Here is a 72,089-nt window from a genome sequence, read left to right as displayed (position 1 = left end):
GTAACGCGTAAAGTCCGCGAACCGGAGCGCTGCCTGGTCCGCTGTTACAGATATATATCTTTTTTTGAACGTTAATTTCTCAAAATCCACTGGAGCACATATATTGAGACCTAGCAAAGGCACATCGGGCTACCAGTCCCTACAATTTTGCCAAGTTTCGTGAAAATCCATTGAGCCGTTCGGGCTAAAAGTGAGGCCAACCGCCCTATGGAAAACTCAATGTTAAAAACACGTTTTGGGACCCCCCTTTTTTCTCGGCCCCCCCTTGACAAACCCCCCCAAATTTTCAGGGGCTTCTCAGAAACAAAATGTTCCATTTTCCTGAAAATTTCAGCCAATTCCGTCCACAAACGCCAAAGTTATTAGACATAGAATTTTCAAAAATCCCATAGAGAAAAAATCCTAACTATATATACCTACTGGCGACCGCCAGTAGGTAATATATATATATATATATATATATATATATATATATATATATATATATATATATATATATATATATATATATATATATATTCACTGAAAAAACCATAGGTTAGAGACCATATATAGTTAGCTGGACATTTTATTGACATAAAACCAATGAAATTCCATATATAGTTAGTTGCACTAACTATATATCGCGCACCCGCAATCCACTGCTGATGATGTCACATATTACATCATTCATGACATGGTCAGTGACATCACTGATGACATCTCAAATGACATCACTGATGACATCACTGATGACATCTCAAATGACATCACTGATGACATCATCTAGTGTCTGTGTGTTTTTGTAAAGTTTAAATATGTTTTACATATTGAAGAATGAGTGGATGTATGGAAGACTGAGTGTGTGTGTGGCTGGCTGGGAGGTGTGTGACTCTGTGCATATCAATGTGTACTTGTATCAGTGATTGTATAAGAGAGTAAGTATGTGTTAGTATATGTGTGAAAAGTATGGTGTTCTGTGTTTAACTGTATAGATGAGGAAATCGAAGTGTGATTGATTCTTCACAGGACTGACTAGGTGTATGAGTGCATATGATAGTGTTGTAATAATGAGTGACTGTATGTATGAGTGATTGTATGGGTGAATGAGTGAATGTGTGTGTAGACGTAGGAATCAGTGAGTGCATATGTAGTAACTGGTATTGGTGTGTCATGATGTCATCAGTGATGTCATTTGAGATGTCATCAGTGATGTCATTTGAGATGTCATCAGTGATGTCATCAGTGATGTCACTGAAGTATGGTGTTCTGTGTTTAACTGTATAGATGAGGAAATGGAAGTGTGATTGATTCTTTACAGGACTGACTAGGTGTGTGAGTAACTCCATGGATGAGTGGCAGAGTGTGAGTGTCTGCATAGGTGTATGAGTGCATATGATAGTGTTGTAATAATGAGTGACTGTATGTATGAGTGATTGTATGGGTGAATGAGTGAATGTGTGTGTAGACGTAGGAATCAGTGAGTGCGTATGTAGTAACTGGTATTGGTGTGTCATGATGTCATCAGTGATGTCATTTGAGATGTCATCAGTGATGTCATCAGTGATGTCATTTGAGATGTCATCAGTGATGTCATCAGTGATGTCACTGACCATGTCATGAATGATGTAATATGTGACATCATCAGCAGTGGATTGCGGGTGCGCGATATATAGTTAGTGCAACTAACTATATATGGAATTTCATTGGTTTTATGTCAATAAAATGTCCAGCTAACTATATATGGTCTCTAACCTATGGTTTTTTCAGTGAATTTTCAAGGTTTTGTAAATGCAAATTCCTAACTATATATGGTCTATAACCTATGGGTTTTTCAGTGAATTTCATTGGTTTTTTAAAAGCTAATATCTATAGCTGTAAAATATATTCTTTATTACGTGACGTGTCACGTAGCCACGTGAGACGCCTCATGACTCATCGCATAACCGTGACGTATCGGCTCTGCAGCGCAAACAAAACCCGTAACGTAAGCGTGCCGGAGCACGCTTACAGATATATATATTTTTTTTAACCTTAATTAGACAAAATCCACACGTGCACATACCTTGAGGCCTTGCAAAGGCACATCAAACAAACAGTCCCTACAATTTTGCCAAGTTTGCTGGAAATCTATTCCCTTAATTTTTTTTTACTGTTTCTCTTGGTTTTCCCCTTGTTACGCTTACCGGGACGCTACCCGGTACGCGAACTGGACGCTCCAAAAACACAAGGTGGCGGACTCCCGTTACGCTGCCGGTTAGCTGCCCGGTTCGCGTACCGGGAAGCGCCTCTACCGCGAAAAATCGCAGGGGACTTTAATATCCCCCTCATCAATCCTAGGGGGTCAGGAGGGGTTTACCTTGCCCCCTTTCCTTCATTTCCCCCTTCTTTTTTCACCACATCTTGTCTCTCGAACCTACCGAGAGACAAGATGGCGGCCGCTCCGGACTGTTTAGAATGTTGACAGACACCGGAGAGCCAATCAGCTTCGCTTCGCGAAGTTCCGTTACGCGTCAGGTACGCGAACCGGGGCGCTAACCGGAGCGCTGTCACAGATATATATATTTTTTTAAACGTTAATTTCTCAAAATCCACTGGAGCACATATATTGAGACATAGCAAAGGCACATCGGGCAAACCATATCTACAATTTTGCCAAGTTTCATGTAAATCTATTCAGCCGTTCGAGCTAAAAGTGAGTCCAACCGCCCTATGGAAAAATGAATGGGAAAAATGTGTTTTGGGACCCCCCTTTTTTCTCGGCCCCCCCTTGACGAAACCCCCCCAAATTTTCAGGGGCTGCTCAGAAACAAAATGTGCCATTTTCCTGAAGATTTCAGCCAATTCCGTCCACAAACGCCAAAGTTATTAGACATAGAATTTTCAGAAATCCCATAGAGAAAAAATCCTAACTATATATACCCACTGGCTATCGCCAGTAGGTAATATACATATATAAACATATATAATCTGCATATCTATATAAATATAAATGCATGCATACATATACATATATGCATACATATGCATGTTATTTACATGAAAGTTTTAAAAACACTAATAAAAGCAAAGCTAAAAAGCCACCTCATTACAAACAGAATGGCTTTAACTTAAACGAGGGCGAGATCTATTGCATTTTTAATGCTTGTTTACTTTGGTTCTATCAAGAAGGCATTCAGATGTGTCACACATTTGCCATAAATTCGGAATGTTAGCACTCTAGTTGCTCATTAGATCACTGTAGTAAAGCTAGTGCTCACCAGGGAAGTCTGCTGCTAATCATGGTTTGCAGCCATTTTCCCGCATTTTTTATCCCGCAGACTTTCAGTCCGCATACCATTATCCCGCAAGGTCATTGACCTCGCATACCATTATCCCGCATTTTTTCAAAACGCATGTGCATTTATCGCGCATGCCTTTACAAAGAATTACGTTTTAAAGCCATGTATGGTAAATGCATTTGTGTTGTGAAAACCACGATGACGACAGAGGTAAGTGGGTTTGTGTTAATTTTTTCGTGGGTTAGTGATTGTGTAGTGTAGTGTAGTGTTGTGTAGTGTAGTGTTGTGTTAGTGTAGTGTAGAGTTGTGGTGGTTGTTTAGTGTAGGGTCATGCTGGGGGTAGTGTTTTAGGGTTTAGGGTTGTGTTGTAGTGTTTGCGTAGTGTATGGTCATGCTGGGGGTAGTGTTTTAGGGTTTAGGGTAGTGTTGTAGTGTTTGCGTAGTGTAGGGTCATGCTGGGGGTAGTGTTTTAGGGTTTAGGGTTGTGTTGTAGTGTTTGCGTAGTGTAGGGTCATGCTGGGGCTAGTATTTTAGGGTTTAGGGTAGTGTTGTAGTGTTTGCGTAGTGTAGGGTCATGCTGGGCGTAGTGTTTTAGGGTTTAGGATAGTGTTGTAGTGTTTGCGTAGTGTAGGGTCATGCTGGGGGTAGTGTTTTAGGGTTTTGGGTAGTGTTGTAGTGTTTGCGTAGTGTAGGGTCATGCTGGGGTGTAGTATTTTAGGGTTTAGGGTAGTGTTGTAGTGTTTGCGTAGTGTAGGGTCATGCTGGGGGTAGTGTTTTAGGGTTTTGGGTAGTGTTGTAGTGTTTGCGTAGTGTAGGGTCATGCTGGGGGTAGTGTTTTAGGGTTTTGGGTAGTGTTGTAGTGTTTGCGTAGTGTAGGGTCATGCTGGGGGTAGTGTTTTAGGGTTTAGGGTAGTGTTGTAGTGTTTGCGTAGTGTAGGGTCATGCTGGGGGTAGTGTTTTAGGGTTTCGGGTAGTGTTGTAGTGTTTGTGTAGTGTAGGGTCATGCTGGGGGTAGTGTTTTAGGGTTTAGGGTAGTGTTGTACTGTTTGTGTAGTGTAGGGTCATGCTGGGGGTAGTGTTTTAGGGTTTAGGGTAGTTTAGTTGTTTAGTGTATGCTAAAGGCATATTCGTTCTAAAAGTTTTCGTTATTTTAATTTGCGGCCTAATAGTACATGCGGGATCTTTTTTGCGGACTGATGGTATGCGGGATTTCGTCATATATTCGCTAATCATACTTTCTATGGCAAAATGAACCCCCTCATTTTGTTACTTTTTAAATTAAATGTTTTAAGAGTTACCACTTTATTCCAATCAAGATGGCTTCAGGTGTGCCATACCTTTGTAATAAGTAGGACTGTTAGCACTCTAGTTGTTCTTTAGAACACTCTGGGACATTCTGTCATTGGGCTATAGTTGGGCTACATCTGGCTGATATTTGGGCTACATTTGTTTTTTTTTGTCTCTGGTGGCCATCTTTGGGCTACATTGGGCTACATTGGGCTACATTGGGCTACATTGGGCTACATTTGGGCTCCAACATATATATAGCCCAATGTAGCCCAATATATATTTTTCAAAGTTAATTTTCGTAAAAACCACTGGAGCCTATATCTTGAGACATAGCAAAGGCACATCGGGCTACCAGTCCCTACAATTTTGCCAAGTTTGGTATAAATCCATTCAGCCGTTCAGGCTAAAAGTGAGGCCAACCGCCCTATGGAAAATTGCATGGGAAAAACACGTTTTGGGACCCCCCTTTTTTCTCAGCCCCCCCTTGACGAAACCCCCCCAAATTTTCAGGGGCTGCTCAGAAACAAAATGTTCCATTTTCCTGAACATTTCAGCCAATTCTGTCCTCAAACGCCAAAGTTATTCGACATAGAATTTTCAAAAATCCCATAGGAAAAAAATCCTAACTATATATACCTACTGGCTATTGCCAGTAGGTAATATATATGTACATATATATATTACCTACTGGCGGTCACCAGTAGGTAGTTATAGTTAGGACCTAGCTTCCATAGGAAATCCGCAACATTCTATTGGGAATAACTTTGGCGCCGGTGGACGAATTTTCGCCAATTTCTCAAATTAGGTGGCCGGCTCCGCTCCGCTCCTTCCCTGAAAATTTGGGGGGATTCGTGAAGCGGGGGTCGAGATAAAAGGGGGGTCCCAAAACGTGTTTTCCCCGTGTTAATTTCCATAGGGCGGTTGGACTCACTTTTAGCCTGAACGGCTGAATGGATTCCCACCAATCTTGGCCAAATTGTAGGGACTGGTAGCCCGATGTGCCTTTGCTATGTCTCAAGATATGTGCTCCAGAGGATTTTGAGTAATTTAGGTTAAAAAAAATATATATATCTATAAGCGGGCCCCGGTACGCGCACCAGGGAGCGCACCCGGCGCGCAACGCGAGTACCCAAGCGTAAAGCTGATTGGCTCTCGGGTGTCTGTCAACATTCCAAACAGTCCGGAGCGGCCGCCATCTTGTGTCTCGGTAGGATCGAGACACAAGAGGTGGCAAAAACAAAGGGGGAAATGACCATAAGGGGGCAGGGTAGACCCCCCTGACCCCCTAGGTTTGATGTGGGGGCTATAAAAGTGCCCCGCGGGAAAAAAAATAAAATTCGATTTTCGCGGGGGGGAGCGCCCGGTACGCGCACCGGGTAGCGTACCGGGGAGCGTACCATGGGTCTGCATGATTAAATAAATATATTTGAACCTTTTACAATCATGTCACCTGTGTTTCCTCAGATTAGGAAGTAGATTGTGCAGATGAGGTGAGGTATGTCCAGGGGTGCAAAGGAGATGAGGCCTGTGTCCATGAGTGCAGTGGAGAGGACTCACCTCATCTGACACTTGGACAAGACCCACCTCCTCTGTGCCCCTGGACAGGCCTCAATGTATTGGGTATAATTGATGGTAACAGGGTGCAGATGAGGTGAGGTCAGACACTCACCTTCTTTCAGTCCCCCTACTTCACTTCCCTTCTCCTCTCGTCCCTTTCTGTGCTTTCTCATTCATTTTCCTCTCGTTTATCAATGCACTCCACTTCATTTACTCTTTTTCATTTTTTTAAGAACACAGCTCTTTGATGAGAATTGGAGGTAGTTCTGAAAATAACTTTTTTTTTCTTCTTTTTTTCTTTTTTTAGAACAAAAACAAAAACAGGGAATGGGAAACTGCTCAACAGGAGCAAAAAAACAAAACAAAATTAGGGCTGGAAACGGCAGCGATGGTTATCCAATGCTCGAACCATGAGCAGAACACTTTGTTCCCCATAGCAAAGTAACTTATTGCAATATCTGCATTTAATAACGCCTTTATTAAAAGCAGGCTGGATGTTGGGAATCTGCTCTTGTGATTGCTCCCTCCTTGATGCAGTTTGTCCTCCGGTTGAAGTAGAGGCCCCATCACTGGGAGCCTCTCATGCCAGAGCCCTGACACTTCCCGGGCAAAATTCTGGGGGTGCCTCCTCTCCACATGGCGAATCATTGTGGATTTTCCAAATGAATATTTCTTTGTGGGGTCACCCCGTGACAGGACAGTGTGACAAATCCTGCACTCCACCTTTGGAGCATTTACTTTTTTCTGATCAGTTGGAACGGAAAAAAACTTCCATTTAAAGTGTTCTTTTATCTTCGGCTGAGGAACTTCTTCATCAAGAAATCCCTCTGTCTCTTCTTCACTGCTGGATGCTCTGGCAGCCATGGTAATCCAAGATAGAAATCCAACAAAGATTCGACAGCAAAAAGGCAGGTCTTGCAGTCACAAAAGTGAAAGAAGAAGTGAAGGAAATGGGTGGGGATTTCATTCTTTGTTAAAAAAACTGTTAGGAACCAATGAAAAGTGTTATTTTCAGGTCACATGACCCGATGAGCTTACGCTACGCGCCCGGGGGCGCGCCCCGGGGCGCATAGCGTTAGCGCGTCGGGGCGCTTATGTTGCGCGATCGTATGCGCTCGCGTGCTTCCGGGTGCGCTTACGCCGTGCGTCATAAGACGCATCTCGCGGCTACGCGATACGTGTCTTATGACGCATGGCGTCGCGGCTACGCGATATGTCACAATGTTGTTTTCATTCGCGGCAATAGCGCTAATGGGACGCTCACTGGTACGTGCACCTGGGCGCGCCGCAAGACTGCGCTCACTGGTACGCGCACCGGGAGTGCTTCAGGGCAAAAAAAAAACAAAAAATAAAAAAAAATAGTATTACATAAATATACAATATAGGATTTATTATAAAATATAAATTAGCTATTAAAAAACCTATGAAATTCACTGACAAAACCATTGGTTTCACACTAGTTATAGTTAGGAATTAGCATTTAAAAAACCTATGAAATTCACTGACAAAACCATAGGTTTCACACCAGTTATAGTTAGCTGGAAATTTTTCTCGCATAAAACCATTGAAATTCCCACGTTATAGTTAGTTGGACTCACTATAACTTGCGCGCCTGCAATGCACTGCTGATGACGTCACATATTACATCACTCATGACATGGTCAGTGACATCACTCATGACATCACTGATGACCCCATCCTTGTGACAGAGTTACAGACCTCCGTTCACTATAATGTAACCCTTGAAACACATATTCAAAAATAAAAAATAAAATTTACAAAAAAATGGAGATACCCATACCAGTTACAACAACCAATTCAGTACTTCTACCATCTATATACACATCCACTCATTCACCAACAGTTCTACATACTCACTCATACATATACTCACTCATCATATGTAGTGATACACCTATACATCCTCTTACACACCGACAGTCATCCAAAAGATACTCTCACACATACTCACACATGTAAATAAACTATTGAACATCCATTTATTTGCATATACAGCTATACACACACTACCACTTTACTTCTAAGGAAACTTACACATACTTACTCTCTTAAACAATCATACTGATACTAAGAAAAACATCCAATAACCCATATACATACACATGTAGCTACTCACCAACCCATGCAGCCACTTATACACAAAGTGAAACACTAATACATATATTTAAATATTTAAACATTACTCTCTAATATATGTATTCACTAAGATACACTTAATAAACCAGTTAATCAATTATTTATTTTTTTAAATCCATGTAAACACTTATTTAAACATTTATTCTTCCATCAACTTTTACATATACATATATAACACATATTTATTTTTCAAAAGACACACATTCACTGGATGGTGTCATCGGAACGCCCACCCTGCATACATTATACCTGACGCAGGTATACTGTGATGCAGGACTTTACAACGTGAAGCATCTCCATAGATGCATTACATTATAAATGTGTCACAACGTAGCACATTGTTTACAACGCTGTTGCTTCACAAAAGTGATGCAACGGTGGCATAAAGGTGTCGAAAGGGGCTTGTAAATCTGCCCCTCAGCTTCTCTGGCTTCTTCTTTTAAAAACGGCTTTAATGGGAAAGTAGTGATGTGACTGCATGACAAAGTGGATGCTGAGAAGTGTCATTATTTCACCAACTCTGGAGATTGATTTATACAAATCAATTCTGCATCTGTGACGTTTTCTTTAAGTAATCATTTCCTCATGAACCCAGTCGTATCTCTTTCTATAGAGGTTGAGTCTGGAAAATTTTGTGAGTGTACCTCCTATATAGATGGGTGATGGGAAATACAGCAATGTCACTTTGTGTGTAGAGGTAGCATGAAAATGAAGTCCACTTATCTGGTTTCATTTTTTAAGGGTAATTTCGTTGGCAAACTGTGATGTCACTTCCTGAACATGTGAATGCTATCACTTTGTGTGAGGTTGGATGCTAATGAATGAAGACTGCTTTCTGTTTTTTGTTAAAGATGGTTTTGATGGAAAAGCAGTGAATTTACTTCCTGAAAAATTGGGTGCTGGGAAATGCAGTTATGGGTGATGTCACTTGATGTGAGAATGAACGCTGGAGAATGAAAAACATTTTTCTCGCTTTTACTTTTAAAGTTGGGCTTGTCTGAAAACCAGTAATTACACTTCCTGGAGAGGTGGTTGCTGGGACATTCAGTGATGTCACTTCGAGTGAGGGTAGATGCTGAAGAAGGAAAACTCTTTTCTTACTTTTAATTTTAAAGATGATTTTGGAAGGAAACCAGGGATGTCACTTTCTGAGGAGGTGAATTCTTGGACATACGGTGTTGTCACTGCTATTTATGTCAGTTTGGCAAGCTGGTTATGTTCAATGTTCCGCTTTCTAATTTGTGTTAATGTTGAAACGCTCAGTTGGACTCTTCAGAAAGAAGCATTTGGCTAATTAATAAGCCAATTAATCCCTGTTTCTGCTATGCTAATATCGTAATTCACGCCTTAGTATAAATATCAAAGAATGGTATATTTTTTTGTACTCTGAAGCCTGAGCATGAATGCCATTTTTTACTAAGAAAATTACTTGAGTTCAAGAAACGATCATCCTTAAAGCAAGGTTTGGATGGCAGAAGCTCTTATGAACTCAAACAAATTTGTATTTGTGTGTCTAATATAAAAACTATGCAGCATAGCAACATTTCTCGCTTTTCAGCAAAACATGTTTTAAGAATATAAAATAAATCTCCTGTGACAGGTAATACTGTTTCTTTTAGTTTGTAAGGAATGTGAGAATATGACGATAACAGGAAGAAATGTCAAATGTAGTTGAATTATTCATACTTGATAGATTCGCTGTTGTGCTTTTCTCATTTTTCAATTTATTTTAAAGAAATGACACCCTATATCATGTGGCAAGTAAATAATTGATGTTCATTCAGTCAATATTTTTAAAAGAACTAAAGTTCACAAAATTGTCAACGTACCAAAATAATGGCATGAACTTTTTAAAGCAATATGCTGCAAGTAGTACCATGTTTTGACTATAAGTTGTTAAGTACAAGACATACAGACTACAGTAAAAAGCAGTGACAGCTATTTTTGAGATAACGCTATCTTCTTAACTAAGAAACTATCACACAGGTCAGTACCACAACAACAGTGTGGAAAGTGAAACAAAACTAATTAAAGTACAGTTATGGGAGTCCTATGAGGGGGCCATACTGATGAGGGAAAGTATTTATTAAAACTACCTATTCGTGCTAAGTAGAAACTTTATTGTATCCCCAAAGGTATATTAAAAAGGAGAGTGATTCACTCAGCCTGTACAGAGAGGTCGACATGTTTCTGTCCAGCCGGCACCCTCAAATGAAGTGTAGGGCATTCATCAGGGCTATGTAGGCCTCTCTGATGTCTATCATAATATATTGTGAGGAAAATAGATTACATATAGAAATAATAGATTTGAAACCAGTAATCAGATTTAAAATTTGCAGATCCTCCTGGTTGGAGACTTGTAGTGAGAGACAGAAATAAGCAAGTTATAGTAGGTGACTACATAAGTGTCAGAATTACATCAGCACAACCGAAGTGGAAGTAAACTGGTGATAGTGACAATGCACAGTAACAGTGAAGACGTGCACACAGCACGCATACATCTTTGATGGCTAAACAAATCTTCTTTCCCTAGTATTACTGAGTCTAACATCCCATCTCCAGACAAGGTCAAGTGTCCCAATATACAAGGATCAACAGTATAATCATTAAAAGTAGCATTATATACAGACTGCCATGATGTGTAAAGATGGAAACATCAATACAGAGCCACTTCAATAGAAAGTTTATTGGAGACTGTGGGCTTTTTTGTGCCTGTGTTCATTAAAAAGAGGACTGACCCCAATCTTCAAAACACTATTTTTACTCCTGCAGTGGACAGTGTGAGTCATTTGAATGCGAAACATAGACAAACAGTCAAAAACTGTTAGAACAATGCGGTATTAAGGTGCATGGATTTGGAATACCTTTTTTAGTGGAGCGGTGCTTTGCACCTTTAGACTTTGTTACTGCTTACCTTATATCCAAATATCTGCGACATGCTTGCTGCCTGGACAATAGAGGAATCACCAGCTGGGATTATAGCAGATAGCAATTCACGTATGGACGGATGGACGTTGTTACAACGCATGCTTTTACCACGCATGCTGTAACAACGCAAGTTTTAAAACGCATTCCATTACAATGCTTTACACTGGGGGTTCTGGATAGTGAATAGTTTAATTTACTATTCCAACACCAGTCCCCGTGGACACTAGGGAAGGTGTTGGATAGTAAATTAAAACTATTCCCTATCCTAGAGCACCCCCCAGTGTAATGCGTTGTAAAGGTTTTCGTTTTAAAGTCTGCGTTGTAATAGCACTGCGTGCTAAAAGTTCCGTTATAAAGGTTGTTCACCCGTATGGACTGAATATCTCTGGAAATACACATATGGGGCCTCATTTATGAGAAGTCACGCATTGTTGCATGAATGCAGCGATGCGTCACTTCTCAGTGTGCCCTCCTTGAGACAAGATTGATGCGTCATATTTACTGTATGACTAATCATGTCGAAAGGAGTTACAGATATGTCAGTATTTCTGATGTATCTGTATGGCGCAAAAGTGACGCATTGCTGGAGTCTGTCACAAAAGTGACGCAACTCCAGCAATGTGTCCTTTCACATGGGGCAAGCCCCATGTGAAAGGGCCTGCATCAGTCTTACGCCTGCTGTGAGGCAGGCGTAAGATATTGACGCATTTGCGTCCTAGAAGTGGCGCAGTGAAATCATTTAGATTTCAGTGCATCACTTCTATGACCCTTTCTTGCATCAGAATGCCCCCTGCATACATTATACCTGGCGCAGGTATAATGTGGCGCAGGGGGTTACAAAGTGACGCATCTACCTATATATGTCACTTTGTAAATCTGGTGCAAAAAGGTACATTTTTTACTCTGCTGGTGGGTCACAAAAAGTGACCCACCGGCAGCGTAAAAGTGACGAACTGCCTTATAAATAAGGCCCACGGTATCTAGTAACACTGGCCAACAGAACTACCTGCTGAAAAACTCATACGTTCTGACTTCCAATATGAGAATAAGAGGTGTCAAAGAAGATGCAAGCTCACCTGTTTGTCCTCTCAGCCATAGTTCTTCCTTTCTGGCTAAACTTCCAGCTGTGATCTACCGGTAATATATGTCGATGTATTAGTTGTGCTTGTCTTCAACTTACCGTCTCTGTCTCCAAAAGACAGTGGTTCTCTGTAAAAAATATAAAATTATCTTCTCTACAGAAAGCATCAATTATATAATTCGAGCTCACATGGAGTACAAGTTATTTTCAATATGGAGGCTTTTTTTAAATTAAGTGTTCTTAACCAGAATGATTCAACCGACGGAAGACAGAGAAACTGTCATGATGCTCTGATCCACAATGGGCTATGTGCAATTCCACACTTCTCCAAATTTACTGGTAAGTATATACTAATAATGTGTAAGTTAAAAGTAGATGCATAGAAGGTGAACTAGGAAAAGGGACTGAAACCAAGATCCTGGATATCGTCCCTCTGCTTGGTTGTAGAGCTGGACTTGCTCTACATTAAAGGAGGTTAAATATCTGAACATAACAGGAAGCTTTTAGTATTGTTATTATACTGATTCCTGCATCTGACTTGCAATATTGTATGCTGTATACCTTTTGACAATATGTGTTTTTATCACTATCTATTGTTGAATGAAACTCAATGTATTCTTAGAAATGAATCACAACCAGAATTCACAATAAACGTAAATAATACACTAACCTATAATGTATACTTTGCTAAAGAGAACTTCCTTCGAAGCTATGCAATTATGTGACATGATTCTGGTTGCATGCAGCGTAATTTGTTCGTACACTTTAAAATGAAAAGTGTTCATTAATATCATATAGTTAACTTAAACAACCACCAATTGTCTGCTCACTTAAAGCAATACCTCAATGCCAAGTCTTCTATGTAGGTTATAATAAATAGTGAAAGATGAGATTCATCCTCACTTCTCTTGTAGAAATAGGGTACATTTAGTATAGAGTTCACGATCCTAATGATTGACTCCTTGTTAAAACAAACAGGTGCAAAGGGAGTTCACTAACTGACCCATGTCACCCCCCACTTCAAGAAGTTCCACTGGACGCCATTAATAAAGGGTAGAAGTTCAAGATGTTGATCCACCCCTTCAAAGCCCTCTACTACCAGGGACCTGCCTACACCAACCACCAGCTAAACTTCCACCTTCCCTCCAGAAACCTCTTCTCCACTTCCCCCTGCCTCATCCATATCCTCTGCATCCGCCATAGCAACTCTGAAGGGCCCTCATTTTCCCACCTCACTGCGAAGGCCTGGAACGACCTCCCACATCACCTACGGACCGCATTCGCTCTGCTGGAATTCAGGAAAGGACTCAAGACCTGGTATTAGACTTGGCTTTTTTAGTAGGGTTTCCCCCCCCAGACTTTTTTCATTTTGGTCTCCTGATTTTGACCCTATTTTTGTTGGTTTTCGGGCCTTTTACCACTATTATTCAGTGCTAAGGTGCATATGCTGTCTATGTAAATAGTTATTATGGATAGTTGTTTATATAATTGGCTTATTTGAGTTACTACTAAGTCCCTAGTACAGTGCACCATGTGTGCCAGGGCCAGTAAGTTAAATGCTGCTAGTGATTATGCCACCCTCATGAGCAGCCTTTCAAAGGATTATCCGACCTGCCACTGCAGTGTCTTTGCACGGTTTTTACTGCTTTGTCAACCTGGCAAGTGCACCCAAGGCCTTAAACAAGGCCTTAACCTTCCCTTTTATTACATGTGAGTCACCCCGAAGGTAGGCCCAAAGTACCACCGTGGGCAGGTTGCAGTGTATGTGAAAGGTAGGATATGTACTGGTGTTTGTGACATGTCCTGATAGAAAAATACAGTATTTTTCGTTTTTCACTTTCCAAAGGCTATCTTTCCCATAGGATGGAAGAGGAAACACTTTGTAACAAACCCCCAAGTATAACTTCCAATTGGGATTTTAAAAAAAATGGAGTTTAGTATGCCTGAACTCAGAAGGTGAAAATGCATCTTTTAGTAAAGATGCTTTTTTATTTAAAATTACCACTTTTAGAAAGTGGGTATTTTCTTGCTTAGCCATTTTGTGTGCCTCTGCTGGGTTGTGGATAGCCTGTCTGGCTTTAGAGTGACAGGAGCTGGGGATGTGTATTCTCTGTAGACCACCAAAGGGGGTTTGAGGTGTGTCCTGCCTTTTCTGGATGAGTTAGGGCTGGGCTGAATCGAAATCAGCTGCACTCAAAGTAGTGGGCGGAGTTTCACTAGCACCTGAATAGGCCTGGTCTGCATTTAGTGTGGTAGGAGGAGATTTCCCTAGCACCTGAATAGGCCTGATCTGCATTTGGAATGGTGGGATGAGATTTCCCTTGCACATGAATGGGCCGGGTCTGCCTTGGACAATGCTGTCTCCTCCTCCTGCTGGGAAGCTGGACCAAAGAGGACAGAACTGGTTTGGGCTGAGCACAGATACTCTCTGCCCAAAAGAACAAATATAAACTATTATATGGCCATTAGTGTCATTATCAACATTGCTAAGTTAGCATGAGCTCTGCTGCCATGATGCTGCTTTTGCGCACGTTACTACGTAACTTTATTTTGCAAGACTTTCTTTGTGCCTTTCACATGATAACTGTCTGATTTCTGCGTTCTCTGCTAGTTCCTGGAGTTTTGTCTGAACACAATGTGCAAGTTCGATAAACATGCCCCTTGTTATTCTGTTCTGGTCAGTCCCCAGCACCTAGACAAAACATGCTAAACACAGCTGCACTGCTGAAGACTTGTGCTTTGACATTACGGGGATGCATGTTGTTCAGACACACTTGGAGAGAGACTTTTCCTTTGAGAAGACCTATGCTGTTCCTATGATGTAAACCTTCCATCAAGGCTCTAAGGTATGGGGTCTGCTGACAAGCCTAGAGATCTTCCTTTATATAATAAACCCCAACCTACTAACGAGAGGGTGGTTAGGCCTTATAGTCCTTTTTCACTGTCTGTATATCCTTATAGTGGACAAGTAAGTGTGAGTGAGCTAAAGGGTATGTCTTGCTACCTCGATTCCTGAGAGAGTCGGGAGTGTTGTGTTCTGGGTTGTCTTATCATTTGTAGCTTCGTGACTATGTAGGAGAATGAATGAGACACTATAGCTAGTCGATTTGGGGATTTTGGGCGCTAAGGTGGTAGGAAGGTACAGCCCCAATACACAGAGGCCCTGTTTTCCTGCGCATAGTTCTGTGTATGTGCAGAATCCCCGCAACAAAACCGAGTATAAATATTGGGGCACAGACCCAGGACTTGAGATGACTGTTGAACTAAGGAACATGCCAGGAGGAAGAGCTGGAAAAGCTGTCAGGAGGAACTGCCACTTTTCTGAGTGCTCTGCTGTGTTAGCCTGCTGCTTGCTGCTTCTGTCTTGGGCAGGGAAAGGATTGGATTGTATGTTCATCATCCTGCTGTTTGGGTTTCTCCAGGGGCTTGAAGTAGAACGTGTGTCCTGTTGGAAGTCTTGCGGCGGTAAAAGACTTCAGAGAACTCCCTTGGATCAAGGAACCTGCCAAGAAGAAGAGCTGGAAGAACTGCCCCTTTTCCGTGTTGTTACTTTGCTGGGTTAGCTTGCAGTTGCTGCTTTTGCCTTGGGTAGTGAATTAGCTATACAGAACTTTATTCACTTGTCACTGAGTATCTCCAAGGGCTTGAAATAGAGCTTTCCTCTGGGTACCACCTCTGGAATTTCAGTTGCCACCGAGGGGGAAAGCAGCCAATGCATTGCTGGCTCCGTGTCCTGAAGGCACTGCAGAAGGCACTGCCACACTTCCCACCACATCCCTGGTCTCACCCATGACAATGACCGCCGCTGCTGCCACCGAGCTGCTGCTTGCACCTCAACCTGTGGGTATGGCACTCCGCACTGCCTCACTTCACTCCGCCTCCCTGGTGCCACCGACGATGTTTATGCATGCTGACCTCGGCACCCATGACGGCACCGTGGTTTGATAACCCTGCTTGTGAGTTACACGATGCACAGCCCCATCCCACGCCACAGTCTGGGTTGACTGATGCCAGCTCCGATCAACTGGTTCAGCCGCTTGCTCCATGACCTGTCAGCACTGCAAAGCGAACTGCCACGCTTCGCTCCGTGGTCCTAGTCCCACCAATGTGGCTGGATGACCATGACTGAGCCACTGCCGGCACTGTGACCTGATGGTCCCACACGCTGTATCGCTATGCTTCACGTCGCAACCGCAATGGTTGCTGTGACCGGCCCACACCAACGCGATCGACCGCAACCTACGCTACTGTTTACAAGTCTGCTGACACCAATCACGGTCCGCACCGACACAGTCAGCCGAATTGTGCAATTCTGGTGTTTTCAGCACTGCGGAGCTCCGGACATAGCTACCAACTTCCAGGCACTGCATTTTAAAGCCATTCTCGCAAAGTGCATATTTTATATTACTGTGTGGTGGATTTTTTTTTAATCATTTTGGTCTTGTTTGTGCAGATAAATATTTGTTATTTTTTTCTAAAAGTTGTGTGGTCTCCTGATGTAGTATTTTCATGTATTACTGTTGGTTTTGTGCAAATGCTTTTCACACAGCCTGACTGCTCGTGCCAAGCTACCGAATGGGTGAACGGGGGTTATTTCAGTAGTGTATGCCCCTTATCCTGACTAGGAAGAAGGGTCCCTACTTGGACAGGGTAACAGCCGGCCAACTAGAGGCCCCCATTTCTAACACCTGGATGTTAAAGTGCCCCCACCGCCGCAACAGTACGCTGGGTGCCTGGACACTCTCTCAGGTTATTAGCCTCACTGTACAAGTCCAGACTGAATGATTGATTGACAATCCATAGTGAATGACATTTAAAATTCTTTTCAAGTGCTAAGTATTTCTTCTTTTCCACAAGTGCAGTGCGAGAATCTTTCTCTGCTTGAAGTTATGTCTTTCATTGATATCAAAGAACTATACAATTACAAGCTTTCTAAATCTCTCAGCTGCAACAACTATATATCACAATTGCTTAATAAGGACACTATGGACCACAAGCAAAAAATACTCTAAACATTGAAAAATCTGCACCATTTGCAAGTCTTGTGAGAGTCTTGTAGCACAGTGGAGTATGAAGTCCTTCTTGTCTTCTTTCGTGTTTAGTGTAATGCTTCCTCCGTGTACATTGCAGGGGGGGCCCTTAAACCTTTGTTACACTACGGTATCGCACTCAACCTAGGAACTTACCCTGACCTGGCATATGGTCATTGGACTAAAATGAAGAATTATTGAGACCTTAGATGGCAGGAGTGGATGAGGATAGCTGCACGGGGGTACCGATACACCTGATCCTTGAATGCCACATTGTTTGCTGAGATTTTCCAATCATTGTTTGATAGGTAGCACATTTAATCACAGTCAGTGCTCTTTTGGCTGTATTTGTTGTGTGTCTGTTTGTTGGTATGAAATATGTCATGTTTCACATATTAATCTATCCATCAAAGTGAGTAGAAGGCAATTACAATTCACTCTTCTAGCATATATTTCCGTACAGCAATACTTTAGTTTTGATCTTAATCTGATCTCTGCAATGCAAACACAAAATAGGTCAAAGTAGGAATGTTTACAATATCCAACCAACTGCTGCATGAAATGTTCCCTTCTGATGTTCTAACTTTCAAAGCTATAAAGTTGAATAATGGAAAACAAAACAAAAGACAGACTATAATATGGGTTGATGTAGTCCTATATTATCCACATTCTTTCTCATGTGGGAACATCTTACACCTTGCAGCTCTAAGTCTTATTTAATTGGGTTTACAACATGTTATTTATTGAAATGCAATTGGTAAAATACATCATTTGGTGCATCGTTGTGCTTCTGCTAGCAATATGCACTGCACATGTTTTTACTAGTAAAGTAAAATACTGCTGTCCTTTCTCACACAAATTAACAAAATACTGTTTTCATGTTATGGCCAATAGTTTCTGAAAATATTACATTAATATGTTATCCAACATCCTTTGAGACCAGGTGTTATTAATCACTGCAAGAAGAAAAAAAGGAATAAAGAAAAAAAGGCACTGCAAGAAATTGGGCTATTCGTTGAGAGGGGTGGCAACCCCACTCACGAAACAACCACAATCCTTGTCAGGGTAAACCACCAAAGTCCCTAAGCGAACCTGTGCTAAACCTTTTGGTAACTCCGCTCAACATCAGTAAGGCTGAAATTGTATAAAGTATTCATACAACATACAAACAGTTAGAAGGTAAAAACACAACAGAAATTGTAAAGTGATTGAAAAACATGATAAATAAAATGATACTGCAATGACAAAAGTCCAAAGTAAAACGAGATATTGATTCAAGTTTTTAAGTGAGAATAGAGACATGAAGCAGAAAGCATCACTCGCATTTAATTTGTTAGGGGATCTTAGCCGCTCCAATTTTTCCATGTTAGATTTTTAAAGAATAGTGCTTTGACTGGGACAAGAATATGCCACACTTTGGAGGTAGTTGCCATATGTCTAGGTGTCACCTTGCATCTCATTGGTCAGGGGTGCCCTCCTGATTGAAGCCCATTAAAACAGCATAAGAGTTGCCAAGCATCTCACATCTGCTGCCTGAAACTACAAGAAGAAGGACTGCCCCCCAAAGGTCTACACTCTGACGGACTGCACCAGCTGCACATTCTGGGACTACATCCCTAAGGACTTTGCCTTGCTTTAAAAAGTATTACAAATTGGACTCCCTGTAAGTTATGGGTCAACTGAGCATACCTGCATCATGTCCACCAAAATTTCCCGTTCCTGGAGTGTGTTCAGTGGACATTTAAGTATTTGGCCAGGTACATTTTGGAAAATGTAGTCACAACATCCCAAGGACCATCTCAGAGGTTCTGGACCCTTGTATTGGGGTTTTGGACACTTTGACCCACACGAGGAACTTTAGAAAGAAGTTTCAGATTTTTGAAGGTGTTTGGAGCAACTTTGTAATAAGTGGAAGACAGCGGCGTAGGGAGAAGTTACTTATTTATTCAGTACAACCGTAACCCCGACCGCTGCAGGCTGTTGAAACCCCCGCAACTGCAGCTCCCTGGAACTCACAGTCTCCTGAGTTCTAGAGCACTGCACGGCAATGACACAGTTGGGCGAACAGAGAATTACTATAAACGTTTGTAAAATGGTCTCTACATTGACTAGGCACATTGTTGGAGTTGTGGTCCCAGACCCCAAGAGGCAAACCAGAGTTTCTGAAACCTTGGCTGGTGCGGTTGACAACTTTCCTGCATGAAGAAACACTTCTGGAAGTAAGTGTAAAGAACTCTTGATTTTGTCCTAGTCCAGCACAAAGCTATTTGCTTCTAAGGGCTAGTTTTACTTTTAATCTTTAGAAAATCATATCTCTATTTCCTACATTGGGTTTCTGTTGTGTTGGTGTCTATTTGTTCATAAAAATATTATCTATTTTCATACTTTAGAGTAGAATTTCTATTGTGTTTTGTGTCTTACTGATTTATTGTATTGGTGTTTTTAAATGCCTTACACACCTGTCCCCTAAGTTAAGCCTGTCTGCTTGTTGCCAACTACCAAGGGTTGAGCAAGGAAATAATTTATTGAACCCTTGACTGACACTGTTGTTGTGTTTGTGGCCACTATTCATCACTACTAATACGCCAATTTCCAACAGTGCTTCATCACTATGTGCTGCAATTGCTTGAACAAGCTGTTTAGCATAGTGCTGTCCACCCTGTCCACCTGACAGCAGACATATGGACTAGTTAACAAACCATTGACTACATGTGTATCATGAAACAAAACATTATGGGAGGTCTCATGGAATTATTTAAAGACCTGCAAGGTGTGTATCCCCTATCAGACATACGAATAACACAAGACACCTTCACCTGTTGACATATTTTCATTCTTTTCACCTCTCACGTTCCACCTAGTTGTTCAGACCCAAGGTGTCTTGTGTTATTCATTATTTACATGTGTATCATTGCACACTGGATCTCTTTTGTGGGGGTTAGGCACAGCTATATACAAGCCTCGGCACTGAAGAAACATTTAAGGGCATTTGACAGCATGCAACTGTAGTCATGTTCTCCATGTAGAAGTCCCATACAGCTGCAAACATCTCAGAAGACTTTAACAGCAAGGTATTTGATTGACTGTGACCCAGAGGTCTTCTAATTGAATTGGTTGCCACGAACATTGTCAGTAATCTAATTAAGGTCATGGCAGATTGTGCATGTGTAATGGTCCTGTGTTTGGCACATTGCATCAGAAGTCCTATTCAGCAACTTACTGACCACTGGCAAGATACATTTGCCCTAATTTCAGCCATTCTCTTAAAGCACTAAATCAGTTGAAGATCATTAAGCATGCTAATATAGTACCAATTAAAGCCCTCGTACAGGAGGTGCTGGCACCTTGGAACATGTTGCAATGTCTATTTGAGCAGTACAACCAGATCAATGAGTAGTCATGCAAAGAGGGGATGCATCTGGGAAAAGCATGATCATTGAGATGACAAATAGGACTTAGTCCAAAGCCTGACAGATATGCTACTTCACCTTGAGGTTTTTTACACAGAAAGTCAGCAAGAGGACAGTACGACGGGCCAATCTAACATGTTATTGTATCCGCTACAGGACCCATTAAAAAAGGTGTCTGGTGAAGACATTCTCATGTATAATTAAGTATTGTCGGCGTACATGTGATAGTGTATATTCAAGCAGTTTTTGGTGAGAAGTTCAATGAACAAGTTGAAGAGCTTGGGTGATAGTGCAGATCCTTGAGGCACTTCTATTGAGACAGACTGGTGTATGGTTGACCTTGATTCTATGTGTTCTCTTATGTAGGAACGAGACAAACCAATTTAAAACTGGGCCCTATCACCCCATCCTTTTTTTCAAGAAGATCATTCACGTTGTCATGTTTGACCTAGTCAAACGCAGAGGAAAGATCAAGAAGTATAATTAGGCCAGGTTCATTCTGGTCAAGTAGTCTCAGGGCATCATCAACAATGTTTGTCAGAGCAGTTTTAGTTCTGTGTCCCGAGCTCAAGCCTGATTGGTATTGGTCAAGGAGTTGAAACTGTTTGATGTGATTACGGAGTTATGTGTCGTACACATTTCTCAAGTAGTTTGGCCACAGTCATAATATTAGAGATTGGTCGGAAGTTGTTAGGATCAGTTAGATCTGCATTTGGCTTCTTTTGGATGGAGTAACTTGACCTATCTTGAGGCAATCTGGAATCAAGCACTGCCAGAGAGATTGATGGAGAATCTTAGATCAGAGTAGGAGAAAGGAAGATTTAAGTTCTTTGAGGAGCTTGGCAGCCAGTGGATCATTGAAATGATTTGAAGTTTTTAATAAAATAATAGTTTTGAGTAGCCTGACATCATATGGTAATATAAAGTTATTCCACAATGCCTTTTTCTTTTTTGAATAATCCATAGATCCAGAAAGAGGGGAACTCGCCAAGGGTAGCCATGGAGAGGGAGTGGACTGGGTCAGGCAATGTGGGTTTGGTGAGGTGTGTTGCAGTTCTAGTTCAATCTTTCTTGTCTTTTTAATTAAGTCTGCAGAAAACTCCTCACTACTAGTGTTAGTTACTTAAGCGGTTAGCTTGTTGTTTGATTATTTGACCTAAAGTGAGCGGTTTTGGCACTACGGATATGTTTGTTATGCGCACTTCTTGTCATACTCAACTGCTTGAGGTATGCTATGGAAGGAGAGTTGCTCCATGACTACTCCGCCAACCTTAGTTTGGATTTTGTCTTGTTAAGGGAGCAATTGAGCCAGGGTTTGCAGGGTTTGATGGGTATCCTTTTGAGTTGCTTTGGAGTAATTGAGTTGACTATATCTGCCATGGAGCGCATGTGATGTTCTGTAAGGTCACCCAGATTTGTCAAGTTAGGGGCAGCGGAAGTAGGTTATTACTATGTTGGTTAAATCATTTCAATTGATGTTCCACAGATCTTGAGACCATTGTTTGTTTTTGAAAGAGGTTGTCCTTGTCTAATCAGCACCCTTTCTAAGATGATAAGTGAGATTAGGTTGTGATCCAACTATTCACAGGCTGATATGGCATCCAGTTGTATAACGTTGTCTTTAGCTATGATTAAGTTAAGTCTGGAGCCCTTGTTGTGGGTAGGTTTGTTGCAGGACTGGGTGAGGATTAGGTTGGAGAGGAAAGCCTTGCAGGTGCAGAATAAGGAATCATTTGTGTTTTTTCAGTGTAAGTTGAACCCCCCAAGGGAGATATGGTTAGGGTGGTGGTCAGAGTTAGAGAATACGGTCTCTATTATTTATTCTGTGAAGAGAATATTATCACCTGGGGGTTGATACATCATATGGAGTATACAAACTAACTTGTCATTGTTCCAGATTTCCAGTCCAGGTGTTCACAGGCGAACAAAACCTTGCAAGTGATTGTTCTGTCTTAGGCTAGAGGTTTATGAACAGTATACAGAGTGATAGTGAAAGTGAACATCCCAGACAAACAACTCTATTTAATTTGAAAGGTGCTGAAATATGATGGTTGGCAAAAAAGAAGCCTTATGTAATAGTTATAATTAGACTTCCAGGTTGTATGTTATTTATTTTATCAGTATTTATTCATGTTTATTTTGCACTTAGTGTAAACAATGATGCTGCTATGTGTATATTTTCATGTTTTTTAACCAACAAATGTGAATTCATATTTGAGTGTCCGAAACATTTTAGCCAATTACAGTACAATAAAGTCATCTGAAATCATTTACATTGTAAAACAGCTAAAGCAGCTATATGGCTGCAGTTATTTAAGCTTCCAGAGGAAATCGTTTCTCTTTTTTAACTCCCCTACCTTTTAGTCCACACAGCTGTTGACTTGCATGTGTAATTAACAATAGCGAGCATCGTCCAGAACACATATCGTATTTTTCAATATTTGAAAATAAATATGGACCTGAAAATAGACTCTTTTATGTCTATATTTCTATATAAATCAATAAAATATAACACTGGGAGCCTTGATTATACTAAAGCTATAGTGTAAATGATCCTGGGGCCAAAAAAAATCATTTTAAGACCAGAAATACAGGCAGACAAATGCTTTCTCTGCATCCAGGGCAATTGCTGCCAAAAGTGGTTTAAAACTGCTGGCTTTAATTTAAATGTTGAAATATCATCTTATATTTTCTGAAATAAATCTCCCTTTGATAAAACTGTATTTCTCTTATTTGATTATATCTAGTACATCTAGTATAAGGGCATCTAAACAAAGTGTAAACCTTCAACTGATTCTGTAGCTAAGAAAGAATTATATGATACAAATTAGGAGTTAAAATATTGGAAAGTTTTGAGTAACATTAAATAGAAAACATGTCTGTTTCTGGCATCTTACCTTGTTTTAAAAGATTTGATTTCATTGGTAAGTTCTTTAAGGGAAACATTAAGATCTAAATGGGAGAAGTCAATATCTCTCCCTGGGCTTACTCCAAATATCGAATACTCTAAGTTTTGTTCAGAGCTAGGTGATGATTCAGGAGTAGATAGACTTTTATAGTATTGAGCAAATGCATTTAAGGTATCTTCATTTTTTTAAATATGTTTTTGCTTATTTTAAAATAGATTACATTTTAGTTTGTTTTAGTTATTATATAATTTGCTAATAGCCTACCGGCTATTTTCTGCCACCACAATATCTTGCTCTAGATTTGAAAATATATGTTTAAACAAGTCTCCATTGATAGCTTATTAAATTGGAATTTGCCTTAAAGATTTTGTCTGACGAGGTATTAATGTAGATGAATATCATTCATATCCAACCCTAAAACACATATTTCTATATACCTTCATCTTCCTATTCTTCGGCACATAGGAGATAATGAAATATCTTGCTTTTGTATTGAAAGAATCCCAAACAATTTGCATAGAAATGCCATTAGTACAATTGAGCTTAAAACATTCAGTTGCAAATTCATGAAAGGCTTAAGTAAGTGAACTGTCCAAAAAGAGCATTGTTAACTCTCTAATTTTAGTTTCTGCTAGGTGCTTCTAAAAAATAAAGAATCATAGTAGCAGAGTACATGATTAGTATGTTACCAATTTCCACATCAACCAAACCTTGAGCTATATTTTAGTAAAAGAAACTATGACTAATTCTAGATTGGGAATCATGAACAGGAGAATAAAGATGTATTCTCTTGAAGTAGGTTTACATAATCACCAAGCATCAATGAGGTACCTCTGGCAGATAGCCATAACAAATAGTTTTCGAATTTTGTTTGGCACTTAAGTAAGTTTGTGGTTCCTATCTAGAAAACAATCTGATATTTGGTTTTAAATGCCTCCAAAGATCATGCCAACATCTGAATATGCTACTCATATATTACACATGTTATCCTAAAAGTTATATCAACTTGCGTTGGACCATATATATCTAAAAAGAACAGGGCAGCTGTTTTTTTCAACTGCTACCCATCTTCCATCATTAAACTTTTCTTGGAAAACAAGTTTCATCTAATGAGATTTATCATGAAGGAATATAACACCATTCTTTTTGCCTGATCCAGGTTAGACAATGGCATTTCAATTTCAATATTTTCAACTCTGCTAAACCTGTCTCCTGCAGAAATAAAACATTTGTCTTAAGATTCAGAAAGACAAACTTTTTTACTTTTAATAAAGGAGACTAGTCCAAAGATGTTCTAATAACTAAGTCTAAGATCCATTTGGAAGAACCATCAGCAATAAACATCAAGTTTAACTCTAAGAATGTACAATCAAAAGGTAAACATAAAGTAAATGATGACACATGAGAATGTATGAGCTGCAATAGCAGGACATGCATGAAAACAAAAACATTATTTGAAAAGTAAGAAAGGATAAGTATAATTGCACCAAACAAATGGCAAATAAAAAGAAAATATGTTGGTGGTGGATCCCCGTGGTGAAGATGACACATATGCACTACAAGATATATTATGGAGGGGATTCATAAGTATGCAAATGATATTGCCAGCGTGACAACGTTTTGTAATACAAAGGCTGCAAGAAAAAGAAAAGTCATGTGAGTCTTCAAAAGTTCATAAATTGTACTATAAGAAGTCCAATGAAATAAAAAAAATAGGTAAACATCCTTTACAACGCAACTTTTACCACGCCGTGCCTTTACGACGCAACTTTTACAACGCAAACCATTACAACGCATTGCGCTGGGGGGCGCTCTAAGATAGGGAATAGGTTTAATGTACTATCCAACACCTTCCCCACTATCCACGGGGACTGGAGTTGGAATAGTAAATTAAACTATTCACTATCCAGCGCCCAAAAGCACTATGCGTTGTAATGGTATTCGTTGTAAATACCGTGCTGTAAAGGCATGCGATGTAAAAGCATGCGTTGTAATGTCATATATCCAAAGAAATATTATCATAAAGAAATACCTGGCATTTCTAATGCTTCTTCTCTTCAATCACCTTGAAGCATCTGAGGCGTAGCCAGCTCTTCAAACACATTTTGTCTTATATTTAACTTTGACCAGAGAACTGTAAATAAATTATTAAAGCTAGCATTCAATGTCATCTGTTTGGGACAAATATACAAAAATATCTTCCTTCTGTCAGCAATAGATTTAGCAATGTGTTCAGAGAAGAACAAACTGTGGCCATACCAGGAAATTCTCTTTTTTCTTTGGTAAAATAAAGAAATTTGAGAAATGTCCACATTTAAGTCATAGAATACTAACACTGTTGGACTTACTGGATGCATTATAGATGTTTGCTTTATGGCCTTTCCAAACACAGAAACCCCGGAAACTGTCCCTGATAGGGAACTAGAAGCTATGGGGCCTCAAGGGTGAGCCGGCCTCCAGTCACAAGATTTTAACACAACCCAAAGTTCAATGTTTTCCGCATATCAACCAAAGCTCTACCTCATAACAAACCCGTGAAATATAATTAATAAAAACCAATGTGATATGTCAAACTGACGTTTATATTTACAGAGAATGCAACTTGGTATTAAAACCTATTGTGGGGATAAGGGGAATTAGTACCCCATCATCACACACACCGTCAAAATGTTTCTACCTGAAGGATCATGTGACTCTGTGGCGTTCTTAAGGATGGAAATATGGGATCCAGCATGGCAACAGCAGATGGGCTTGCCATAAATCAAGGTAGGGCTGGCCTTTGTCAACCCTTAAGGATATTAGGCACCTAGGTACCTGTAATACAATATTAAGTTGAGATCTCAGAATTCGTCAACGACTGACCCATCAGGGAAGGTGGGCCAGGGATATGTAATAACCATCAGCATGCAACATTTCCATGCCAAGTGAAAAGTGAGACTGCACACATGAAAAATATTGTTTTTTAAAACTATGTACATCATATTTTGAGGCCAGCTCACAATCTTACCCCTCTACCAGGTCATCTAGACACCATGGAGGAAGGGCACACTCTAAATAGATATCGGAGGATGCCCATCCCCAATGGCAGGTACTGGTAATGATGAGTAGGAATCAATAACCCTCCACACATCCACCCTCTTACTTCATCAAGGTATGTTCCTTTCTGTGAACCTGCTGGCATCTGCTCCTTCATACTGATGAACAATTGCGTGAGGGTGTTGTTGGGTTTTTGAGACTCAAGCCCATAATCCTTAATTCTATTGGTCTAAACATTTCCAATAGTATGCAGCTGTCAACGGTTTTGCTGAAAGCCGCTGCTCCCTTTGGATTTCCTCTTAAAGAAATATTTTTATTACGTATTTTAAAATAAATATACAACAACCGATCTTCCGACCCACCCCCACTACACATTACATGGCCTGATTCAGATACCTAATTAATAAAATACATTTCAACCAGGTCATACATTTTCGATCTACAAGTCATGCCTACCATGTAGCTTATACATACCTAGCTAACTTAAAACTAACCCATCCCAAGCCAATCTTTCAGGGGGGCCCATTTCCTTAGCCCCTTCTCTCCTGCCCATCCCCCTCTTCTTGTGTGTATGGCTTTTTCAAGATTATAAATCGCTAGCACCGGGGCTAACCTTTGTTGAAAAGTTGGGGGATTCGGATACAGCCAAGCAGAGGTGATACATAATCTCTCGATAGTCATACCTATGAAAAGAAATGAGCTTCCCCTTTTTTCTCTTTCTCCTTCCTGAATACCGAGCAGCATTCATGTTGGGGTTAGTTGGATCTTGAATCACAGTTGATTTTGACAGAATCTCACAATCTCTTTTTTCACATCCTCCAATGCGCTACAGGTTGCAAAATTGGGGGATTCGGATACAGCCAAGCAGAGGTGATACATAATCTCTCGATAGTCATACCTATGAAAAGAAATGAGCTTCCCCTTTTTTCTCTTTCTCCTTCCTGAATACCGAGCAGCATTCATGTTGGGGTTAGTTGGATCTTGAATCACAGTTGATTTTGACAGAATCTCACAATCTCTTTTTTCACATCCTCCAATGCGCTACAGGTTGCAAATATGTGCACACAATCTGCACAATCCAACTGACATCTAGGGCATTGAGTCCCTTTACCCACCCCCCATTTGATGATCTTACTGGGTGAATAATACAGGTTAAAACATGTTTTGAAATATTGCACCTGCAGTTTTGATGACAACAAACTAGTTCTAGCTGTCAATAGGGATTTCTGGAAAAATGACACCGGAACATCCAATATATCCTGCCACCTCTGTGATTGTTTATGCAAGTCATTGCTTGATTCTTTTATCAAAAAACAATACACCAGCCCATTAGGGCAGTTTTGGTTACTCATAAGAATGTCAATTAGCTTAATTTTATGGAAACCAACAGTGCCTCCTCCATTTCAGTTAGGGAAATAGTGCACCTGGAGATATTTAAAAAAATCTCTATGTTCTAAAAGATAAGCATTTCTGAGTTCTGCAAATGGGACCTCACTGTTGACGGAAACAAATCCCTAACCTTTTCAACCCCATAGCACTCCATTGTGACATGCAAAAGTCATTAAAAATATCCAGTAGGCCATATTCTTCCGAGTAGGTATCTTATAACTAAATCTGCTAGTCCCCATCAGTTATGTACATTAGATCAAACCTTGAAAACATTCTCAAGAGTCTTAAAATGGGCTTTTTTGTAATAGCTACATTCAGGTTGTCGCCAGAGGCATCCCGACACATCTTCACCAATTAACAAGTCTGCTGTGGTAGGAAAAGGCTCTGAGGTGTCCACCCCTGCCCTGTCTTGTAACAAAACAAAATTGTTCAGCAGCATGGTCACGCTATCTCTGGGCAGAGTTAGAAACTTGAGGGCGTATCTTGGTTCAGTAAAAGACCAGATAAATCAAGAGATTAACTACTAGTTTTTTAAACCAACAACCATCGAATTCCAGAGGTATTGCCTGAAAAAAATAAAGAATCTTACAAAAAAGGACCGTTTTTATAAACTTACACCTAGAGATTAAGGAAAGGTGTAGTTTGTTCAGTCAACTCAGATCTTCTTCTGATTTACTTATCAGCGGGTCAAGATTATCCTGTACTATCTCCTCTAGTTCAGATAATATACTGATGCTGAGATTTATTGCACCTTTTACTACATGGTTATCCTTGAGGATAATCTTATTGTTAATTACAACTTGCGTCTTATTATTGTTTAATAGATATGCTGAGATACTCCCAAAACGTAGGGCCTCCTGTTCCACAGCGACCAAAGCCCTAGCTGGATCTAGTGTTACCAGGGTGATGTCATCGGTATGCCAGGGTCTTAGTGTCTTGAATTTGAAACTGCATAGGAAGTGAATGATGTTATTCTTCAGCCTTCAAATTAAGGGGTTAATATAAACTGCAAAAAGACATGGTGAGCAGGAGCATCCCTGTCTGGTACCTCTCTTGATTTTAAACTGCTCCAACAGGTTCCCTAGTACATAAACCCTGGTTTCAGGAATAGTACATAGGGCTTGATGGTCTGGAGATATCCAGGACCAATGCCCATTCTTTATATGGAGGCCCACAGACATTGCCAGGAGACCCCATCAAAGGCTTATTCAGCATCAATCAGTATAATAGCCAAAGGGTCCCATGACACAAGGGCATCATCCAAACAGAGTGGTTGCTCTTCAAATATGATAATTTGTGCTACTCCTTGGGATAAACCCATGTTGCAATCTAGATACAATTTTTTAATGATAGAGGAGTGGCGAATGGACTAAATCTTTGAGTACAGCTTAATATCTCCATTAATAAGGGTGATTGGTCAATATGATCCGAGCTCCATGGGCGGATTGCTGTTTTCTACGTAATACTACCATTTTCGTGACCAGGATTTAGGTGGACTGGATCTTTTATAAATTTTCCCGAATAGAATAATTAAAAATTCTGTAAGCACAGACACAAAAGTTGAATAAATCCCTGTCGGTATATAGTCTGTGCCCGCCGCTTGCCACATAGAAAGACCATTGCGAGCACTATTTCTTCCCACTCTGGACGCCATTCCAATGGTTCTTGTTCTTCCTTACAAAATGTATCCAGGTGAAATGAAGTCAGGCATTGGGCAATGTTCTCATCTTCTACCATGGTGCTCTCATTATAAAGGTCCTAATAGAAACCTTGGTAAGCCTAATAATTCTATCAGGGCCTGATACCAACACTCTCTTTGGATCTCTTATTTGACAGATCTTGCTGCGTTCATTTTCAACTCTTGTTCTGAAAGCCTGTGGAAAAGTAAATTTTGCCATGTTCTGTGTCCCTACGCCTCATCCATCATATGTTATGTGTGCATGATCAATATGCATATGTTATTCCCCATTCTGATTAAAGACGCAATTACAGTTGTGTCCACCCCTAGTATGTTTGTTTCCAGTCCTCGTGAATACTACGAATATCAGGCCTATGTAAGTAATGTTGCCACGTTTCCCAGTGTGCACGTTATTCCATTATAAAGTCCCCGTTTCTAGGCCTCAAAAGGGCCCGGACCACAGATTCAGCTCCTGTCTCCTGAAAGCCTCGCTGAGGAGCGATACAGCCCCCACCTGTATCCTCGACCCTTCACTTACTTCCTGCCTCGCAGTGCCCGGTGCACCCCGGCTCTGCCTCTGAGTCTGCCAAAAGTATGTTATAGTTCCTGCTATCAGTTCAGTCCTCCTCCTCTGCATTCCTAAGCTACTGAACTGCATCAATAGTTTCTTCACGCACTACATGTAGAATAATGCATGGTCCAGTCTTAGAATCAGGTTAGCCTCTCCCCTCATGACTTCTAGTTCATATCAACATGTTCCCTAAACATTAGATACCAGATAGGGTTTAGGTACATGTCGCTCCGACCCTCCAGACTCTAGTCTCTGCTCCTAGCACAGAGTTCGTAGCCCCAGCTTCCCCTAGTAACACGTCATTGCCAGTTTTCGCGCACCATTAGGTTAGAGGTCCCGGCTCCTTAGGTAGCCCCCTCCTATGTTTCCGCCCATTCATGACATATTCTGTTACGTTCACATCACATGTCTATGTATACTCCCAGTTACACCTCCTTTTTACTCTTATCTCTCGCGACTGCTACGCGTCACGCCTTCTGCTCCACCCACTGTTACGCCTACTGCAATGTAATGCTATGTGTTCGCGCTATGTATATATATCAATGTTATGTTATTAAATGTTAGCGCGCTCATCCCAGACCTAGCCCCAGCAGCTGCTGGGCCTCTTTTCCCCTGCTGGGCCCCAGTTGTCCTGCTGGGCCCTGTCATTCTGTTCCTATGCAGGTTGTCCTGATCCTGTCCTTATGCTGTAATAAACCTGCAGAAACTCCTACTACCTCGAATCTTGACTCTTATTTATTGAGCTATCTGTTATGCTATAAGTCTAGTCAAAAATAGGGTATTATTTATTTATTTACCACATAATGGCGCCCGAATAGGGACTTGCCCTTTCCCCACGCGTCGGTGAAGCCACGCCGACCCCCTGACCCTCTGCAGTCGTGACGGAACCATACTGGCCAAGTGCAGATATTTCTGCTTCAAGTATCCCTCAGGCCCACGGAGGAGACGGAGGAGGCGGTCCAGCATCCGAACGAGACGGTGGAGGAACGCGGCGAGTCCCGACCAGAGCCCAAGCCGAGAGTCCAAGGTCCGAGGTATCCGGAGGCCCACCCGTAACTGAAGTCCGAAGTCCGAAGTCCGTCGTAGTCCAGTCCCGTTCGAGGCCTTCCGTTCCCTGCTGCCCGGTGAGTACCATTGCTGGGGTAGTGTCTAGACAGGGTCAGTCTAAATTGACTCCTGGTTCGTGGGTTGGTGGTACCCAAGCCCACAAACGAAGTGTTCACCTAGGTGGATACGGGTCTTGATGCGTTCCTTTATGGGACCGGTATGTTCCGTACTGTTACAGCAGTGCATCCAGTAACTCTAGTCTGTTCCGTTCTCGAGAATTCTGTTCTGTTTCTGTTTTCAGTATTTTCAGGTAGTATTCTGTTCGAACTGTTATGTTATGATATTGTTTAATGTATTTCCAATGTCGTGGTATGTCTGAATTGTTTTCCCAATTGTTATGGTTTTTTCGTGTATTGTATTGTGTTCCGATTCAAGTTTAGAATGCCGCTCTTTTCCAAGTTACGTCAGTTAAAAACTAGAAAGGGTCTGCTGGAAGCAGCAGTTCCTGTTCCGCCTAGGGACAGTCCAGGTCACTTTATGTATCAGAAACATGGCATAAGCGCCATATTGTATCTAGATTTATGGGTAGAGTATACCAAACAGTTAGAAGAAAAGTATAGATGGCCCGTATCGGGTACATGGGATGCCGAATGTATCATGCGAGTAGAAGAAGCATTATGGAAAAAGAAAGCCAGACAGTCACAGAAAGATGCCATCGAGTTATGGCGTAAGGAAGCGCATAGAAGAACGGAAAAGGAAGTCAGAAAGTCAGAGTTAAGTAGAGAATCCCAAGAACGAGCCCAAGAAAGAGAATTAATCGAGATAGGTGAACAAGTCAAAGTCGAACAGTCAGACAGACAGAGGCATGCCCTTATTAAGGGTATGTATCCTCTCCTTGCCGAAGGCTTGCCAAAAGCGACCCCAGAGGCACCCAGTAATTTCCCGCCACCATTAGTTCCGACCAAGCTACGTCACAAACCGACCGCAGCTGATATTTTTATTTCGTCCTATTTGGACGACACAGTTCCAGAATATGCCAATCCAGTTCGCGCTCCACCTGTCCCTGTAAATCAGGCACTTCCCGTTTCTCCAGACACCGGAGTACCTGTTACGGTACCCCCGGGTCAGCCTGTCATACAAGTTCAGCCCACGTTACAATTACCGACCCTGCAAGCACGAAGAATGTCAGTCGACGATTCCAGTCTAGGGGCCGCAGGAGGAGGTCCTCCTCAAACCCCACCGCCACACAAGCGTCTATCAGCACTCGAATTACATGCCCAAGCATCACAGCGTACTCCTAAAAGTAATAAGTCTGTTACAGAAATCAGACAAGCCCTTGCCGAATGTGTCTATGACACAGTCCCAGGCGAGTATAATATGGTTTTATATTCCGTACGCGTAAGAAGGGTGACCGAGTATCTAGTCACCTTACCGAATATGAAAGAAGATCTAGACAGAATATATCGTTTCATCCGTACAGGGGATGATCCAGAAAGTATTGGCGAGATTATGTCTCAAAGGAAAGCCGAGATTCAGCTCATGATATTAAAGTTCCTGATCAATTGTCTAATAAGAGAACAAGATTATCCGTCTAAAGATCCCGCCGAAATGAGAATCTTAACAAGGTGGAGTGATAATATAGCCGAGGGTAAGCACAAGACCATTAGTGCCATGGAAAGTATGTACAAGAAAATTCGTAAAGAAATAATAAGGTTACACGAACAGCGTAAAGCAGCACAAGTAAGCGAGAAAGAAAGTATCTCTGATCCTGAAGAGGAAGACGAGAATCCCGCCAGAATAGCGTATGTAGGAAAATCCAGATTTCCAGATCGCCATTTACGTCCAGAACCTAAGTCTATTTTTCATCATCCAGCACCAGAACAAAGCTCTTTAGAACAAGTATTTCAAGCTACCGATCACATCCTGAAATCACGAGTCGGTTATAGCGAATTAAGTACCATGCACGAACAAGAACTAGCCCGATCAGCAGTCCGATGGATTACTGATTCTACCACTTTTCCAGACGAAATAGTGGCACAAATGTTTCTGAAATTGCCCCCAGCCGAGCAACGACTGGTGGGTATGTATATGATCCAACACCTCATTACCCTGTATGAGGGTCAACATTCTGATCCAGGCCCGTTACATGATATCCTGAACGAGTTACTCCAGTACAGATGGAGAGGTCTAGGTACCGATTTAATAAGTGTCATTCTAGAACAGCGCCACAAGTATAGAACGTTCCTGAACCCGCATTTTGTTCATGTCTCACCCCCAGAAAGTAAACCATTCTACATAGACAGACAGAATCCGCTACGAGAAGTCCACCCAGTCCAAGGGGCGGGTGGCGTAATGCAACGAGTGTTTGTATACACTCCGATATCAAAGATGGAACTTCTTGAAATGAAGAAATTAATCCCCTGTCATGACAAAGATCCAGCGGGGTTCCATAGAGAATTAAAAGACATGCTCCGTATGGGAGAATACACTTACCCAGATATCATTAAAATGTTAAAGGTCCTGCTACCCGCAGGGGTGTATGAAAAGTTAAAGGAAAAAGAATGGGAGGTGGGAGAGAAAAAGATCGATTGGGCAGCTCTAGAAGCTGAAGACAAGGCACGAGTACCAGGTACCGGTCTTGGAGATAAATGTAAAGAATTACCAGAATTATTGATTCAAGTTTTACCCAGATTATTGACAACTAGGAAAGAAGACTGGGATGCAATCTCAGCCTGTAAACAGAAACAAGATGAGGATATTAGTGATTTTTATTCTAGATTTGAGAAATGTTTCAGTATTAACAGTGGTCTCAAGACAAGTAGTGAGTCATACCCTCATCTTTTCGTTACCAAATTAGTCGAGAATTCAAGTCCACAAATTAAAAACCGAGTTTTGAAAGTCGAAAGCACCTGGCAAGCAAATACTCCGTCCCAGATGCTCCAGATGCTCCAGTATCACCAGAATAGAATCAGAGAAGAGCAAGAACACGAAAGAAAACGTATGAAAGACACGAAAATGAAAGTGCTAGTTGCACAGTCTATTCCTCAAGACAGTCAGAAGAGAGGTCCGAATCAAGCCAGTCATCCTGCGGCTCCCGTTAAAGGGAACTGCAATTATTGTAAACAGCCAGGTCATTTTATAAACGAGTGTGCAGTTCTGAAACACAACATAGCTACTGGTAAGACTAAAGAAAGACCACGTCCGCCGAGACAAGAACAAGTTTCACAGACTCCTCAGTCACAGAATGCACCACAGACAGTTACAGTACCGCAGCCTATTGCTGCAACACAGCATGTCACACAGCAGATGTACCAGTATGCACAGTCTGAGTATCCAGAGTACCAGTCATATTCATGAAACAGCCTAGAGAGGGAGGTAGGCTTGCCTCTCATCGAGATACCTGTAGACCAAGAAGGTCCCTATGTTCACAGTCAAGTATTAGGGAAAGACAGAAAGTTTTTGATCGATACAGGGGCAAGTAGGACCACAATTAGTCATGCCGAAGTTCCAGGGGCTCCGCTCTCAGGCTCAAGAAATGTTTCCCTTGGATTTTCAGGAAAACCCATAGTTAATGAGATATCAAAGCCAGTTACTCTAGAAGTAGGTCCATTGTCCCGTACTACTGATCTGTTACTTACTAAGTCATGTCCAGAAAATCTATTAGGCATTAAGACATTGAAAGAATTAGGTGCAGTTATTTGCTGTTCCCCAGAGGGAATACGTCTGTTCCTACGTGACTTTAAGGGTCACTATGTATTACGAGATTTTGATTCAAGATTGTCTAATGTTCCGCAGCATTTATGGGCGCAAGGTCCAACTGATGTAGGTTACATGCAAATCACACCCTATCGTGTGACTCTCAAACCAGGTGTAGTGTTACCACGAATCAGGCAGTACAGATTGCCACCTGAGGCTGTAGCAGCCTTATCCAAAATTATTGACGAGCTCATGGCTCAAGGAGTAGTTGTAGAAACTGACTCCAATGTGTGTAATTCTCCGATCATTCCAGTCATGAAACGTACTGATCCAAATGCACCCCCAGTATATCGATTAGTGATTGATTTACGAGAGCTTAACAAATGTATTATTCCTCAGTACCCAGTTGTTCCAGACATTTCTTCCCTGTTAACAGCCATTGATTCCGAAGCCATGTTTTTCACTGTTATTGACCTCAAGAATGCATTTTTTAGTGTTCCAATTCATCCAGATAGCCAGTTTCTTTTCGGATTCTGTTTAAATGGAAGGAGCTATATGTTTACACGCGCTCCTCAAGGTTTCACAGAAAGCCCTAGTATTTACAGTCAAGCACTCAAGAGACAACTAGACAACATTCACATGCCAACTGACACTGCCCTGCTCCAGTATGTCGATGATCTACTGATCACAGCCCGTTCTGAACGTGACTGCGAGCGAGCATCACTTACAGTTCTGTATTTTCTAGCCGAGATGGGGCACAAGGTGTCACCTTCGAAGCTTCAATTCTGTGTCCAGCAAGTGGTATACTTAGGACACTTGCTGTCCAAGAGGGGTAGGCAGTTGACACCCGACCGTATCCAGTTAATAGCGAGTCTTCCCCAGCCAAGAACCCAGAAGGAGGTACGTGCCTTTATCGGCCTTACTTCTTATTGTAGACAATGGATTCCCCAGTATGCATTTCTAGCCAAGCCACTGATACAGTTAACGACACAGGAGGCAGCCGTATCGACTGTCCTCCCTTGGACATCTGACCATACACTTAGTTTCAACGAGTTAAAGAAAGCCCTATGTCAAGCTCCAGTTCTAGCTACACCGAACTACAGTAAGCCTTTTACACTTTTCGTTACTGAGCGCGAAGGTACAGCATTATCTGTCCTCACACAAGATCAAGCAGGTCAATACAAGCCCTGTGCTTATTTTTCGAGCACATTAGATCCAGTCGCCCAGGCGTTGCCTGCGTGCCTCAAGTCAGTTGCAGCCACAGCACTAGCTATCAGACAAAGTGATTCTATAGTTTTAGGACATTCCCTGACAGTACAAGTTCCACATTCAGTAGAAGTTCTTTTAAACCGAACACAAACTCAGCACTTGACAATTGCACGTTTAACAGGTTATGAATTGACACTGTTCCAGCCACACATAGAAATTAGACGCTGCAACGTCCTGAATCCTGCTACACTGTTACCATCAGTTAGTTCAAATCCAGACACACATGATTGTGTGGAAGTAGTTAACATTACGACAAAGCCAAGACAAGACCTGACAGACATTCCGTTACCAAATCCTGACCTGACACTTTATGTGGATGGTTCATGTATGAGAACTAGTACAGGAGAACTAGTCGCCGCATATGCAGTGACTACTGACACTGAAGTTATTGAAACACACCGTATTGATACCCTGTCCGCTCAAGCAGCAGAGCTAGTTGCTCTGACACAAGCCTGTATACATGCCAAGAACCTGAAGGTTAATGTTTACACAGATTCACGTTACGCATTCGGAGTTGTACACGACTTCGGAGTGCTCTGGCAGGAGAGAGGTTTTATGACTTCTCATGGAACCAAGATTCAGCATGGTCTCCTTATTCAAGCCCTGTTAGATGCCATACATTTACCGACTGGAGAAGTGTGGCTCACTGGTTAGAGGAGGCAGACCTGGAAGCAGAGGTCAGCCTGGGACCAGGGTTCAATTCCTGGCTCGGTGGGGTCTTGAGTCCTAAAATGTCCATGGACTCGACAATTCTCACTCCGGTGCCTACTCGATTCACGGGTTCACACTCTGCGACTCTGGGCAATAGCTTGCTTAATCTCCACAACGGCCCCTCGCGGCGGGATGCCTGGCTTTCACCTTGCGGATACCCTGCCGGGGTTATCTCACAGGGGAATACCAGGACGGGTTCCCTAAGCAAGCGCTTAGAAACCGCTCGGTGATTTGCGCTATATAAATTCCTGTACATTTACATTTACATTTACATCTATTGCTATCATGAAGTGCAAAGCACATACGAAAGTCACTGACATTATTTCCCAAGGTAATGATTTAGCAGACCGCACAGCCAAGCTTACAGCACAGACTCCAGACATTCCAATTAATCAGACACATATTCCAGATCTGACTACATGCATGACAGTTAAGGACCCTACACAAGATGTCATAGATATCCAGTCACATGCTACTCCCGATGAAATCAAGAAATGGTCTGTACAAGGAGGGGTCCAGACAGATCAAGGATGGTTAACGAAGGGTAGAGCCACATGGTTTCTCCCCGATTCTATGGTTCAAGTCATTATCAATACCGCACATAGTCCAGCACATTTAGGAGAAAAAGCTATGTTAGATAGTATCCAGAACATTTGGTTCAACAAGCATTTACGAGCTGCAGCCAAGCAGAAAGTCCGTACCTGTATGATATGTTGTCAGTTTAATCCAGGTAAAAGTGTCCCGGTGGAACAAGGTGGTTTCCAGCCCCCTGACCACCCTTTTGAGGTCCTCCAGATGGATTATATTCAAATGGAGCGATGTCGAGGTTTCAAGTATGTTCTTGTAGTTGTATGCGCTTTGTCCAGGTGGACAGAAGCATATCCAGTCCCAGATTACACAGCCGCGACCACTGCCAAGCAGTTGGTTCGTGAATTCTTCCCTAGATATGGACTCCCTAGAGTCGTATATTCTGATAACGGTCAGCCATTCTCATCCGAACTCATGAAACACGTTTCCCTGTTGTTAGGGTACCAGTGGAAGTTCCATTGTGTACGCCATCCAGAAGCAGCTGGACTAGTCGAGAGACATAATCAGACTCTGAAAATCCGTATATCAAAAGTCTGTAAAGACAAGGGTGTGGACTGGTTAGTAGCTTTGCCAGTCGCTCTGTTTTACATGCGTATGGTCGCACATTCCAGATCAGGTCTGTCCCCGTATGAGGTCGTTTTCGGCCGCCCCCCTAACATGTGGGGTACTCCTAGACCCCGAAGTATTACCGATGTTTCATGTAATATGCTGACAGATTACCTAGCTTCCTTGATGTCTGCCCTCAACTCATGTCGTTCACAGGTTGCCGCCGCATTTCCAGACAATACCGAGGTGGCACCGCACGAGATCGTTCCAGGTTCCTTGGTGATGATCAGAAATTTCGACAGATCAAGTCCGCTGGAACCACGTTGGAAGGAGCCACGTCAGGTCCTCTTGACCACCCGAACTGCCGTCAAGTTGGAAGGCAGGAAGGGGTGGGTCCACCTTTCTCATGTAAAACTTTTCAAAGGACCGAAACCAGTCTTTAAAAACATTTCCAAGAACATTTCCCAGGATTTGAAGGATTGCCAGAACATTGTTTTAAAGGACTGTCCCGCACCGAACATTATTACAACCCCTCCCTTGTTAGAGAAAACTCCGCAACAGGAGTATAAGTTAAAGCTCAGGTCTAATAAGTCAGCCAGTTTGATTGTATAAGTCCTCCCCTAGGTGAAACGGTTAAATTGTTTCTGACATGTATAAAATAGACCCCCATAGTGAGAGAATCAGTCGAAGTTCACTCCAATGTATCGTTTTTCTGAGTTTCGTCTTATTTCTCAGCATAATGATTTCCTGCACCAGCTATGCTTTCTATCTGTGTTTTTCAGTTCCTCATGTAGATATGTCTGCTCATGCTACAGTAGAGCACACGTTTAGTGATCTGCCTCCTCACGAATATTCATACCGCCTCGCAATGCGTAATAACACATTTATCCGTATGTTACATTATTCACACCAGACCAGCAATGCCACTAATTGTTGGGTGTGTGGTCGACTCCCCCCTTTCCAGACACCGAAGGGAGTTCTGCCACTCTTTCCTTATCCATTCTCACACAATGGTTCGTGTGGAGCATGGTCCACGTTAACGTCATCCTCAACAGATATGTCTTTTCTTAACAGTACATGTTTCCCAGACAAGCAAGGTTTTCCCCACAGAACAGGTTTAGATTTAGAAAATGAAGTATATAATTTAGGAAATTATTCGTCGAATTTCATGGTTCTGAATGTTCAGTCTGATACTACTCCAGACTCACCCGCTATTTCAGTACTACCAGTCAAAGGCGAATTATGTGTCCGTAGTTATGGTTCTGTACATATAGGTCATAGTGAATGTACTACTGTTATCCAGTATAGTGACAGTGGGAAATCTATTTTCAAAGCTTCACGTCATTCTTATTTTATTTGTGGTCAAACTGCATATGTCCGTCTGCCCCTCGATTGGGAGGGAACCTGTTACATTGCTTTCCTACTGCCACCTGTTTTTCTAGCCCCACCTGACTATCATAGGAATTCTTTCTTAGTACACACTAGACACAAGAGAAATCTCCCGATTGTCGATTATACTGAAACTGCCGCAGAGCAATTCATCGATATAGATAAAGGTGTTTTCCCTTATTTAGGCACAGTTGTAAATAGTAAGCTAATCCGTAGGTTAACAAGAACCCTTGAAGCAGTAGTAGATGAGACTGCCTCTGCTCTAGGTAACTTAACTGAAGAACAATCCTTTATGAGAATTGTCGTTTTACAGAATCGTCTCGTCCTTGACGTCATACTGGCCGATAGGGGCGGGGCCTGTAGAATTCTCGGATCCAGTTGTTGTATTTTCATTCCAAATAACGCGCCGTCTGTTTATTCAGCTATAACCAGACTCCATAAAATTGCCCATCTGTTACACCAAGATCCAGGCACCTGGACATGGTCCGGCTGGTTCTGGAATATAATTTCCGCATGGGGATGGAAAGTCCTGTCCTTCTTAGGTATTGCAGTAGCGATCATATTTAGCTGCTGCCTCTGTATACAATGTGGCCCTGCGATTTGCAGCATGTGTGCTACCTCTTGTATTCCTAGTCCCAAGCCCCGTTCTAAATCTCGTTCCAAGACAATTCGAGACGAGCAAATGGTACTGTATGAAATGATAGACGGTATCATGAATATTGATGTTTCCTGATGGAAACGTAGTGACAAGGAGGGAATGTGGAAAAGTAAATTTTGCCATGTTCTGTGTCCCTACGCCTCATCCATCATATGTTATGTGTGCATGATCAATATGCATATGTTATTCCCCATTCTGATTAAAGACGCAATTACAGTTGTGTCCACCCCTAGTATGTTTGTTTCCAGTCCTCGTGAATACTACGAATATCAGGCCTATGTAAGTAATGTTGCCACGTTTCCCAGTGTGCACGTTATTCCATTATAAAGTCCCCGTTTCTAGGCCTCAAAAGGGCCCGGACCACAGATTCAGCTCCTGTCTCCTGAAAGCCTCGCTGAGGAGCGATACAGCCCCCACCTGTATCCTCGACCCTTCACTTACTTCCTGCCTCGCAGTGCCCGGTGCACCCCGGCTCTGCCTCTGAGTCTGCCAAAAGTATGTTATAGTTCCTGCTATCAGTTCAGTCCTCCTCCTCTGCATTCCTAAGCTACTGAACTGCATCAATAGTTTCTTCACGCACTACATGTAGAATAATGCATGGTCCAGTCTTAGAATCAGGTTAGCCTCTCCCCTCATGACTTCTAGTTCATATCAACATGTTCCCTAAACATTAGATACCAGATAGGGTTTAGGTACATGTCGCTCCGACCCTCCAGACTCTAGTCTCTGCTCCTAGCACAGAGTTCGTAGCCCCAGCTTCCCCTAGTAACACGTCATTGCCAGTTTTCGCGCACCATTAGGTTAGAGGTCCCGGCTCCTTAGGTAGCCCCCTCCTATGTTTCCGCCCATTCATGACATATTCTGTTACGTTCACATCACATGTCTATGTATACTCCCAGTTACACCTCCTTTTTACTCTTATCTCTCGCGACTGCTACGCGTCACGCCTTCTGCTCCACCCACTGTTACGCCTACTGCAATGTAATGCTATGTGTTCGCGCTATGTATATATATCAATGTTATGTTATTAAATGTTAGCGCGCTCATCCCAGACCTAGCCCCAGCAGCTGCTGGGCCTCTTTTCCCCTGCTGGGCCCCAGTTGTCCTGCTGGGCCCTGTCATTCTGTTCCTATGCAGGTTGTCCTGATCCTGTCCTTATGCTGTAATAAACCTGCAGAAACTCCTACTACCTCGAATCTTGACTCTTATTTATTGAGCTATCTGTTATGCTATAAGTCTAGTCAAAAATAGGGTATTATTTATTTATTTACCACAAGCCAACTGGTGTCCTATCTGCCCGCTGCACTTGTATGCCTTTTCCCTCCATACCATGTACTTATTAGCAGGTTTTTTTGCAGAGTTTTCAACGATTGCAGCTTTGGTGATTAACACCCTCATTTGACATTCGGTTATCTTTTCATCTAACTGAGTTGCAAAAACAAGCTTCCTTTTTTCTGCAGCTAATCCTGCATATAATACATAAACTATCTGCCTTGGTTCTATGTAGGGTACATTTCAAGTTCTCCCACCGATTCCGGCCTTAAGAGTGTCCCACACAACCTCTAATGGAGTGCTAACAATATTTCTTTTAGGAAAATGGGGATTCATTTGTTCATATGTGTTCAGTATTAGGATTAATTAAAAGACTGTGTTCAAACCTTCAGTGGGCCTGTTTTCTCATAAAGCCTCCATCCTTAATTTCCAAAACTAAGGGGTTGTGATCTGACATAACCCTCGGATGAATCTGAATCTCAATACTACAGACATGTATGAGTTTGTGGGGAACCCAAAAAATGTTAGGCGCACATGAGACTGATACGGCACAGAAAGGTATGTGAATCTCTATTCCAATCCCTTTGGATTGGCAACACCTGTGGAGACCCAATGTTAGAAGACCACAGCCGAGAACTCCAGCCTCAGTGTGCGTGTAGAATCACTGGGCGTGCCGAGTGAACTCATCATGGTGCCTCGCGCACGGGACCAATCTGAGGTGAGCGCGTGTGCAACAGAATCATCACAGGTGTAGTCTCCCATGATATATCTGTCCCCAGACCAAGCAGTGACGGAATTCCAGATCGCTTAAACAGGCTCCATAGTAAGCGCGGTTCCCCCACAAGGAGACACCACTACTGAGCTTTAGAATGCCAATGCATTTACCTCCCTCCAGAGTTAGTAATGGGGGAAATATACTCTTCAAAGTCCTACTGGTATGTGTATGAACAATTGGTACCTGGGATTGCTTGTCATGCATGCTGAAGCCCTTAAGGTAGCTAGTGGGCTTTCACTAATTAGAGATGGTCAACAACTGGCAGTGAGTCATCCCAGTTGTAGCCATGGTGTTTCCTCATTCAGACCCTTTAACCATGTTGTCAGACAGTACACAAATCTTTGCTCACGTGTGAACAATTTCTTCTGGTAGTCTGGGGTATTAGTGTCCAATTTCTTTAGTATTACCCAGGTTATGTCCGCATGTTTATGATTTAATTCGAGATAGTGGCGTGTCAAGTTGGTCTTGTTCTTCTTACAGCATATGATACTCTGATGTTCATTTATGAGCACCTTTATCTTGCAGGTTGTAATCCCAAGATAGAACAGGTCACAATTGCAGGTAAGTAAATACATCACAGTCTTAATATTGCAGTTTGTGAGGGCCTTTAAGACTCTTGTTTTTCTGTCTTGATATGCACCTCTTTTGTGGCTTTTGTAAACTGGAAGGCTATGCAGCTACCACAAGGGTAATGACCCACTGGAGATTGATTGTTTTAGAGGGTTGTCTGTGATTTACTAATCGGGGCGAGAGTTTTTGTATGTACCACAGATTGTGTAGATTAGTGTTCCATTTGAATGCAAACAGTGGAGAGGACCACTGCTTGCCTCCACCATTTAGTATCCTATAATATTTCTTGATGATGTGCTGAACTTTATTAGAAATGGAGGTATACATGGTGAGACACGCAAGTCTATAAGTGCTGGGCTTTTCATGGGTCTGTTATTATTCTTTGCCCTTTTTCTTGCTTCCGTTAGAGTATTTTTTAGGATAATGGCATGCCAGGAGTTTTCTTCCAGTATCATGCCTTGTGTCTCAAATGTTTCCAGGGAGAGACAATTATGTCCTACACGTAGGAACTGTCCAACAGCCAAGTTCTCACATGGGGCCCTGGGATGGAAACTCTTGTACAAGAGTAAACTGTTCTTGTCTGTGTTTATATTATGGACTCTTGTCCTGATGTTTCCATGTCCAATAGTGATCACCAGGTCTAGAAACCCTCTAGAATTAACACACAAGGCAAAATCCATGGCCTTCTGTTCATTGCCATATCATACTACTAGCACATCATCTATGTACTTGTGCTGCAACTTAGTGTGAACTTTACATGGGTGCTCCTGGGTGAATATGTGTCCAGCTTTGAAATTCTGTACGTACAGACTGGCCATGCTAGAGGAGAAGGTACACTCCATATCACTAAGGGTCAACAAATGTCAGTCCTACATTGATTAGTGGTAAGAGAATCTGCAGTTGCAATGCTTGGATTCACCTGTTTCCATTCTGAAGACTGCCATTGACTCACATGATCCTGTATACTTGATAGTATATGTCATGGTATATGAGATGATGGGGTACTAATTCACCTTATCTTCACATTTGTTTTTAATACCAAGTGGAATTCCATGTAAATAGGAAGGTCAGATTGGCATATCACATGGGTTTTAATCATTATGGGCCATATGTATCAAGCAAATTCGCATTCTCAAAGGCTGAAATTCGCAGAATTTCGGCCTTAGCGAATGCGAATGTGCTTAACGGCATGTATGAATGCAAAATCTATTTAATTTAAGGAATCGCAAAAAATGCGATTTGTCATTTAGCTAAATGTGCCAATCTGCGAAAAATCTGCGATATTGTACATTTGCGAGTTTCCAGTTTGCGAAATTCTCAAATGGAAAATCGCAAATGTAGGAAATCGCTTAATAATCCCAGAATAGCAAATTTCGCTAAATAAAGAATCGCAATGATATGTATGAAAAATTCGCAATTAGCGAATTTCGAAAAATCGCAAAATACAGAATCGCAATTACCACCAAGTAGGAGCAGGTGGTAACCAGGTGCAAACTATTTAAGCAGCAATAGAATTTAAAAAACTGTTTACCACAATGGCGGGGCTTTACATCATAGCTACGAGGATGCGTTTGAGAGCTGCTGCACAGAGGAGGCTACGCCAGGAGAGGATATTCCGTTTGCGCATCAGCATCTCCCAGCGCCTTGAGGAGGAGCTCTACACCCATTACAGGCTGGAGGAAGACAGCATTAATGATTTAATTGCAGAACTCAGACCCTACCTTGAACACCCCACATGCAGGACAAAGGCCATCTTCACTGAAATACATGTCCTGTGTTCATTACACCTGTTGGCCTCTGGAAATTTTCAGGGGGTGATTGCTTCAGCAGGAGGGGTGTCACAAAGTGCCCTTTCGCGATTCTTCCATGCCTTCCTAGATGCCATTGTTCAGAGGATGCAACATCACATTTACTTCCCCAGCACACCTCAGGCAATAGCACAGACAAATCAGGACTTTTATCAAATATCGCATTTTCCACACGTGATAGATGTATTGATGGCACACATGTTGCTATATCCCCCCCTCAAGCAATGAATACATCTTTAGAAACCGGAAATGCTACCACTCACTGAACATTCAGGTGGTGTGTGATGCCAAACACATCATTACTGACATTGTAGCGAAGTACCCTGGCAGCACACATGATGCATTCATCTTCCGACACAGTGGGATATATCGTAGACTCTCAAGAGGGTAGTTTGGCGAGGGATACCTACTCGGTAAATACCTTCAGACATAGGGGTCATTAGTACCAGCTACCATGTGCATGTCACAGACTAACATATTTTTTTCTAACCCACAGGTGCAGTGCTTATGCAGTACGGGATTTCATCTTGACTCCCTACCTCAAGCCCAACAATGCTAGTGAATGCAGGTACAGTCCTACATTGATTAGTGGTAAGAGAATCTGCAGTTGCAATGCTTGGATTCACCTGTTTCCATTCTGAAGACTGCCATTGACTCACATGATCCTGTATACTTGATAGTATATGTCATGGTATATGAGATGATGGGGTACTAATTCACCTTATCTTCACATTTGTTTTTAATACCAAGTGGAATTCCATGTAAATAGGAAGGTCAGATTGGCATATCACATGGGTTTTAATCATTATGGGCCATATGTATCAAGCAAATTCGCATTCTCAAAGGCCGAAATTCGCAGAATTTCGGCCTTAGCGAATGCGAATGTGCTTAACGGCATGTATGAATGCAAAATCTATTTAATTTAAGGAATCGCAAAAAATGCGATTTGTCATTTAGCTAAATGTGCCAATCTGAGAAAAATCTGCGATATTGTACATTTGCGAGTTTCCAGTTTGCGAAATTCTCAAATGGAAAATCGCAAATGTAGGAAATCGCTTAATAATCCCAGAATAGCAAATTTCGATAAATAAAGAATCGCAATGATATGTATGAAAAATTCGCAATTAGCGAATTTTGAAAAATCGCAAAATACAGAATCGCAATTACCACCAAGTAGGAGCAGGTGGTAACCAGGTGCAAACTATTTAAGCAGCAATAGAATTAAAAAAACTGTTTACCACAATGGCGGGGCTTTACATCATAGCTACGAGGATGCGTTTGAGAGCTGCTGCACAGAGGAGGCTACGCCAGGAGAGGATATTCCGTTTGCGCATCAGCATCTCCCAGCGCCTTGAGGAGGAGCTCTACACCCATTACAGGCTGGAGGAAGACAGCATTAATGATTTAATTGCAGAACTCAGACCCTACCTTGAACACCCCACATGCAGGACAAAGGCCATCTTCACTGAAATACATGTCCTGTGTTCATTACACCTGTTGGCCTCTGGAAGTTTTCAGGGGGTGATTGCTTCAGCAGGAGGGGTGTCACAAAGTGCCCTTTCGCGATTCTTCCATGCCTTCCTAGATGCCATTGTTCAGAGGATGCAACATCACATTTACTTCCCCAGCACACCTCAGGCAATAGCACAGACAAATCAGGACTTTTATCAAATATCGCATTTTCCACACGTGATAGATGTATTGATGGCACACATGTTGCTATATCCCCCCCTCAAGCAATGAATACATCTTTAGAAACCGGAAATGCTACCACTCACTGAACATTCAGGTGGTGTGTGATGCCAAACACATCATTACTGACATTGTAGCGAAGTACCCTGGCAGCACACATGATGCATTCATCTTCCGACACAGTGGGATATATCGTAGACTCTCAAGAGGGTAGTTTGGCGAGGGATACCTACTCGGTAAATACCTTCAGACATAGGGGTCATTAGTACCAGCTACCATGTGCATGTCACAGACTAACATATTTTTTTCTAACCCACAGGTGCAGTGCTTATGCAGTACGGGATTTCATCTTGACTCCCTACCTCAAGCCCAACAATGCTAGTGAACGCAGGTACAACAGGGCACACATTGCAACCAGAGGCACCATCGAACGGACATTTGGGATCCTGAAAAGCAGATTCCGGTGCCTCCATAAAAGTGGAGGTGCACTCCAATACAGCCCCAATACGTGTTGTAAAATAGTGGTGGCTTGTGCCATGCTCCATAATATTGCCACAAAAAAGGGACACCAGTGGAGCTGAGTGACTCAGGACCCTCTGACGTAGAGGGGCCTGGACCAGGACGTATGGTAGCTGGTAGAGCTGTTGCAGCGGCTGGGCGCCAGAGGTGTGATGAGATTACGCGCAACTATTTTTAGGTAAGGAAAAACGACACAATGCCAAGTAATGTAAGTGTGAATGTTGTTTTTAATCCTTAATAGCAGGATATGTATTAACAGAAAACATACAGTAGTCATACAAGATATATTTGGCACATGTTCCATTCACAGTGCTCAGAAAAGTAAAGGAGTGACTCAAAAGTTAAATGATGCGCAGTCTAATGTTCATTTGAAGGTGTAGCCCTATTGGTCCTGCCACTACGGCGTCTCTCTAAGGTGGGCGGTGGGGTGATGCTGCTCCGACCTGACTGTATATCTTCTTCACTTGGAGTCAGTACTCCCGGCCTTGTTGTGCGTACTTGGCGCAACTCATCCACAGCAGTGGTCACTTGCAAAAGCGCATTTGCAATGTCTTGTGCAGCATGTGTGAATTGCCGCTGCATCTCAATGCTGCGCCTGGCCTGGAAGCTTGATGTAGCCGCCCAGCGGTTGATGGCCTGGGTGTACCTATCTTGCCGTTGCCAAGCTCTGCGCCTACCTGTACCCTTGTGTACGCAATTCCTCGCATACCGCCTGTAGGCCATCCCTCATGTCATTCCTGAGTCCACGGAAGCCCTCCCACACCTCCCTTTGTAATAGTTTAATGTTTTTTGCCTGCAGGCGCTGCACCTGCAACATGTTGACTTCCGGTCCAGCAAAAACTGAATCCTCGCCTCGCCCTTCAACATTGTTGGCCGTGCGTCGTCTGCGCCTGGCTGCACTTCGTGGGACATGCTGGTCTGTTGCAGGTCCTTCTTGCTGTGGCTGTGTGTCCTCATTGGTTACATTTTCACCACTTGCATCTGCGTCATCCTGAATTGGCGCAAGTGGTCTAACAATGTGTCTCCTTCTTTGTCTGTGAGTGGTCACGGGGCTGTCCTCCCCATCCGTGTTCACATCTTGGCCGGCATCTCCTGACTCAATACTCTCAACGACTGTCCCACTGCCTGAGGGCTGTGTTGAAGATGGTGCTGTGGACAGAACAGCACACATTAATTGACTTTACTAACTTGCACTGTATGAATACATTTTTCACACCTATTTGATTTACATTGGTCTCTTGTTTCACTGTCTTGACCTGCAGAATATATGTTTGTCTATTTTAGCTGCAATTTTAACACTTTGATTTACATGTGACTACATCTCCCATGATGCATTGCTATGTCTGCCTGTGTGCCTGCTCTGGACTACCTATCTTGTTTCCTGACCCTTGCTCACTGCTGAGGGGTGTTGGGGGGTGTAAGGGGTGTGAGGGCATGGTTCTTACCTTTTCCAGATGCTGGCTGGTCAGAGCTGTCGAGATCAGCCTCTCCTCCCACACTCTCTGGTTGCAGGGTCCCCTCCACCAGTTCCTCAAGGGGTGTGGAATCTGAAACAGATGAGGTCCCACCACCTGTTATCCTGGACTGCTCCAGCCTGGCAGCTAGATTTTCTTTGGAGCGCAGGCTCAGGTCATACCAGCGCTTTCTGTGGTCCTCCACACTCCGGGGTGTCACACCCACAGCATTCACCTTGTGCTGGATTTCTTCCCAGATCCTCCTTTTGCGGCTCTCTGGCACCTCGCTGGATTTCCTTCCAAAAAGTAATTCATGGTTTGACACCATTTCATGAATCAGAGCCTCCAGTTGTGCCTCAGAAAACTTTTGTTTTCTTTTCCTGGAGCTTTCACTCTCCTGCTGCTGGGATTCCTGCCTGGGCGTGGCTCCACTCTCAGCCATGTTTATCCAGGTACACACTGCACTGTCCCAAACACATCTTCACTCTGCCTCTGATTCAGGAACTCAGGTGCAACATGGGTAGTCAATCACTTCCTGGTTGTGATGTCATCATGTTGCACCAGAGTTCCTGATTGGCTTATTTGCGAAATTCGCAAAAATGCGATTTTTCGCAAAAATTGCAAATTTTCATAGCGATTTCGCAAGTTGGGTGATTACTACAGGTTAAGGAATCGCATTTGGGGAAATCGCAAATAAATAGCGATTTTTAAGGAATCGCTATTTATTTGCGATTTCTTTCATACATACTGATTTGCGATTCTGAATGTGCGATTCGGTAAAAATCGCAATTTCAGAATCGCAAATCGGTACTTTCATACATATGGCCCTATATTTCAATGGTCCGCTGTTAGTTAGAAGTGCCTCCCTGATTGCAGGTGTAGCAGGGAGATTGGATGATAATTTTTGAGATCGCTGGGATCGGCAGAGGCTTTCTTTAGGAGGGGTTTGACAACTGCATGTTTCCATTTCTCCGGGAAGGTAACTTTGGAGATGGAGGTGTTGAGGATGCTTTTGAGTTGCTTACTGTTTCAGTTCATTGCGAGATTGTATCAGAAGGGGTTAGTGGGTGCCAGAAGTGGATGAAGGACAGGATGGGTGTGGTGGTCAGGGCTGTAAGCTGAGAACAGGTGATACTGGTCTGGCTGATGTTTATTGGTTGGATGAAGCCGTTGGGATTGAGGATGGTGGGTTGGAAGTTGAAATTGTTTTAGATGATGGTTTTTCTGCTGTGGAAGTAGTCTGAGAGGATGTCTCAGAGTACTTGGGAGGGGTGGAAACTTATTTCACTATTTTGAAGAGTTCCTTTGTGGGGTTGGCTGCAGAGTCTATGCAGGTGTTGATGGTTGCCTTCTTGGCTTCTTTGATGTGCTGGTGATAGTTGTTGAGGGCTGTTTTGTGAGCTGCTCTGTTGGTAGGGTTCTTGGTGGCACGCCATTTTTTCTCTAGTTGGTGGGAGTTGCGCTTGGTGGTCCTGAGCTCTGAGGTGTTCCAGCTGGGTCTGGATGTCTGGAAGTCTTGCTGGTTTTTGTGCATTTCAGTGGGGCCACTCCATCGGCTCAGTTCGTGATCCAGATGGCGATTTTCTGGGTGGCCTGGTCAAGGTCTTCTGAAGCCTCTGGTTGGGAGGTGTTGAGCGGCTGTGTCTACTGAGTTTTGGTGACCTTGCTCTAACTGCTATGGGAGGAGTTCTGGAACCTGGTGATGGTGTACTGGGCATCCGTGATGGTGAAGTGTATAATGGTGTGGTCAGTCCAGGTGAGGTCTGAGGTGTGGCTGAATTTGATTCTATCACTGGAGGTGAAAATGGCTTTGAGTGTGTGTCTGAATTTGTGTGTGGGTTCTGTGCCCAGATGGGTGAGGCCGATGTTGTTTAGGTTCTCCAGGAGGGTGATGGAGTTGGCATCATTGTCCAGCACTATTGTCTCATTGGCAAAGCTTGTGCAGATTTTAGGAACTTAAAATTTCTGTGATCCGTCAAGACAGTAACATTAGGTAGGACACCCAGCAAGTAATGACACCACTTATCAAAAAGCCTTTTGTATAGACAACAATTCTCTATCCCCAGCTAAGTAATTCATTTCGGCCATACTCACCTTATGGGAGAAGAATGCAAAAGGATGTAAATTTCAAGACTCCTTGCCTCCTGGGACAAAATTCCCCCTACAGCTATGTGAGAAACGTCTGCTTCTCCAATGAATGGCTGGGTTGGGTCTGGATGTGTAGGATAGAAGTGCTACTAAAATCTGTTTTAAGCTGTTAAAGCTGTTAAGCTGTTGAAATGCCCCTTTTGCTTCCTTAGACCACTGGAACTTCATACCCTCACGTAATTGGGCAATGGGAGAAGCTAAGGTAGAAAAATGACTAATGAAGCAATAGTAAAAATTACCGAATCCCAGAAAGCTGTGCAGTTCCCTGACTGACTGGGGGGGATTTCTATTGAGTGCTGGCAATCTTTCTGTGAGTCCGTGCTAACTGTGCGATAACATATAACCCAAAAAAGAAACAGAAGGGACATTAAATTCACATTTTTCTAATTTGACTTATTTTCCTTCAGTTTATTCAAAATAGTTCAGATATGTGTGTCATGTTCTGAAACAGAGGAGGATTAGATCAAGACTGAATCGATGTAAGTTATGGCACAACTATCCAGATAAACATAATTTATAAAATACTGTAAGGCAGCTAGAGCATTTCGGAGACCGAAGGGCATAACCAAGTACTCATATAACCCCAAGTTGGTACGAAAAGAGATTTTCTGTATATCCCCCTCCTTAACTCGTAATAAGTTGTGTGCCCCTCGTAAGTCCAGCTTGGTGAAGATTTTGGTGAAGATTTTGTCACTCATACCTTGGTCTAGCAATGAATGTATCAGCGGCAACGGGTATTGATTTTTTTATTGTTACATTGTTGAGGGCTTGAAAGTCAATGCAAGTACAAAAGGCCGTGTCCTTCTTGGGTAAAAAAAATAAAAGCAAGGAGGCTGAAGAACAAGACGGTCTAATAACACCTTTGCTAAGTATCTCATCAAGGTATTCACTGAGATGCAGTTTTTTTTTCTCCGTCAAAGCATATATACTACTTCAAGGTATTTGAGATCCTGGCACCAAAGCAATCTGACAGTCATATGGTTGATGAGGTAGAAGAGCAATAGCCTTTATTTTATCAAATACGTCTGTAAGATCATGGTAATAGGATGGTAATGTTGGAGTAGTATCTTCCACGGTTGCAACCACCTCTTTTTGAGTCCCATTGCCTTCCTAAAGTGTTTAGAACAGAAATCAGATTGAAAGGTAATGGTGTGTTCAACCCAAAAATGCCTAATATTGCCTGGAACTGAGGAGCTTGAATTAAATCAAAATGCACAAATTCCTTTTGGGTATCCTGTATGAACAAACTGGAATCCAAAGTGGAATGAATGATGGGACCCGACCTGATTGCACTTCCATCAATGGTTTTTACTTTGTCTGCAATGTCCTAAGACAAGGTAAGAATACCTAACTGATCGGCCAACGATATGTCCATGAAATTACCTGTGGCACCAGAATCAATCATGATGTGTATATCAGTAGAACGATTTTCCCATGATATAAGAGTGTGGACAAAAAAATTATGATGAGCTTTGAAAGAAGTGACTTGTGCCAAACATTTTTGAGACTGTATGAACCGAGCAACCCAAAATACTTATCTCAGCAGGCTTCGGGGACACCAGTTTTCTGCCTCCTCTTTTCTCTTTGGCTTCAAGGTACAGTCACATACAATACAAACACAGATTCACATCACAAAGTCTTTGACACTCCTCCGCACTTAAGGTTCCACGTATGCTACCTGTTTGCTAGGTTCTATTTCTTCAGTAGTCTTTTCTGGTTCTGGTTCTCTTTCTCTATACAGGAATATCTTAGTATCGGAGCACCCTCTATCTCTACACCTTTCATTGAGTCAGTTTCTCTACTAGATCGATTAAGTCAGTGCAGGATTTGGAATGATCCACTATTTGGGCCCAATTTTTTTTTACTTGTCTCTTAATCCTCTAGAACACAGAGGACTATGTTTAGCTTGAGGCAAATCTGCTTCTGCTACTAGTGTGTTGAAATTGGAAGTGTAAATCATAAGGTCTTTGTTACATTGCCATAAATTCAGTAACTCAGAATCTACTGATTGAATAAAAGAGTGACAATCAAATAATCTCTTTAACTCAAATTTGAAGGTAATATCATTAAAAACAAGTGGTCATTACATTCCACCAATGGAATGGACCGGGTGGCCACAGTGCCCCTAAAATAAACTACATTTGGCTGCTCTGTAGGAATGCAAGATGCTTTGCACATAAAGTGTAGTTGACATTTGGTTATAAAGGTAGCACAATTCACATGATCCCCTGTGAAACTTTTGGGTGGTCCCAAAGGAATAGAAGAAGGAGCAGTAACATGTATTACTGGTTCCCCAGAACTCGCCCCAGCTCCTGAGATAGTGGGTGGGGGAAATGTGCTACCCAAAGGCCCAATGCTGCTCCATGGTGCTGGATTAGTAGTTCCCATATTTTGTAATGTGGCAACTCTCTCTGTGTTAGAGCCTGTGTATCTTTTTGTAAGTTACCTCTCAAACATGCAAGGCGTGCTAAGATAATGTCCCATCCTCCCATAATACTCAGGTGGAAATTTGATGGAGGCTTGGCGTTCTGTCATTATCTTATATTTTTGCAGGAGTGAGAGGAAGCCACGATGCCAGCTGCCAACTTCACCCTCAAACAAGGTAGCCCAACAATAGTCAAAGTCAACCAAGATCGACGGGGAAGAGAGTAAGGAAAGAGAAAAACACACTGTCACATGAAGACTATGTTGTGGTGTGAGTGTCGACCCGGGCCATGTGAAACTTCTCCTAAATTAGATAGGTGAGAAAGACGTGTCAGGAAAGCTGCTGCTCCAAGTGAGTGTCATATTACATATGACTCTTTTGCATGTGACTATATATCGGTGCAATTGCCTTCTTTGGTCTATCAGTAGGAAGAAATGGCAGCTAGTGAAGTCTTGGTATATCTAAAGAAAGTAGGTATATATAGTAGGAGAGTAACAGGTGAGATTAGAGCATATACGTCCTAGACCAAAGTATACTTCATGATTTACTGTGCTCGTCCTAAGAAGGCTCATAGGTACTGACTACAATTGCAGACAAAATAAAGAAATGAAGAAAAAGAAAATATACTAATTCCTACATGTATTTTATGCAATCTGGGGAAAATTCTCTCCTTGAGAAGCATCATAATCTTCCTGAAAGGATGATTTGGAATAAAAATCCTCCTCACATAGATGGTTGGCGTTTTTTTGGGTGCAAGGAGTAATATTTTTGTTTACTCTTTTTCCAATAGTGAGGAAGTGCCCCAGAGTCTACAACTTCCTGTTCCTCCCAGTGCTTTGTCCCTCTCTTGGTCACTTTTCATTGGGATTTGGAGCTGGAAGGATCACTCTCCTTGTCTTCTGCATATAATCCATTGGATTTAAGGACTATGTATTTGAGATTTCACAAGTAACTTGAAAAACTGGTTTATATGGGTGTTGTTTGTTTAATTGGGGGAATGAACCTGGATTTAATTGTACTTTTAATTGATTTTTGAAAAATGTTCTGGTGGGTAGCCTGCAGATTCAGTAGGGGCCTAGCTATTTTTTAGCATGTCATTTTTCATATTTTATAAAGGAAAAATGTTGCACAGTTCACTACTTATTCTCCATGCTTTCTGTGGTGTCTGTTGAATTTAAACAACATATTTTGGCCATGGATGGCATTGTATTTAAATACAAATGTGGTTTTGTTGTGGTATTTCATGTTTTTTTTTCTCCTGCAAATAGGATTTATAGTAGGGGTGTATTGCCTTTGGAGGATGTGTGTTGTTGTAAACATTTTTAGCCCCGTTAATTTTCGTTTTTGGCATTGTGGAATTAATGCTGTGTTACCAATGCCTCCTTTAGCTGGTGTGTGTGTGTGTGTATTTGCCATAGGCCACCATTTGCCTTTGTTCCACATACCATGTAGCCAGGGGCCATTTTGTATAGTCAGTGTCCATAGACCTGCATGTGTTCTTTGTTTTCCATGCCTCCTGCTTCATGTTGTGACCTTGTGGCCGGCGGCCATTTTGTGTAGCCAACCTCTGCTTTACCCTTAGGCCTGCATGTGTCTTTTGTGGTGGCCATGCCTTCCTGCTGGTTGTTGTTGTTGCGACAATGTGGCTGGCGGCCATTTTGCATAAGCAGCCAGTGTGCTGTTGACATAGGCCTGCATGTGTTCTTTCTTTTCCGTGCACCCTGCTTCTTGTTGTGAACATGTGGCTAGCAGACATTTTGCGCAGGCAGTCAGTGTGCTTTTGCCATACACCTGCATGTGTTTTTTGTTTTCCAGGCCTCCTGATTCTTGTTGTGACCATGTTGCTGATAGCCCTTTTGCGTAGGCAGTCAGTGAGCTTCTGTCACAGGCTTGCTAGTGGTCTTTGTTGTCCAGGGCACCTACTTCTTATTGTGACCATGCGGCTGGCAGCCATTTTGCATAGGCTGTCAGTGTGCATTCGCCATAGGCCTGCATGTGTTAATTGTTTGTGGCCATGCCTCCTTTCTGGCTATTGTTTTTCATATGATTTTTCTTCATTTATAAAGGAAAAATGTTGCACAATGTGTTTTCTTTGTGGTAATTCATGGTTTCTCCCCATCAAACAGTGTATAGGTGGGGAAATGCTCTTGGAGGATGTGTGTTTAACCCTGTTAATTCTCATTTTCGGCATTACTGAATTAATACTGTGTCCTCTGTATTACAAATCCCTTCTTTGCCTGGCCGATGAGTGTTTGTTTGCTCTAGGCCACCATTTGCCTTTGTTCCCCATGCCAGAGGCCAGGGGCCATTTTGTATGGTCAGTGTCCATAGACTTGCATGTGTTTCCAGGCCTCCTGCTTCTTTATGTGACCATGTGGCTCGTGGTCATTTTGTTTAGCCAGCCAGTGTGATTTCCCCCTAGGCCTACATGTTGTAGCCATGCCTCCTTGCTGGTTGTTGTTGTTGTGACCATGTGACTCGCAGCCATTTTGCATAGGCAGCCAGTATTCTTTTGCCACAAGCCTGCATGTCTTCATTGTTGTGACCATGCATTCTTGCTGGTTGTTGTTGTGACCATGTAGTCAGTGGCTATTTTGAGTAACCATATAGTGTGCTTTTGACATAGGCATGCATGTCTTCTCCTTGTTCCAATAAGACATTGGGCCTTAGTGTTGTAGTTGTTGATGTTTATGACTATGTGGAACAGCAGCCATTTTGTGCATACAGCCAGTGTAGCCCTTTGCCATAAGCTTGCATGAATGGTTGAGAAATGAGCAAGCAGTATAGTAAATGATATATGTGTGGGAATAATTTCTTTTATTTAATATTTATATTTTTACATTTAACTTTTTTAGATTTTACTTTTTTTAAAATGTTTTAGTCCTAATTTTTCAGTTTGATATTTCAATTGTTTAAAAAAACATTTGTAATCTTTCTGAATTTATTATTTTGTTATTTGAATTTGTTATTTTTTGTTTTTAATTTAAATGTTTGAAATTACATTTTTGTAAAAATGTATAACTCTTTTTGTAACCATCTTCATAACATCTGGCATCAGTCAATCAATCCCTGGGCCACGGTCTATAGGTGCACACTGCCCAACAGCATTCATTGTCCAGGGATTATTCCATTGTCATCATTTGTTAGCTGCACCTCCCTGAGTGTCACATCCCAAATAATGCACATAAATTAAACAGTTATATCTGTAGTTCGTTAATGTTGCTCTTTCTTATCTTTCCTGAGGGTAGATACAATCAAAGTTTACGTAGGTGTGGTTTTACCAATGGTTAGTGGATACACTGTTTTGTTAACTATTTATAATAACTTAAGTAACCAGTGACCACACTAAATGATTATGTTTGTATATACTACTAATTGAACTGTAACAATGCACGCTTCACTGATGTTCTTCTTGCTTGTTTGCTTTTAGAAGCGCAAGAGACAACATCACCCACAGTATTGCCAGATAGAAGGCCTGTTCATGACTTGACTCGTGACCACACATCACGGACATCTCTTCAACTTGAGAAACTAAGTGCCCCTGCCAACTGACAGCTTCAAGATGGCCCCAAAGAAAAGTGCTATTAAGAAAGAGGCCACTGAGAAGAAGAAGGAGTTTAGCACTACTGTTAGGTCGACTCTGACCTTTTTGGGGCAAAAACCTGCGCTTGCAGCACTGGCCTCTGAAGAGCAAGTTAGGAGCAGCATCCCCACATCAGCGGACTCACCCCAGCCTAGGCCCAAGCCCATGCCTGTCACAGAGGCAACCAGTCTAATCACAGCAACACTGATGAACAGTGACGTTGAAGTTGACTTTTCTCTTTTGCAAAGCAGTACCCAATGATTGCAGGAAACTCAGATACTCAGATAAGTGAAGAACAAGAACAACCCCAACCGCCAATTGTAGTTCCTCCCAAAGTAGGACCAGGTCAGGAGATTGAGCTTCAAGCTGAGGAAGCCGCTCTTTCAGAAGATCCATTGTTTTCCAGATCTCCAGCAAGAAAAAGAAGGGTTACTCCATCATCTTCTTTTCCAAGCCCTCCTTCTGATGATCTAGACAACACTTGAATCCTGCCTCAGTCTGAGAGTGAGACTCGCTATCAGAGGCTAGAGAAAAGGAAGGTTCCTGAAAGCCTTAGACTTATGGATGTAAAGGAGGAGGATGACGACAACCAGTCATCATGGATGTTAGCCCAGCCCCAGTGGAGTTCGACGTAACCCCATCCCAAACTGCTGTGATTGATGTGGTACCACAGACACCGACATCGCCAGCTGCAGTATTTGCAAAGTCCTGGCAGTGACCTACACCCAGAACCACCACAGTAGAAGTAGGTACTGTAGAGAAGCAAATATTGAAATGCCCACCTTCCTCCAGTTCATCCAACATTGACAGTGCCACCAGCATAAAAAAGGGGGCTTCCCTAGTTTAGGACTTCTTTACAGTTAGGAAGAAGGAGGTGAACATTGTTACATGCTCCATTACTAGAGCAAGTGTTAGTTGGGGTAAGCATGGTACAAACTATGGTTCCAGAGGCCAAACAACCCATTTGAGAAAACACCACATGATCTAGTGGGAGAAGCAACTTAGCGGCCATAAAACTGCAAGTGTTGTTGGTGAAGGGGGTGAAAGGTAGAGCAGGGAAACCGATCCAATCAGTGTGGAAAATGAAGAAGAGGAAGATACTTTCATTACACAAAGCAGCCCTTTTCCCACCAATACAGTAGTATTGCCCGCATAAGCAACATCGCAATGACACATGACTCAGGTCAAGACACCAAGGCAAGAGAGTACAGTGATTGCCCTGCTGTAACACACATTGAGCCTACCACTCTCTGCTCTCAAGAAGTTACCTGCATCAGTGGCACCAGAAAAGAAAAAATCCAGGCTACACTTCTTAGCATGTTTAGGCAGGAGGGGCAGTATGAATGGATCGACCCCACAGCACATATGTTCAACGCAAAGCTGGCTAAAATGTTAGGGCTTGACCTTCTCCCTTTTACTTTTGTGAAGGGGTGCATTTTCTAGAATTTGAGGCAGCCATATGCCTGAAATGGGAATTTCCAAGCCGGTCCTATTTCACCAGAGTTACTGATCAAGTGCTACATCACAATGTGCTGGAATTGCTTGGACAGGTTATGCAGCAGAGTGCTGTTCACACTATCCACCTGATGACAGACATGTGGACCAGGTGGCAGGCCACTGTTTACATGTGCATCACTGCACACTGGATCTTTTTTGTGGGGGTTAGAATACAGATATCTGCAGGTGTTGGTACTGCTGAGATTTGTAAGGGCACTTGGAAGCATGCAGCAGTAGCCATGTTCACCATGGAGAAATACCGTACTGCTGCAAACATTTAGGAAGACTTTATCAACAAAGTCTTGAAATGGCTGCTACCAAGTGGGCTTAACATTGGATTTGTTGCCACAGAACAACAGAAGTAATATAATTAAGGCCATTGTGGCTATTTCAGAGTCTTGTGTTTGGTACACTGCAACAACATCTTTGTACAGGACTTTCTCAAAAAGAAAACCTAGTAAGCAACTTACCAACCACCTGTAGAAGAATCTGAACTCATTTCAGCCATTCATTTAAAGCCCAAAAACAAGAGGTGCCAGAACATTGGAACTCAACTTATTGCAAAGTCTGTTTGAGCAGGACAGACCAATCAATGAATATGCCATGCATAGATGGGATGCAACTGTGAAAGGCATGATCATAGAGATGGACAAAAGGGGCCTAGTCAAATGCCTGACAGAGATGCTGCTTAATTTTGTGGTGTTCACACGGGAAGTCAGCAAGGAGGACAGTACCATGGGCCAAGCTATCTCGTTGTTGCACATGCTACAGAAAAAAGCTAAAGGAGGTGTCTGCAATGTACACAGGTGTGGAGGGAAAAAGATGCTAATGAGTTGGTGGAGAGCTTAATCCTTCACTTATCTGTTAATACTAGGGTGCAAAGAGACATTGACTCATCCAAACATTACATCTATGAAACAATTCTTGATCTACGATACACACTATTTCTGGCCAATGTCATTCCTTTTCAGACGAGGATGTTGCAAACTACACAACATGGATTGCTGAGCAAGCCTAGGAGCTACAAAAAGAGCATGCGGGATTTAAAGTCCCCACTCCTCCAGCGCACATGTTCTGCGGTGCAGCCGTCAGTTTCAGAGCCTGAGGGCAGTGCTGTTGGTTCACAGCAATCACAACCAGCAGCAATAGGAAAAGAGGCATCAGCCCCAAAATCTGATTATGATTGGTTTCTACTAGCAGGGCTTAAGTTCAGTTCAGAGGCGAAGGCAAAAGAGGCCGAGCAAGGTGAAGCACCAATGACTATTAACGGGATGCTCCAGGCTTATCTGGGAACCCAACAGAGGTCTATCTTCATTAAAACCGACTGTTGAATTGGTACAGGAAGAAGCACCAATGTCCAGTGCTCAGCAGGCTGGCAATAAACTATCTGGCTTGCCCAGTAGCCAGTGTGTCCACTGAGCATTCAGTGCTACTGGTGCCATTGTCATAATGAGAAGGACCAGTCTCTCACCCCAATACGTGGAAAGATTAACCATGATCAAAATTAAGCAGCACTTAATAGACACCGGATTATTCTTACATGAAGTACGACAGGAGGGAGATGAGGGAGGCTCAGGCCATGGAAGTGGTATGTTAGCTAACCTGCTTCTGAGGGAACCACCTGAGTTTTATGACGAGGTCTACTTCCTTGACTACTAAGCCTGCGCTAACAACTCTCTCTCTATGATCTGCTTTGATGCCAAAAAAAAGATATAGCTTGGGGGACATTATTTTATTTTATTTGTTTGTGACTGGCTGACTAATTCAGCCCCACCATCTTAGACACATTCTATTGCCAGACTGGAGTTGCACCAGTCTGCAGTGAAAAAGCCCCCCCACCAACCTATTTCCCTCCAGGACATTGGAGATACACATGTGCGCCTGCCTACATCCCAGGGCAATGACTATCTATCATTTTCTACTTTATTCCCCTAGCCGGACTCCCCCACATTATTTCATTTATTACAAGACTGGCCATTATCTGTTTCATGAACAATGGATCGGCAATGTACTACATAGACCACCCCTCAATCAGAAGGACAGATAAATGGCATGCATTACACGCTGAGTGATTATTGTTTTCGAGTGTGTTGAGATTACTCATGTGGTGGCAGGCAGTGACTCTGGGTGTTTGTTTATCTGTAACTATTACAGTTAAATGTGTTTGTGATGATGTACAATGTTGGTGGCCTACTGACGGCTGATAATTTTTTTCCTGAAGTAGTTTTTTTCCTTCCTTTTTCCTTTTTTTTTTCCTTTCCTTTGAGAGTTTGCAAGATTATCTTGTCGAGTCCACTCCACACTGCTTTGTTTTCAGCGTTATAGTCCTCAAAGTGTCTGACCTGACCAGTGCTTTTTTTTTTTTACTTTTATTGTTTTTTTATTGCAAGCAAATCAGCTACATATTTCATACTGGGAGAAAATATACAAACATAGTAAGAGGAAAAAAGAAAAGAAATATATTACAGTTCTACAGATGCTCATATCGAAAAAGAAACAAAATGAATCGTTTTAGTTTATGTTAGACAAAGATCTCCTAGGTTCCCAATTCTGCCTGTATCCAATGATGAATTGGAGCCCATAGTTTCCCTCCCGCTAATCTTTTAACACGACCTTTCACAGCATAAATTGCCTGTTCTAAATTATACTTCGCTAGAAGCCGGGCCCTCCAAGTACAGAATTGCGGCGGATCTGGGCTAATCCATTCCTGAGTAACACAAGCACGATAAACAGACATGCAGATAAATAAGAGCTTTTTTTTATCTTCAGCAATGTTATCAGAGGATATACCTATCAAAACCAGCTCTGCTGTCAGGGTAATATTACAACCAAGGATTTGAGAGAGAAAAGTCTGTACTGGTAAGAGTAGCGGACATAAAAAGAACATATGAGTTGCATCCGCTGCTTCTAGCGAGCATCTCTTACAGGCTATACCTGAAGATGCTCCCTATTTAGAATTTTTTTCGGGGGTATGGTATAAATCAAAAAGGACCATATAGTGCTGAGTACGAGATCTACCCGTCAATAAAATAGCATTAGCCATCAGAATGGAATCTTCTATCAGCACATTTGTCACCCCGAGTTTTTCTGTCCATCTGCCTTGTACTATAGATCTATATAGAATCATCTGAATAAGATGATATCAATAAATTATTAAAAAAAAGCCTATCTTTCTTTTAGTATATAAGGATTCAATTAAAGATATTTTCTGGAGCCCTAAACGTTGCTCTAATGATAAGGTGTTAAAATAGCTATGTAATTGAAAATATTTGAAGTAATCCAGAGTTGAAATGTTAAACTTAGCCTGAAAAGACTGAAAAGAGGTAATTTCATCGTTATACCATAAATCACTGATATAATTAATTCCTTGTTTGCTCCATTTTAGCATATTATGATTCCTAAAAATAGCAGGCAATATATGCTTGGATGACAGGGGGGTATATCTCAAAATTTTTGGAATTCCTAGATGTCGCTTGATAATCTCCCATGCCCGGTATGCTGCTATTACAATCTTAAATTTAATCTTCTTGAAATAGCTTGGTTCTACATTTTTTAAAAAGCAGCCACGAGCTTCTACCCCTAAAGAAAATTCATAGTTGGAGGGAAAGTGTGCTTCGTGAATTGGGGCTTTAATACCAATAAATAAGGGATTAATAAACTGTAATATTGATGCTAGGTAGTAAAATAAAAAATGTGGCGTACTCCATCCTCCTCTATCCTTAGGGAGAGTCAGCTTTTTAAAAGCTCTGCTGTGACGTTTGTATCCCCATAGAAATCTGCCCGCCATTCTCTCCAGTTGTTTGAAAAATTCTATTGGAAACTCAAGAGGGATGGTTCGAAAGAGATACAGAAATCGCGGAACTATTAACATTTTTAGTACATTGTTTCTGCCATATAATGACAAATGTAAGTGATTAATTTGTTCCAGAGTAGTATTTGCTTTCATGAGAATGGGGATAAAATTAAGCTTGGGAATATCTGAAATCGGGGTTGTGATCTTAATTCCTAAGTATGTTGCGGTGGATACTATGTTAAGGTGTGTAGGTGGATTCTGGCCAACAAATAGAATATGAGTTTTGGAGGAATTTAATTTATAGCCCGAAAAAGCACCAAACTCTTCCGCTATCTCTTCAATCTTTGGGATTGCCTTTACAATGTCTGAGGTGGTCACCACCACATCATCAGCATATGCCAATGCTCCGTAAGGAGTCCCTGCCACCTCCACTGGATTTATTTCCTCCTCTTGATTTAATTGACTAAGGTAGATATCAATATATATGGAAAAAAGTAGTGGAGATAACGGGCATCCCTGCCGAGTACCCAAAAGATGGAAAACGGACTAGAGTTACGGGACCCAATTTTAATACAGGATGTTGGTGATAGATATAAAGCTTTCAGAGCCTCTAACATTTTTGGTCCAAAGCCTTTCAGAGCCAAAACATCCCATAAATAAGGCCATGCCACCCTATCGAATGCCTTTTCGGCATCCAACAGGGTGATTCCAATAGGTGTGTTGGTAACCTGTGCCCAGTCCATCATGGCAATTACTCTTCGAACAGGGTCCGCAATATCCCTATTAGGGATGAACCCTTGTTGCCATCGTGAAACAATATAGGATATCACTGTTGACATACGGGTGGCAAGTATTTTTGAAAAGACCTTGCTATCAGCGTTTATTAAAGATATCGGTCTAAAAGACGCGGGATTAAGGGGAGGCTTATCCTTTTTAAGAAATGCCATCAATGTGGATTGACTCCACGATGGCGGTGGAGACCCTCTCTGAGCTTCCTGAAATGTAAGCAATAAGTCTTCTTTCATAACATTTCTGAACATCCTAAAGAATTCAAGAGGGATGCCATCAGGGCCCATAGCTTTCCCCGTCACCAGTGAAAGCAGGGCTGATTCAATTTCCTCCCATGTAATATTAGCTTCGAGGGAATCTGATTGTAAATCACTCAATTTTGTAATATTATTTTCTCCAATAAAATTTAACAACATATCCGGAGAATATGCCACATTATCATTTTTATATAACTGGGAATAGAATTTCCGGAATACCTCGAGAATTTGATCTGGGTCGTTATGAATCTGCCCTGCCTCATCTTGTATCGCATTAATAGAGTTTAAGCTTTCTTTCTCTCTGGTTCTTTTTGCTAGTATTTTTCCAGAATTTTCTCCCATTTCGTAGATCTGAGATCTGAATGTCGCAAGTTGTTCTGCTAGTTAAGCTGCAAATGTTTCATAAAGCCTAGCCTTATGTATGTCCAGTGTAGTTTTAATTTGTTCAGTATCTTGATGTTTAAAGATGGCTCTGGCTAGTTTTTCCTCTCATTCTCGTACTAGGTTAAAATTCTGTTCTATTTTCTCTTTAATCATTTTTTGTTTCTTAATTGAATAGGAAAGTGTTTCGCCCCGGACCACGGCTTTAAATGCATCCCAAACTATTTGAATAGATTGTAGTGTAGTTCCTATATTCCCAATAGGCTCTGCGCATTGCAATAATATAAACAGCAGTGTAGACGTAGGACTGAGGTCGACTAGGTCTCTACTGACTATATTAGACTTAATTAGTTTTGCCAGCTAGCTCAGAGGTCACTAGAAACTTTCTCGGATAAACAAGGAGGAGTTTAATTTCCCTGGATAGACAAGAAGGGATTAGCTTCTGACAACCATAAAACATGACAACTTTGCTCCCTCAGAATAGGAGTGTATCTCTAGAGTCGTGTGAAAACAATAGACAGCTATTTCACTCAGTCAGTTGTGCATACTTAGTTTCATCAGAGTGCAGAGAATAGAGAGACGGGCATTTTCAATAAAAGGTGTTATTTATTGAGCAGTCTTCTTTCTCATGCAAGAGAAATGAATTGCCACAATTGCAATACTTATAGTAAAGTAAAGTGCGTACAGTAAAAGGAGTATTATAAAATAATACTGTAAAAGCATTGATATGGTTTCTTAGCCATATGATACTTTAAAATAGATAAAATATATACATACATTAAAACATTGACTAACGTGCTCAACTGGTGCTTCTAAATACGCCTTCCCCGGTGTACCTGACCTAAGCCTAATACGTGGGAAGGAGTTAGTAAGTAGCAGTTTAAGTTAAGTTGGTTTTGCCAAGAATCTGAATCAAGAATTCTCTTTAAGGGTTTAGTCAGCTCCGTACCTGGGTAATAGAATGCAGGAGGTCTGCTATCTCTCTCTCAGGACTCGATATCCCAACAACCCGCAAGGGCGGCTGGAAACAACGGAGCTGGATTTCTCGGCAGGAGAAAAGACAGCGTCTCTCTCAGTGCGTCAAAAGGGAGGAGCGGCGTCCGTGGGCTCTCGCATCAGCTGGGCTCTCGGGCAAGTAGATAGCCGGCCTGCTCCAAACCACCGTGTGTTTGCTTAAGGCAACGTTGGTATATTTATACCTGAAAGGTGCCGGGTTTGACGTAAGGTTGGACATAAGAGGTCACCAAGAACTAACAGTTCTTTCTGACTCTAGGAGTTGTTGTGCAAATCAAAACAAGAGCAGGGGGATTTCCCGGGCTGCTGGAGGCTTGATTTGTTTAAAGAACGCGTTGTACTTTCTAGGAGTCTAGAGGAGTAGCCATGCCGTATTTGGACTGCCTGGGTTATTACTAAATATGGATATGATTCTTATGCCTTTATAAGGATATTATTTATTATAGCCATACAAGGGCATACATTAGGAATATCGAATTAGGGTCCTAGATAGAAATACAACAAGATGTACTGCTTCTATTGAAGTAAAAAAAGTCTTTAATCCATTTCCTCATTATTTCTAGATAAGATGGATCTGCAAGTAATTTCCGATCAAAAGGCCAGGATCTTAAAGTGGGGGAAGAACCAGTCTCTGTCGGAACCTCTATTACTATTGGATTATGGTCAGAAATTATTCAGGGGAAGATTTCGAATACTATAATATTTATTAGTGCACAATTCATGAAAAAATAGTCCAGACGTACACATTTCTGATGGGGGTTAGAAAAGAAAGCAAACCCAGGTGAGAGAGGATTTTTTACGTACCCCACATCTCTTAGACCAAATTCCGTTACTAACCCTTTGATTGCATTATAGGTCTTCTTTTATAAACCTGGATATATAACATCACAAGATATATCTATCCCCCCTCAAGATGTAGGTTCAGATCTCCACAAAAAATAACCAAGGGCGGCCAATCCGCTAATTCTAGGCTTAGATAGTCTATAATCTCATGGTCATCTGAGTTCGGGCATAGACTGAACAAATTGTCCATAACTTAGCATCTATCTCAAGTTCGATTATTACCCATCTTCCATACTGATCAGCCTTGGTGCGTTTTAAGCGTCCTCGGCCTTGCTTCATAAGGATTGCCACACCCTTTGTGGTAGTGCCATGTCTAGTACAAGCTAATAGTTGTAGTCCCAAATCTTTAAACATATTTTATTGCTCCACCTAATATGCGTTTCTTGAAGACAAACTATGTCTATTTTCATGCTCTGCATAATTTGATTACAGACCCACCTTTTTTTTCTGCTGTTTATTCCACAAACATTCCAAGAACAGACACGGAGTTTACCCATGATCAATAGTTATACAGTCTCCCTTTCTGTGCACCTTCATACATCCATGCTGTTTGACAGATTGGTTATTTGCATACAGACTCATGTTTCTGTTCTCATCCATTTTAATCAAAAAAGTAAAAAGCTTTGATAGAGCACCGATAAATGACAAATCATTTTTTTTCTGATTTTGCTTGCACCCCCCACCCACCCTGGTGAATTCCCCTCCCCCCTCCCACTTCCCCTTGACCCCAACCCAGCTCGGGCATAAGGACTAGTAGTCCCTAGTATGGATGATGTGAGAAGCATCAGGTGTCTCACTGCCCCCTCCTTCCTTAATTAATCTCTTGCTATTCAGTCACTATAGCTCCATTTTTTGTGGCAGATTAAAAAAAATTCCCTTTTTTTTTTTTTTTAGTCATTATATAATTAATTAATTGGTTAGATACCCAAGTATCAATAAGACTGTTTGTGCAAGAAGAACATCATAATTAATTTCAACGATCTTGTGACATCCTAATAGCCCTTTTGTGCCCTCCCTAAAGCACAAAAGGAAAGAAAGAAGAAAGGAAAAAAATGTCAATAGTCTTTTACACCAATTGCATTCAGAATGAGGCCAAAAGCTCTTTAGCTGCGCCCTCCGAAGTCAGAAAGTACGATTTCTCTTTGAAAATTATTTTAAGTTTAGAAGGATTCAAGAGAAAGGCCTGGGCACCTTTAGCCTGGAAGGCGGGTATTAACTGTCGAAAGTGCCAGCGTTGCTCCACTGTGGCATGACAATAGTCCGGCCAGACGAAGAATTCCACGCCTCTCCCCCTTCTCTTCCGATCTGGCCATGCCAAGTCATAGAGAGCCTCTCTTGCCAAGAAATTGTTTAGACAAATCAGGATTGCTCTAGGTTTTGAGTTAGTACCCTGTCTGATGCTTTTTTGAAATGGGAATCGGTGTGCACGTTGAATTTCTATATCCCATTTCCATTGCACAAGCTCTGGAAATGCTTCCGGAAAGAGATCAATTACAAATTGTCTTATGTTGCCGCCTTCATTTCCCTCAGGAACACCCAGGATTCGAAGGTTGTTTCTACGTGATCTGTTCTCCAAGTCCACCAGTTTCCAATGTATCTCTCTCTCAGCCTTACCAATGATGAAATTTGTGTTTGTTGACCTGTCACAGTATCTTCGATCGCTGAAATTCTCCCCTCAGCCTCAGTCACTCTAGCAGACGTCTCATTACAGGATTTAGCAACTTTTCTGAGGTTGTTTTGAAGCCGTCGAAAAGCACCTTGCGTGCGGAGATTTTCTGCCCTTGTCTCCTCCCGATGCTGGATCACAAGCTGACAAAGGGTATCTAGCGAAGTACCAGTCGATTGAGATTGTGTGCTATCCTGGGTCTGCGATTTATGTAGTGCAACCGTATTTGGTGCATTAGGAAGAGTATCTCCATTTGTTGTGAATACTGTAATATCTTTAGCACCACAATCCGATCTGTGTTGAGGGGGATCCTCATCCTCATCCTCATCTTCATCTTCCTCCTCCTCACCCTCCTCCTGTCCCACTGAGCTGAGAGAATCTTGTTGCGATCCCAGACTCTTACCGCTCATATCGTCTCTCCATCCGCCATCTGCCTCAAGGATTTCGGATTCTAGAGCCACCGATAGGTCAGTCATAGAGTAAAAGTTACCCGCAGAATCAACTGACTCAACATATTCCACAGCTAGTAAAGATTCTGGTGCATCCTGTGCTGATTCTAATGATGTCTTGTGAGTTGGCTCTCCAGAAGTCTGAAGGGATTGCAAAATAATTGGCTGTGAAGACATTGAGTTTTCAGTCTCTTTTGAGCCATCTTTACCATTGGCAGTATCTGTATTCAGCCCAATATCACTAGGTATATTTAAACTCTCAGTTGTAATTACTGATGTTTTCTCAGTGTTGCCCTTTAAGCGAATAGTTCCCGGCCCTAAAGTTTTGTTATGTTTTTTTTTGAGCAAACATGTTTTGGATTTTAGGTATGGCTCCCAGCCTACAACTCCCAGAATCCCCCACTATTGAGCAAGGGGTAACAGTAGTAACAGTAGTAATTACGGCTGGAGCTGCTGGAGCTGCTGTCAAAACAGGCACAGAGGCAGAGTCAGAGTTAAAATTTACCTGTTGAAGGTCCTGGAGATTATCCTGCAGAACAGTGTTACCGACATTACCGCTACTCCGCGCATTCTGAACATTCTGGGTTCTGAGTACTCTGAGCACCTTCCTGTGCGGCCGTGGTTGCCCTCGTCTTTGGCTTGTTTTGTGGCTTGGGAGCGGCCGCAGAATTCTTTGGTGCCATTACTCCAGTGGTGTCCCCCTTTCGCCGTTTCTGTGTGCGAAGTCGTCTGCCTGAAGCATCAGATTGCTGCGAGCCTATAACCGCCGCCGAGCTGACCTCCGCTCCAGTCTGTGATCCCGGTTTCACCCTTGAAAGCGGGAAAGATGGATGCCGCCACGTAGGTTGTAGCGACCGGCGGAACCAGCACCAGAGATCCAGCCGCATCTCGAGAAAGAAAACAGGTAAGAGGAATTGAGCGCTTAAAGATTCCGTTTAAGCCATGCTGCAGCCACTAAGATATCAGGTTTTCAGGGCTGAAAGGTCGGAAGGGTTCAGGCAGTGAGACCACCAGCGCTGCTGCTCACTCGGACGCCGGGGAGCACGTTCTCTCAGTCCTTTTAGATAACACAAACACAAATCTAGTCTTCACAAAAAATGACTCAATGCTTCTCTTGTTGTGCATCAACAGCATTGAACTACAGGCTGATCTAATGCATTTGAGCCGGGACACAGTCAAGAGAGAATTTTCAACTTCACTGAAACCAACTGATTTTGTGATGACTTTAAAATGGCCTACCCAACACTGTGGAGTGGTGACAGCAGTATGTTGATTTTAATTGATTTGAAAAATGCAATGTTGCTGGTTGTGTGTGCTCAGTTCTGTGCTAACTTCACTACTACTAAACTGAGAAATATCCTAACTTTACGACTTTCAGTATTCACAAAAGGCATTTAGTAGTAGTAAAGTTAGGAATCCTAACTTTACTACTACTAAATGCCTTTTGTGAATACCGAAAGTTGTAAAGTTAGGATTTTGTCTCAGATTACCTTTGCGAATTGGGCCATTAATGTACTGGCACAGTAGCAGTTTGCTGGTATCCTCGGTCTACTCTATTTTGATGTGATTAGAGTTTCAGACATTTTGCACTATGGAGTACACAAGCATTCTTCTCTCTCTTGCTGTGCTAAATTAATGGAAGCATGCTAGCTCAGTTTGTTCCCTAGTCATACTCAAATTACTTTGCTACTGTCTGCAGGTGGGGCAGCTGTAATTGACAAATATCTTATTCCTATGAACATACACGTACCAAAATACCTTTCAATTTTACCCTCACTACAAGACAGAAAAATACTATGAATGATATATGTCAAGTGTAGGAGAGTAGGGTCTGCTATCCTATGGTCACCCCAAATTTTTGCTTTTTGCTTCACTGGTTTCTGACTTAATGTGGCTGTGGGCCTGCTAATCAGACCCACAGCCTGTTGTTCTCTCTCTAAATTGTAACCCATGCACTTTAGGTGCATAACGACATTGGAACTGGTTCACCTTATTGGCCCCTGTAACAGTGTACTCAGGTACCCAGGGCATAGGTGCTTCCAAGGCCTACCAGGGGCTGCAGCACGTATTGTGCCACCCCTGGCCTGGCCTCCATATTTGACACAACTGGCTGATCACTCAGCTGGGGTAAGTCGGTGTAACCACCCCTTACTTAGGTGTAGTATGCCTATACCTAACCCAAAATGGACACATATATTCCTATCAGTCACTCCTATGGAAGGCCTCATCAATCCTGGAGGCAGAGTGCTTGGAAATATGTGAGATGGTGCTCTGGCATGAGCTGAGCCCGTCTGCAGCTTTCGGAACCATGTCCTTTAGCTGTTTCATGATACTGCCATACCATATACTCTTAAGTGCATTATAATCCTCGCGGTTAAATGCTATCTTAGGTTTGGCTTTATCAAAACATGTCGAGTAAGGTGTCATACGAATTGGAATACTACCCCCTCGCCAGTTCTGGCGACGGGGGTAGCATTCCACCCTTCTAGAGGGACACAACATGTACCTAACCTGAACCCCGGTTAAAGTTAAACAGAGCCTTAGCATCACAAAATGGATGCTGCCACCACAGACACAAGTCTGACCTCCTGCTGCTGGGAGTCCTTCCAGCGAGGGCAGCTTGGACAAAGGGTTTCCTGCCTTGGGAGGTGCTAGCACCACCCCAGACAGGATTTTGTGTATTGGGTAGGACAGGGCTGAATAGAATCAGACATGCCTGGGGCACACAAGGTGTCCCTGTACATAGGCCAGTTCAAACCGGTGCTGGGGCCTTCCTGCCCCAGTCCTGGCGCGAAACTGGACAAAGGAAAGGGGGTGTAACCACCCCCCTTCCTGGTTCCACCCAGAGGAGGGACCTAGTAGGTGATCCGGCCCCCCAGATTCGAATAAGAGTGGGAGCTGTGTCCTGAGACTTTAGATCATCCTGAATCAACTTGAAATACAGAAGAAGACTGGACTTCGACATTCTGCTGCTCAGAAGACGGAAGAGAATCTCCCTGTGGCCAAGGAGTGACCACCCTGTGAGCACAGGCACCAACCAGCAACTCGACATCTGCTTTGCCGCCGCCTCCCGCCGGAGCCCGAGCCCAGAGCCTGACAAGACCCAGACTCCCAGACTTCTCACCGCCCAATCCACAGTCTCTGCAAAGAAGGGACCCATGGAGGCACCGAGAGACGTGGGACCGGACATCTTGGAAGACCACCGAAAAGCTGACTGCGCAGCATCAGAGGCACCCTCGACGCTGTGCTTTGGGGTTTGAGAAGCCCCAATCTCGAGCAGCCCTTGCACCGAAGATCAGCCCCCCAGCATCTCCACGATCTGCGTGGGGCCCTTTTGCACTGTGCCACTCGACACGCCATCCCGTCCACTTGCCACGCGGCTAGTGGCCATCTTGGCGACGAAATCTACAACTTTCACTGCAGGTCTGATTGCTCCAGACTCGCCCTTGCTCCTGTGAAAAGGAGCACCCGCTCTGACCTTGCTGGTCTGAGTGACAAGCCTTTCTTGATTCCTGCATGGCTTGCATTAGCCAAGGCCTGTTTGCTTTCATCCGGTTGCTGACACCGCCAACAGCGAGAAGCCTACGTGGGACAGCTCGTGACCGACTCCTGGACGTCTTCGACCCCTTGTGTCCACGTGGCTGCAGAGAGAAGCTACACCTCGACGCCTGTTTGCACCCGACATCGCCTGGTTCCACTCTGGTTCCACGGTTGTCACTGGCTAGTGACTTTGAACATTGTCCCCTCTGCTTTCAGGTCTTCACGACTTCAGATCCACCCTTGGATCCACCGGAACTCTTCACCTCGAGTCGCCTGCAGCATCTTCAGCTCCAAGCACCATCGACCAGCGTGACGAAACCCGACACTACTTCGACCCTGTGCACCCGCTTCCTGTGGGTGAGGTAACTCAGCTCCGCCGGTGTTCCCACACTGGTACACACCTCTAGGGCCTGTGTCTTAAGTTTCATCCTTCTAGGTCACTCGGAAGGTTCCTTTTTAACTAACTTTGTACTTTTTACGCATCATTGACACTGCATTGGTATTGCGTGCACTTTCCGCACTGCACCCGAGTCCTGCGGGCCTTTCCCGACTTCATCACTGTTAGTCCTGAACAGCTCCAGCGATTCCCCAGGCCCTAGGCCTCTTCACTTTCCTCATAGTGGTTCTTATACCACTATCTTAGTATATGGTTTAGGTGGCCCCTAGGGCTCATCCATATTCGTGCAACTTTTGTGTATTTAAACTGTGTTTTGTTTTAACGTTTGTGCTTCTGTGAAATAAATCTATATATATTTTCAATATATATCTGTGTGGTGTCCTTTCATTTGGTATTCAAGGGATTGTGTATGGTAAAACAGCTTGCTTCACATGCCTTTACAGAGTTTAGCCTAAGACTGCTTAGTCCATGCTACCCCTAGGATAGCTTGTCTATAAGGTTGACTTTACAACTTGCACCATAAGGGTTGCTTGGCATGGTACAAGGTGATCACTAGAACTAGTGAGCATCATATACCAGGCCAACTTCTCACATCAAGTGAGGTACTATAAATCAGAGAAAGGATTAAGGAACAGGATATTGTGTTTGTCACGTTCCTCACAGACTATCCCATCAAAAATAGTCAAGGCACTTACTCTTAGTCCCACGTTACGCCCTGGCATCACCCTTCATCACCACACTTTGAAATGACTACAGTACAGGAAAAGGATTGAGGAACAGGATATTGTGTTTGGCACAATTTTAAATTACATTTTTCCATTAAAAAAATCTGCTTAGCAGTAAGGAAAGGAAATATTAGCTTACCCTACTGCGGATAACTTAGAAGGATTAGGCCGGGTAGGTAGACATGTTACTCTTCATCATCATCATGTTCCCGAGCTGTGGATAGTAGTGAGTCACTGGTTGGTAAATGTTAAAAGTGAAACATTTGAATAGATCTAATCCGTTATGGAAGCC

This window comes from Lissotriton helveticus, chromosome 4_1, assembly GCF_964261635.1.
Source record: "Lissotriton helveticus chromosome 4_1, aLisHel1.1, whole genome shotgun sequence".
NCBI lineage: Eukaryota > Metazoa > Chordata > Amphibia > Caudata > Salamandridae > Lissotriton > Lissotriton helveticus.
The sequence above is the reverse complement of the archived record's forward strand: the minus strand, read 5'-3'. Positions refer to the sequence as shown.